The following is a 60608-nucleotide window of genomic DNA, read 5'->3' on the forward strand; positions in this document are numbered from 1 at the left end:
AGCGAGTCATTAAGTGTCTGATATATTTCAGCCTCTGAGTAGAGCTTTAAGTCTATACTCACATATAATTGTCTATGTGGTAATGAGAAGGTACCGTAATAAGATGACATTAAATACTCGAGGATACTTACGATCACTATATAAAGTTACATGTGTTTCTTTGCTTTTATAGAGATGAATAGTTCAGTTTATGTTGCGCGTCACGTGTGTATCCCGGGCAAATAGTTAAATTATTAGGAGTGTTACCTCAGTGGGTAACGCCGGTGCCTTTCAATCATAAGGTCCCGAGTTCGAGTCACTCCAAGTTTAATGTATATGTCGTCCAGTTACAGAGTTGTTGACAATTGACAATTCATAATCATGGACGTTAAATATGAAACTCAGAGACTGACTTTGGTCAGCTTGCGGCTTTGATAAGCTAATGTTGGCTTCTTCGCTAGTTCCTGTTTGCAGGAGGATCTAAAATACATGTTCTGCTTAAAGGGATAGTCATTCACGGAAAGAAAATTTAGAGGGCGTCTCATTTTCTGCTTCAAAATCAATATAAACCAAGGCCGTCCTTCAACATGAGTGATTGGTTTCCTTTGTAATGAATCTCAGCTACGGTGAGCTAGTTTGCTGCTTCGATACGAATTTTGAGCAATCGTATACTTTCATTGCCTGCAAAACTTTGTTCAAGACTGTCTTTTCACTTAACATTTTTAGTTTGCTTTTATCCTTTTATTTCCTGAAATCTCTTGTCGGTCGGTTCTCTATCGATAGGAGAGTGACTGAGGCTTTGATGCCACCTCAAGCATACATTAATGTTGGGATCGTTTTCGTATACATGGTAATTTAGGGCTGAGTAGCATATGCAGTTGTATAAGAGCGCAAGAATTGCTTAGAGGAGAAGGCAACACTTTCAATATTATTGGCCTAACTTAATATATATGCATGTGATGAGCAACCCACGCCCCGCCCCGCACGCATGACGAGGAAAGAAAACCGATTTTATCTGCAAAAGTTCTAAATTTACCAAAACGTCTTATTTGTTGATATTCGCCTCCCTTGTAAATAACTGACTTAATAACTGAATACGTGAGAAATGGATAATCTGAGGATTTTTTTGTCTATTAAAATTGCTCGTCATTTTATTGTCGGAGTTTTCTTACACGGTATCATTCCATCAATGCCCATGTGTCACGTGTGAGTGATGCCAAGCACTTTAATTATAACATTTAGTAAAAATGTTGGCTAAGTAATTTATATTTCTGAATATGTGACTTGGCCTAATTTTTTACCGAGAACGCGACGATAAAATTGGAATCGGGTTTAATTTAAATGTATGTCCTTACCAACATCCCATTTACATTGTGGATAACAGTGACGCCCCCCCCCCCCCATTACATCCCTCTTCCCAAACTTAAGGATATTGGACCATTTAATGTGTGACGTGAACATGAGAACTTTGGACAATGACTGTTGGTATGTGTTTGAATACTTCATAAAGTAGGCCTAATGAACAGTTGGTGCTTTAGAATCACTTTTTTTGCATAAAAAACGCGGTCTGCGTGATGTATCTAAGTGTCTTTAATTTCATGACGCATTCATGTTGAGACAATCCCTTTAGCTTCTTTAACCGTTTCGATACTTTTCTGATAAATATCTATTTGTTTCATTAGGCCTGAGGTGTAGGATTTGTTTTTTTGCGTTGGTGGGGGCTTGATTGTTCATTCATCATAGAAAAATACTTGTAACGTTGTGAGTGTTTGGAGCCACAATATGATGCGACGTGAATTCTAACCTTGGTTGCAAGACTTGACAATGTATAATATTAGTTTAGTGAATCCCAAGTGTAATACTAGGAAGCCTACATAGTTTATTTGAAACTTCACTTATGTGATGATCATGGGTGAATACCGGCTTATATCAAGTACTCCATTATCAAATAGTGTCCAAATAATCACAACTTGGTATGGTAGGTGTGTTATTTATACTCGCAACCATTCCTGCAGTCAAGGGACCCTTCATTAAACATCTCTATTCGACCCAACAGTGCACCTCATTTTTAGCTCTTTATCAAATACTGAGGGAGGTGAAGGCGTCCCATTCATCATGCCTGAGATAAAAAAAAAGTGAACGAAAGGTTTGGAAACCAGACTAAGAACATAATGAAGGAAAATTTGAAGTTCACAAATCACAACCGAGAAATACCAATTCCACGGAAGACTCCTCTGAACAAGTTTACATAGCAGCAACTGTCTAATATATAGGTCTAGCTGAGGGACCCTAGTGGTTGTAGGGTGGTAAACAAAACGCACCATATGGGTGTTAAATGTATAACTGTAATAATTTGTTCATGTGCACTGCATGTTGGATGAAAAGTGGAATTGGATACTAAAGTGGAATTCATGTAAAAGGTTTTGCTGATAATTGAGCCTACCATTTATTGTACCCATATCCTATATTAGCCTCTATCTACTGAATAGAGAAAAAGCTTACTATGGTACAGCGTATACTATGCCGTGATAGCCTCTCACAAATTTGTGTTTAAATTCCCAGTCAGTTTTCCGTTGTTGACTTAAAGTTGTTTTTTTCTACAATCAGTCCTTACTACACCTCTAGACGAATTGAAAAACATGTAAAATTCATATCAACAGCAGTTTGAAATATGCTATACCATTCTCATAGACTTGGCGATATCATACATAAGGTTATGACAAGTACAGGTTAACTGACGGCGCTATTTCAGAAAGTGGCGGTACTGCAATAAATTTAGGGGCAAAACAAAATTCCACAGTTAGTACATTTCGCGAAACTACACCAACGCTAGGCTAGAACTGAATTTGCACTTGGCCTAGCAACCACTGAGATGAGTGTAGGCTTCACTGCTTTAGTCCATAATTTTAATTTATAAAGTCTTTGGGATGCAAGAAAAGCACAAAATCCTTTCAAGCTGTAAGTAAGAGTAGCAGTTAGGCCGTTATTTGTCTGCAGAAGTAGAAATGGCCTCTTCGGAAAGTGAGAGCCTATTCTCTTTTGAAGTGGCCGTGGAATACCTTCGTGTTGATGCTGCTACTGTAGCATGTCGTTTCCCTGCTGTGGCTATACGTCTACTGGACTTTCCAACATTACTAATTCCCAACTTGGAAAAAGACGAGCGAGACCGTTTTAAAACATCCTTTCTGTTCGATTCATATGAGGAACTTCCTCTGAGATTTAAAGAATTACTAGATTCTAGAGGTAACTTTCAATTTAATAAAGGAAAATCCTGCATGTTTAAATTTGACCTGACTGCACTTCATGATCATTTGCAAAATGTACCATTGTATGCCATGATAACAGACCTGTGGGGTGATGTGGCCAAGCTTGTCGGTGTAAGCACCATCCCATTATCTGACATTATTGCCCGCATGAAAAATGACGTGCAGTTAAAGGGTTTGTCTTATCCATCTGTCCATGGTCAGAAAGACACTTTCCCTGTTTTCAACTTAATGGGGTCTCAAGTAGGGGTCGTTAGTTTGGGATATAGGTTGCTAAGCTTAGGCACAAGTCTGATTCCACACATACCAGCTTCTTCCATCTTACAAGGGAGTAAACAAGATGGACGTGAAAGCAGCAGAGATGTTGATCTAAGCCTTCCCAGAAAGCAACCAATTGACCATGTAGGTGATATAAGTAAGGAGGCTGTGAAAGAAACCCCTCACCCTCAGCATTATTTGCAACAAAAAGCCGATCCAGAAACATGCATAATATCAGGTGATATCGACCGACAGAATCCAAATTATTTGACAAATTCAGCTGGTAAAATTCAACAAGACCTTGAGCATAATCATCAGGAAACGCAAACAAACTTTAAGCGAGACAAAGACAGTAGAGGTACAAGACGGGTCCATGTGAATGAATATACTGACGTTGGAGTAGTTAGTAATACACATTGTCCTCCCCCATTGATATTTAATGCGCAATGGGATTCAAAAGTAAAGAAAAGTTCAACAGTTCCTGAGAGGAATCGTTATGATCATGATAAGAGACAGTTTTCTGTTGAAGAACCAAGCTGGAGTGACTCTTCAGAATCTTATCCTAGTAAGTCTGTAGAACTAAATTATAGGCTACAAGACGTATCACCCGAGAAAGTACGTAAAGTTGTGAAACGATCAACAGGAAAGAGATTGGATCAAATGCCTCCTCAGTCTACAAATAAAGCTCCACATCAAGACTTGGTAAGATCTGAAACGGCCATGACAGGTGGGAGGACTCTACCAATTTTAACTGCCCTTTTGAAAGAATTATCTATTTTAACTGGGGCAAGTTCAGAAAATGAATTTCAGAAAGGTATGGAGGAATTTCTGATGGAAAGTAAAGAAAACATTGAACCTTCACTTTTGGATCATGAGCATGAGAGTCACAATTATAGTAGCACTCCAGGGTACAAAGCTCAACCCGATGCAGGCCAGGCTCCTTATCACCAAAAGCATCAATCGTGCAGACACAAACATTGTGCAAAGCCATCGAAACCAGTCCCATCCACCAAGGGCTGGTTGAGACAAGAACCTGTCTTCAACAAGAGGGAGACAAAACTTCATTTTAAGATGACTTACTCTCAAAAGCTGAGACTGAAGAAAAATAATCCAGAAATGTTAAAGACTATAGAGGCGGAGGAAGAGAGGCAGTCGTTGCTAAGGAATGTAGAATATAGCCAGGAGAAGACAAGAATAAACCAGAAGAGGAAAACAAGGGCGAAATATTCCAGATCTTCATCAGTGCACTCATACGTCTCCCATCCTCCCGATGAACCAACAGCTGTTGCAAGACTCCGGAATTTGAAAGGTACCGTAAAAAAATGTGACAAACCAGAACGTTTTTTTTTCCTTGCTTTGTGTACATAGATTGAAAAAGTGTAAGTGGTTGATTCTTCCAAAGTTCATGTAATAGAAATTACTTGAATGCACTTTCGTGGCAAGGCAAGGGATTAGTCTTCTTTCCTTTCATGCTACAGTTCACCCTGCGTTACCCTTCCAGGCCCCAAATGTTCTGACGTATCTAAATTACAAGTGCCAGCTGACCTTGAATCTATGAGAGTATACTTACTGTACAACAGATATGTCTTCAGTTTTCGTTTAATGTCAGGAAATATACACTGTAGTAGTGTATCTTACAGTACCACATGTGTTATATTTGCTTTCAGTTTGGAAAAACCAATCCAGTGATATGCTGTTCATCACATGTGACTATGCAAGTGTAAAAGTACTGGAAATTTGGCAGTACAGCAATGAGAAGTATAATAATTAACATCAGAATTCCCACATGTGGTCAGTGCATAAGATCTAAGAACTCCTAAGAAAGAACAATAGATTAAAAATGGAGGAACTTTATATAACATTAATCATTTAATTTGTCATTTATGATAGATACTGTAGTGCTCAAATCTATATTTCACTGTTTCGTACTGTTTATATGCCAAACTTTCCTTCTATTCCTCAGGAGGTACGTTCAAGTTACCATCAAGAGGCAGGCCACCAGTACCAACGCCAAGGATATCCCCTACATTTGAGGAACAAGATGACATAATACTAGGGCAGAACAAGGAACAAGAACCGTCAGTAGATAAGCATGGTGATTTTCCTCCCCGTTCTCAACATGACAGATATGGTAAGTCTTGGTCATAAGTTTACTCCATCCTTCTTGATGATTCTTCTGAGTATAGTTCAAATTGCAGCTTTACGTCTAAAATAACTTCCTTCTTAAGACATAGGCAAAGTAATATTACTGATGAATAATATGAAAGGAAAATACCATCATTTAATCCTGCTTGAAATCATTCATAAGAAGTATCTTTGTACACTGTATGTGTATCTTTGATTAACCCAGTCCGAGATTGTTGTACGCTAAGAAATATTCACCATTCAATCTATTATAAATGCAATTGTTTTCCTTTTTTTCATACTGATATGTAGAAGGCTGATTCATATTCCCGTCATTTGATTTTTGGTACCATGGCAAATTGGAAATCAGTAATATCAGGAAAGGGTTCTGTTAAGTGGAGATGTTGGCCACCGCTTAAAGTAGTGTAATGCTGGGGGATAGAGTTGTCCATTGGCGTAACAACAGCATAAAGATACCTTTGAAAATATCAATGTAAATTAAAACACATATTTCTTTAACAAAATTGTTTATCCTTTACAGGGCATTTTCGGAGCCATATAACTATGAACTATATATCGTTTTTGGTTTTTATCAACTTGTGATGTGAATTGTGAATAGACATACTGATTTCCTCCCAGGAGCCAATTGTGGTGAAATATGTCGGGGTGTCCCAGCCTAGAATGAGAGGGGAACTGAGGGATGCCAAAAGGGCAAAAAAATATGAATTCTCTACACTAGCTTCTTTATGTGTGGTGTGAGCATGTATCTTGTTTTTATAGTTTGTAATAAAAGTATCGTTGAAGGTGGAAACTTGATACTTGTGACAACTGATATGTGGATGCTCTTCATCCACTATGAGAACTTTCTCTTGGTTGGAGAAGGTCAAAGGTCTGTTGAGCTTATTGACCAATCAAGATAATGCAGGAAGAGAGTAATCATGAGCCAGTCAGATGGTCAAATGTATATCAATAAGAAGTGGAGATGACTTGTAAATTATTTGACTGTTGTGATGTCAGAGAAATAGTGATTTAGAAGATAAAAAAAAGTCTTGCAAATGGGAATCTGACAGTAGTGCAGTATCATCCAAAGCGACTTTATTTAACACAGCTGATATGGGCCATGTGATTATCCAGCATCAATTGAAAGAACATTCTCTGTGATCCCTTGCGTTCAAAAACCGAAAATATTTGTAAGGGGTAACTAATGGAGGAAGCTTGTTAAACGGTTTGAATCTTCAATGATACTTAAGATAATGCTAAGAATATTCTAAGATCGGTACTCAGAGTTGAATGCGGAGCTTGCATAAGCCGCAGTGTCTGCATTGTAATGATGAAGTTATTGGTCATATTTAAGAAATGCTACCTTACTATTCTGAAATGATTCTTTTCCTAGATCTAACTTCCAGTGAGAAGAGTAGCAGAAGCATCGAAGTATTTATTCCAAATCCATCTTTATTGGAGTCAGATGCAGACAGTGGAAGTGAAGAAGAATACCTTGACAATCAGGAGCAGGAAAAGAAAGCCACAAGTGAAAGAAAAGGCGCAGAAGTCCATCCAAGAATCCCTGGTATTCTAACGGAATCTCCAGAATCAGAGAGCAAAGGTCGCGTTTCTCGTCAGGGTTCGAACCAGTCCAATCATTCTCAGGGATCCGGAGGTTCTCATAGTCACAGAGGAAGCTACTCTGATGACAGTTTTGACGATTCGAAAAGTAGTTACCACACTCCAAGAGATGAAAGTGATGACGACCAGAGGAAAGACGAAGGGGAGAGGAAAGACGAAGAGAAGAGGAGAAATGAAGAGGAGAGGTTGGAGATGAGATCAGATGAAGGAACAGGATCTCTTTCTGTTTCTGTTTCTCCTGAGTTTACTAGTATTACTCCTGAATCTCAAAAGGATATCTTGTCAGAGAATGATCAAACTCCTGTTGTTCATAATGATACCGATAACAGCGATCACGAAGAACAAAGTAGAGATATCAAACAAAGGTTACTAAAGATGCAGGAAAATTTAGAATTTGAAAAGGTCAAAAGTATCACCAAGGGCAGAGGAAGTGAACACCTTCCTCCATCAGTCTCATCGAGATTAGAACTACCCCGGCCTCCTCTTTCATCTACGTCACCCATCCCACAACCGAGGAACCCTCAGTCAAAGATCGTGATGACGAAACCGATGAGTCTTAACGACGATATGTACGGCGAGTCTGTCGAGGTCAATCTACCGTCGGATTTGTCAACATCCTTTGATTCTCACGATCAGAGGCCTCGCGTTAATCCTCTTGAGTCATCTCAAGATGGGATTAGAGATAGTAGTATTAATCAGAGTGATAGATTTAAGAGCTTGGATGTCATCCAATCAGAGTCAGAGGATATCGATGAAGATGAGCAAAATGATAGCAAGGACGATGCTTACTCTGAAGATTTTGTGTCAGATTTTGAAGACAGTGACAACTGAGATGAAACTGCTATTTAATAATCTCATCAAGTATCATCAAATCTCATCATAATCTCAACAAATCTCATCAGCCTGCCAAAAGGCAGCCCATGCTAAGATAAGAATTAAGTAGTCAACTTTGACATGAGGAGATAGCCCTGTACTGTACATCATCGTTGTTGGTGACTGCAGGGACTAACTTATGTGGATACTCATATTGTAGCAATATGCTATATGAAATGGGCAAATTGCTATACAAATTCAAATTGTCAGTCTTTGAACACAGAACAATGGTATTTTCCTATATATTTCTTTATGTATATCCTACGAAAAGTCTTAAATGACTGAGCTGCACTATGAGAGCAGTTAATTATTCCCCGTAACTGAAATTTTAAGCCTTGTTGTTTTCTGTGAGACAAAATTTGTCATTTAGCCTCTGAAGGAGATCCTGCTAGGATCGAAACGTCAGGCCAACTTATTTTTACACAGACAAAATTTGTATTAGAAAAGCAATAATTTTCTTAAAGATTCTATACCAAATGTACTTACACGTAGCTACAGCTACAGGCACCACAAACAACCTCGTTTCAAAGCTTCACTCTCATCAATTCGTTGATATCGATTAATATTAAATATGGATATAAGTCAGAACTTAAGGTTCTGTTTTGATACTTTGTGATAAACTGGTAAAGTTGCTGGTTGTCTGACAACCATATATCTGCAAGGAAACCAAATTTGGCATACTGTGTAGTTCTTTATAAGAACTTAGAAGGGTGAAGCAAAAGAAGAAATAGTTTAAAATTATGGACAGTAATGGCTTTTGGAGGACCCAACAGCTTTGTCAGGGAGAAGTCGGGAGAAGGTGGTTACATGTAATATATTGATCTAAGGTTTTGTACTGTTTTTTGGATTATTTATCATTTCAATGTGTTAAATGTCTTCTTAATATATTAGGAACCTTTTTGCCTTCATATAGAAAAAGAGTATATATTTCTTATTTCATTAAGACATTCAAATGCTGGAGGTCTAGGAGTTAATCATGGATATTTTTAAAAAAAAATCTTTACCAATTTTGATTATCCATGATGAGATACCTTTTAGAAAGAATGTTTCAGTCTTGATAAGAAGTTGTGGAATAACAAAGTTGGAAATTTTGAATGCAATTTTCTATGTTTATTTTGGTTTGTCACATATCTGGAATGCTCATTTAACATTAGCTTAAGGATTTGCCTTCCCCTCCTTCCCTGTCCCCCTCATGGTCATCAATGCCTGTGTTATTAATTGAAAAACAAATCCATACCGATGAAATTGTTGGCCATTACAACTTTCTTGGAATTTTTGATATCGGCATGGCTAATAGAATAAAACAGTGATCAGTATTTGCAGCCTTACAGACTCAACTATTTATTTTATTTTCTATTTGAAGTACAGACAGGTCTCTTTGTTGTGGCCCTTGAGCATTCCATGGAAAAGAGGAACAGAGGCTAGAGTCCAAAAACCCCAAATTTTACTAAATGTCAAATTTTTTCTCTAGGTGTAAAAGGGTATTGAGTGATCACTCATACTCAGGCAGGGAGGGGAATTTCAAAATGTCCCTGCCTCAGGTTGATGAACGTATAGGGTTGAACTTTTGTGGAAGGTCCATAGGCGAATGAAGGATTTATAAAGGAGAGGGATGCACTTGGTGCATGTTAGCCGATCCCTTAACTCTGCTGTGTTCAAGTGCACTACTGTAAATGTCAGTAAATATATATAGACTGCGCAGCACCGTTTCTTCGCATAAACAATGAAGTCACCAGCATCAGTGATGTGCGTGCGCAAAGGGGCACCTGGGAGATGGGCCATGGACCCACACCTCTGATCCTCAGTCAGAGGTAATGGTGCAGCCTGGGGTTTGCATTCTGCTGGGGCAGAAATAGGACCACTACAATGAGAGGATCGCCACACCTGCCTGTGGCGCATCCAGTCAAAACTAACACAAGAAATGTAGTCTCTATCAGTCATGGTTGACTTGGCGTTTTCGCGCTCATTGTACGGTAACTGTACAAAGCGTGTGAAGCATATACGTCAAATGGTTGGGTCAACCCACTATATGCTATTTGAAGTCGTACTCGTAGAAGGGTGACGGCAGATTCAGAAATGTCTTCCATAAGCAAAGTTCGGATAATGTCTCAACTCCTTACAGTAGTCAGTAGAATGAAACTTGCCCGTGATATCTCTCTGTTGAAAGTGCAAAAGAGGCGGATGACCGTGACAACATCAAAGATGAAGGTTAAGTTAGTTCGAGTTCGCCTTCAGTAGCCTAGGCTAATCAATCTAAGCATATCGTTAGTTATATTATACTGTGGCCCTAAGCTAAAGTAGGCCTAGGCCACAGTTGGCTCTAGCCTCAGTGAACATAAGGCCTTAAAAGTTAGACTAATATTAGCACTTGTGTTGTAGGGGGATAGGTATAGCAAAGCAAAACAAACACATTTTACCTGCCTTAGTACTGTAGAGAAATTTCACTTTGTTATCAGGGAAATGCTTGTACAAAATACAAAAATGCCATTGCACTCTTCAGCACTTTAGTTAGCAGGACAATTACTTTTGTGATCAGAGATGAGTCTTGTGTATGTTTAAACCTGTGTTAGGAATGCAGCAGTACTTTTCCTCAAGAAATAATTGAATGTGCTATTGTGTTAGGCAGCTTTAACTTTAGTGGAAAAGTTTCTTTTACATATACTATATTATCACAGCGGTGATGTTTAAATCCTGAAACTGTTACATGCTATATCAGTATAATGTTTTGTGAATGACTGTTTGTCAGGTCTGCTTGAGACTTGAAATTCTCTAGAAATATAAAAATTAAGTAATTTAAATTAAACTTTTTGAAGATGAAATCACAGAGATGTTTGTTATTTCTCTAGCTGTGTAGCCAGTACCATTGCCAAAATCTGCGTAGATGAAATGTCCGCACTAAGTCTTGTGGATTTTCAGGGTGCAGTTATTGCTCTAAAACTTACAAAATAGACTCGATGTTATCAACAATATTGTCTTTCAGTGCAAATATGTGGGAAAATTGTTTAGAATCTTTGTATCTTCATTGAATCTTGCTACTGTGTCATACATTTTCAAGTGCAGTTAATCATGGATGTTTACCAGAATAAAATGTGTTTTTCTTCTTTAATCACTTCAGAAGACATCTGAAGAACCAAACGGGGACCCATCAGAAGCAATTAGTCCTCCCCTCTTCCCTGTTGATGATTGGATCGGACCAGTAGATAGCAAATCAAATCTTCACAGGATTCAGTTTGCCCAGCCAAAAGATGAGACTAGAACTGAAAAGAAGTACCGTCTGCTAAAAGAGGAAACTCTTACCTGGAATCAGGAGTTCTGGACTATACAGAATGAAAAGTTTGTAAAGGTATGTTAACTACATAATAGTTATGTCTCAGGACTGATATGTCGAGGAACTTTTAAGAAACATTTCCATGAACATGTTTGTACTGCACCAACAGAGCAGAAAAGAAGAGCTGGCAAGAGCTTTATCCTCTTACTTTCTCTCCCAAGACTGAGAGGCTCTCAAAATTTGATGAGTAGTCAATGCTGTAGATTTCATATTCTATTGTGCATTAGGACAACCTGCTTTGCCGCATACTTGCAAACACAACACAGGTCTCGATATAAGCATGATTTGTGGATGTAATACTTAATTATCTCAAAAAGGGTAACATGTCATGCAGAGTTCTTCAATTTTAGCTTTGTAGTTAAAGGTCAATGGTCATTTTGTTTCAGTGTAGATCGCAAAGTGCACAACTCATGACTTCACCAGAATTATATATATTAACAAACATTGCATGTCTACATAGTTGCATGTATCCATGAAGCCCATATTTATATGTTGTGTCCTCATTCTTAATTATAAAGTAGGTAAATATACCAGGTTGAAATCGGTAAAATAATAGCAGATCTCAAAGCTGTATTTTTACAAACCACAAAATATTCTCATTTATTTAAATACAGCTCAATCTTTTTAAGTAAAAAGGAAGCTATGCTGTTACAACTGTTCCATGAGAGATTTGTTGGTCTAGTCGAAATTCATAAAATTTTGTGCCTACCAAAGTTAATACAATGAATGATTAAATGCTAGTTTTCAATCTGTGGACTTCACTGATACCAAAACTCATTTGAAAATACAAATTAAAATAGTCATTGCTTGTAAGATCATTGATGATCAAATATGGAAAAGATAAACAAAAGTAATGATATTGACAAAAAAAATTTTTCCTCTGTCCCAGACTCCCAGTTGAAAGTTAAGTGGTTCTGAATATACAAGAGATCTGAACAAATAATGAGGTAGCAAGCTGTGTGTGTATTTTCTGGGATCGATGGTGGTGTCTAACACTTCTGTTACACCTCATTCGAAACTAGGTCAGATTACCGGCATGAGACGTTTCTTTGTGCGCGAGTTTTCACACCCTTTAATCTGTTTTATAGTGTAGCTTACATTGTAACTTTTAGTACATATAAGTTATGGTGACAGATGCTATACTGACTAAAGACATCAAGACACATAACTAGTTTAGGGGGACATACTTGTTTGAGGATGATGTTTATAATTCTTTCCAAAATGATAATATTCAATATTCATAATAATCATATTCAATATTCATATTCAATATTCGATAATATTCATATTCAAAATGATAATAATCATTTTCTTTCCTTGTACAGGCTAAACGGAGGTTTACACAAGACATGTTTTCTTACAGAGGACAGAACATGACAAATGAGGATGGTAATTTCTGCTTGATACCCTTGTCAATATATCATTTAATAAAATAAAAAAAAAAGAAATGTTTCTTCAAGTATATATTTGATCCTTTTTAATGTTCTAAAAGTGATGCTAGCAATCCATAGTGGTCTTAATTAAACAGAGGTCAGAGGTTGCTTTCTTAGCTGTGATATATATACTACAGGAGGTGAGTTTAGCACAAGTGGTTTTGGCAATGAGTTGAAAATATGTCACAAAAAGTTGATCAAATCAATCAAGCTTTCTGACATTTGATGACAGAACTTTGTTAAAGGTGTCCATGACAGTACTGGATTTTGTTTCTAGCCCAATGAGGTTAAGAAAATATGCGTGGCTTGATAATGCATATATATGTCACTCTTACACATAGGGAGATCTTTCATGCCGGATATGGGAACATTTTGGCAAAAGATATGTAACAATCCTAATGAATGATTAAATTATCAAACTAGCTAGACCTCTCTAATATTATGGTTATGATTAAATTCTTGAACAAATTAGGTAACTGAGCTCAATTTTTATTATTATTAAGGAATACAAAACTTGTTTTTTGTATGTGTTCATGGGGTAGAGGTTGGGGGGGGGGGAGTGTGGGGAGTTAGTCCTGTAGGAGGTGTGGAGTTACATTGATTGTGAGTCATAGATAGTAAGACAAGTATAAAAAAAAACAATTTTATTGTGCGTTACTGTTGTCATCAACGGATTAATTTGATTCAATCAGTGTTTGATAAAGTCGAGAAGCCACACGTCATCATGTTTTCTAATCCCTCTTCCATATTGTCTCTTTCAGGGACTAAGAGGGTCCTTACACCTGAAGAATTAGCAGAGTTTTACACAGACTTTCTGGAGCAAAATAGGGAAACCTTCAAAGTTTACAACAGAGAATGGTACAAGAGAAATATATCCATGCTATTGCCAGCCGCTTGCGCAGCCATCGTCAGACTTTTCAAAGGATTTCAAAAGCAGTCGTGACGATTAATCAGATCTTGAACTATTGGATATGGATGGCTGATGAAATGCTAAACCATATCTCAGAAATTCCAAAGCAGACGGGGCAGTAAGGATTTCTGAAGATATGAATGCAGGGAATAATTTATAACCGGTATTGCATGGCAAAATGCTATGCAAAGTGGACAGATTGCTATGTGAATGCAAAGATGTATAGCAGTTTGTGTACACAGTTTAATAACATAGTGCTTTGTAAGGGAACATCTAGAGCCTGCTAAAGTGCTATGCAAAATTTGAGCACTAAATTAAAGGCATTGAAGACTCGCCCCAAACTGTGTGCGGCCCTCTGAAAAAGTTAACTTTCTGTTGCTTGCAAGTGACGTTTTGTTCGTGTCGCTACAAAATGCAGACAGTAATGAAACATGATACCTTGTTATCTTTAGCTGAACCTGAGATGTCCATTGCTGTTGTTTATACACTGTGCTGTGGGTATTGATCGCAGCTGTATGTACTGACTGTACACTAGTGTCTAATAACCGACGGTAGCAAGCTGTGTGTGTATTTTCTGGGATCGATGGTGGTGTCTAACACTTCTGTTACACCTCATTTGAAACTAGATCAGATTATCGGCATTAGTCGTTTCGTTTTGCGCGAGTCTTCACACCCTTAAACCCCTGTGGATGGATGTCAGTTGATGGATCGGATTAATCTGATCATAGAGGTGAAAGATACTGGAAGGATCTTTCTGGAGTTGCAGTAGTTCGTGAAGCCTCTTACTGATGTTTGAATTGTGAAATTTTGTTGAGAATCGGCTCTTACAGATGATGGTTACCAAAAGGGATTTGAAACAATGCAGCTGTGGTGGCTGTCGATCATGTGGTGTATTGCGTAGTGGTTATTACCAGCGGTGTAACTAGGCCGGTGCCTGTCGCACAGGTGACGAGTACCAAATAGAAACACAGCCTCCCATCGGCCGAAGCAGGCCTACAGACATCGTCCGGTGAAGCGGCTAGTATCAAACTTGTAGTCAGAAAATCTAAGCGGTCCCCATGTACTCTTGAGGTCAAACTATTGCATATGATTTTATTAATTTTCTTTTGTATTAAGTATTGCTCTTAAAGTCCTCTCAGAATACCCACCAAAATGGGAATTTAAACTCGACAGGGAAAGCCTGATGGTGCCACTGGTTAGTATTAAGATGTTATTAAATTACACTAGAGTTGACCACTTCATGGAGAATAATATTAGAAAAGTTATGTGTAGTATGCTATATGCTGCAGAAAATGTAATTTGGTATTTTTTTGTGTGTGCTTTTTTGTTGTTGGTTTTGCTTGGGATTGAGTTGTCCAATAGTCAATTTTATGAAGATTGGTTGTTGATGCCATGTAAGGACAAATGTCCCTGTCCCATACAACTAAGTTCAATAACTATCAGAGTTTTATCTCCAAGAAAGTTGAAATAGCTCAGAAAAACATTTAAGGCCTACTACCACTCGATAAAATGGGACCTTTTCAATTGTTTGGTATCCATCAGGTTTGAAGTGGACTTATTTCACTCGCTGCTAGACTGTCGGTGTAAAAGCCTAATAAACCGATACAGATTAACTTTGTTTGCTTTGTTTAGCTTGTTAGGATGAGATAATGTTTGTGATGCAATAAATTTTAAGGATCGAATTATACTACATCTTTTGTGTTTATGTTTTCTATTGTACCTGTTGTCAAACAAGAAAGGAAGATGTGTTAATGCTGGTAAGATTAAATGCAATAAATTGATCAATCAGTTGACCAAGGAAATATGGTCTCTCATTCACTTACTTTTGCAGGAATAAACAACGTTATAACTTCATTAGAGAAAAAAATGAAATTCTTAACAAAAGTAATCATTTTTGCTGCAAAAGCTAAGATAATGGTTCAGTGGTGTTCTTAGCTAGGTTGTATATAATACACTCGAGTCATTCATCTTGACACATGGGGATATTTTCACTGAAAGTAATTGTCACATGACACATTTCTGGATGGTTGAGACAATAACTTCGTTCTTTACTACTGCCAGAATAGTTGAAAACAAGAATTTCAACTCCCCCACACCCCCCCCCCCCAAAAAAAAGACAAGTTTCTTGGTGTGATTCCATTGTTTTTTTCCTTCAGAACACATGTTACAAGTCTGCACCCTGCAATGACTTATAATTCTACAATAGGTATGCATCATATTAGAAGAGTAGGTCAACATTGTAAGAGGTAACTCTGCAACTGAACATTTTTCCAGTAGGCTTGATTACGCAAATTCTTAACTAGGTGGTGCAACTTCTACCCAATTATCTAGACCAGAACATGATTGCTCGAATTGTTCACAGAGCAACTAAATATACTGCAATTATTCGAATACTGAAAGAGATGCCTTGGTTACCTATAAATCTGTGCATAGCTTATAAAATCCAAGTGATATCTTGCATCTTCAAACTTTAACAAGCCATATAGATCACAATATCTTAACCAGCTTAATGTTTCATATAGCTTTCATCGTGCCCCCCCCCCCTCCCCCGCACACACTTCCCCACCCCCGTTTGTTGAACTCACTCTGGACTCACTTCATCAGTTTCAGTATCATCTTAAAACTCATCTTAATCACATTGTTGTTTAGTGTTTTGATTTTTTCTTCACATTTGAAGCGCATTGAGCAACACTTGTTGGAATCTATATAAGACTAATTGTTCTTCTCATTATTTTTTATTATGAGGAACTTTAGTAACAGGAAACTTCTGACGACTGCAACGGTAGCTTGGCTATCATTTAAATGTTATAATTACGTATTTATTTGAGATCGTTTCCCTTAAGATTGACTAACATTTTATGAAAATGCACACAAGAAGAATAAAGCCTCGCAACAAATCTAAACAAGTTCATAGTATTGATCCTGTCAGGAGTGATGAGATGGTGTGGTCGGTGCTATAGCCACAAAACTAAAAAAAAATGTTTTCTCATATCATAACCTATTTAAGTTATTTTTTCTTTTCATAATATATTTAGGGAAAAGCGAAGGCCTCGAAAGAGGTGGCCCGTTTAAAGGTAAACTTGTCCCCCGGATCCGACCTGGCACTTCACGTTCCTGTCCCAAATTCCAATAATTTCTGACCAAACTTGTACGTGTGCTTGTTGTAACACGTCTGTATACCGGTAATCCCGTGAAAGGTAACAATTACAGAACGCTTTCCACTATATTACATGACTAGCGTACTAAAGACCTGTATTTCTTGGAATCAATCTAAACTCAGGTCCTAAAATGAAATGTGTTGAAACAAACGTGGCCAATTCACTTCCTTTTGGCAGTAACTTCACTAAATCTACATGAAGTAGAATATCTGCTTCCTCTTAAGTATAGTAACATTACGGTGACAGCGTAGGTTTAGTGCAACATTCAGTACAGTTGCTTCGCACCAAAACAGTTCAGGGGAAATTTGTTTACCTCACCACGACAGGTCACAAGAAAGGTCAAATAAATTAATTCAGACGATACTATTTAATTTAGGGTTTTCAAAAATATATCATTTTTGTCAACACATTTTAGTGCTCTAAAAAGCCAATAAAACAACATTTTATGGTGTAATAATAATAATTAAACTACTTCCTACAGTAAAAATTCTTAATGTATAATATTTTATCAGAAATGGCAGTAAGATACATTATATGTAACCTTCGGCTTTCAAATAATAGAGTCACTTCTTGTGTTCAGTGACGACACCTCGGGTACGTTTATAGTACAGCCAGCTAAGCCATCTGAATGCTTGCTTGTGTCGCGCTGTACATCCCTTGTATAGGATATTGTACGTGTAAATTGTGCATCAATTTGTTGCATGTTCCTGAATCTTAGTGTCAGCTGTTTAACGTTGGAACTGTCGTTGGTCGGTGTTTCTTGCAATATTGTTACGTAGCGTCTGTCGATGTCTCAAAGAAAACGTTTACTGATAAAAGAAGTATTAAAGCACAATTCCTGAAAGTTTGGAATGTTTTAATCGATATGGTAAGTCGTAAAATGCTTGGTAATTTACATTGATAAGCAGTCTTCTTGCCTAACATGTTAAACCGTACGGCTTACTGTGCTGTTACTTCATTGTGTAGAAAAAAAACGCTGTCTGTTGTTTCGTAGACGTGGTAGTAATGTTCAGAAACTTCAATGTAAAGCGTGTATTTAACAAATTGTTCAGCCAAGAACAACTCACTTATGATTCCTTAAAGTTAAATACTTATTTTCGCTTCAGTAGTATCTTTCTATGGAAAATTAATACAGTTCCGAACAACGAACCAGTTGTTTAGTAGGTAACTGTCACTTGTCAGTGTGAGCAGCGAACGTACTGCAACGACTCCTTTGCTGTTGTACTGGTGTAGGCTTTAATATGCGATTCCATTACTGTTGTGTAATGTTTTCGACAGCATTTAGGCGTAGGCCTACTTGCGTAGGATGTAGATGACACAAGTGAATAGGACAATGTGTTACAATGATTGTAGCCTAGGTTATGAATTCATACATTGCAGGGATGTATTTAGTGTAGTTAAACTAGAATTCAAAATGAAGATCACTATTTGAACTAAGCCTACATCATTAAGTGAACAATAATCAGTAATGTTAAAGTTCAAGCAGTTGGCTTTGGTCCCCTGCCATGACCATCCACTGTTAGTGTTAGCTTGCTGTGTTTATGTCAGAACTAATGTAATGAAATGAGAAGACAGCTGTAACTTATCAAGTAAATGTACAACATTACATTCACAACACTTTCAAAACAAGCTGCATGCAAACCATGGTAAGCATATATTACTAAGAATTAAGATTATTAGCATGAACTTTTACTGCCAATAACCAGCTAATTTTGTCTAAAAGAGAGATAACAACAATTTATTCAGAGTTGCAAACACTAAACCAGTCACATCAGTGAAACTGATTGAAGTTGTAATATGGCTATGCGATGAAAATGCAGCTCAAGCTGAGCTGTTTTAATACACTACAAAACAAGTAACAGTTTTATTGAAATTTATTGATATAGCTTTGCTCAATCGTATTGTGCAGATCTGTGACAATGTCTCATTTCACCAACTCAAGCCCTGAAACGTATATTCTTAGACCTTTATTGTATGTTGGTCATCTTTGTGTGGAATGTGTAACATATATATTTATATTTCCCTTCTGTTTTTATTTCTTAACAACAGTCTGGAGAAGATCCAGCATATCTGACAGTGGGTACTGCTGTCAGTGCCAAGTATCGGGGAGCCTTCTGTGAGGCAAAAGTAAAAATTATCAACAAGAAGTTAGTGAAATGCAGGGTAAGTCTTCAATTTTTTTAGGTATTGCCACTCGGGTTTAGAACTCTATACAATGCTGATTCAGTGTCTAAAGCATATGTATCTAGTTTATATGCACAGTTAGGTACATTAATTTAGACCGGTGCTGTGGCCGAGTGGATAAAAGCATATGTATCTAGTTTATATGCACAGTTAGGTACATTAATTTAGACCGGTGCTGTGGCCGAGTGGATAAAAGCAGCAGCACTTGAAGCAATGAGGCTTAGCAATCGGGAGGTTCCTGGTTCGACACCAGGTTGGGTCATAGTAAGGTGGGTTTTTCATCCAAGAGCAGTCTACAGTTTTCCCATTTCAAATAACTTTCTAAATTGTAAAGATTCCAAATTTGAGTTAAAAGGTTGAATTGGAAGCCACCCGATGTGTAAGTTGTAATCCGTAAGCCCTTGCGGGTTTCTCTCGCATTTGTGGTCACTTAAGCATGGTAAAAATAACTGCTGATTATTATTATTATGATTATTATAATTTGCGTTTTGCAGTATGACTCATATTTGTACAACTTCAAATTTTTCAAAGGACCAAAACTGTTCCTGCATCAAGTACCAGGGTAGATTGAATAAACCACTAGAGAATTCAAAAGCCTAAAATTAGCTTTTGAGGTTATTGACCAACCAGTATTTAAATGTTACAGGATTTTGGGCTGAAATCACTTTCACTTTCTTGTTCCGCTATAGTCAACTTTCATAAAAATATTCTCATTGTTGTGATAACCATTTTTGTGAGTGATGCTACAAAATGTTACAGGTCCTGGTTTTGTTTTTCTTGTTTCAGAAAGATTGTTAAATGCTGTCTGCATCTGTTGAGTAAGGAAAGGGGGGAGAGGGGAAGGGAGGAGAACTGGCACATCATCAAATTGAAACCATCTTTTTTTTTTCTAGGTGTTTTCTTAGAGAAGCTACTATGGTAAAGAAATTTTTGGCTCTAATGCTGAAGGCTGAGTAATAACCTTTGCAATTTTGCGTGTGTGTGACCAATTTTGTGTCACAAACTCCTCTGAAACGGCTGGGCCGATTTTCTTCAAACTATGTGAGAACCCTTATGTCTCGCAGACCCCGGAATCTAAGGTCGGAGGTCAAAGGTCCAAATAAGTAGATATCAGGCTCAACTGACATTTAATCTGCGCTTGATTTTAAAGGTCATGATTTTAGCCAAAATTTGAAGAGATCATAAGGCTATAGCCCTACAAAATAATTGGCCGGAATTGAAAGTTTTCAAATTTCAGTTGGGATGCTCATTATGGCTTACCAGAGCTCATAAGCAGTTTTTAGTGAAATTGAAAAGTGGCATTTTATGGATCTTTAAGCCTCTAACTGTAAATATTCAAATGATATCATTTCAAATGTTCTCAAAACTTTGGGCTTCTCTTTCAAACTAGGGACACATCAGGAGTTTAATATTAACTGGCAGGTAATCTGAATGGCGCCATAATTTTTATGTTCACGATTTTGGCCAAATTTGAAAAGATCATGAGGCTATAGCATTACAAAATAGTTGGCCAAAATGAAAGTTTTCAAATTTCAGTTGGGATGCTCATTATGGATTACCAGAGCTCATAAGTGGTTTTTAGTGAAATTCAAAAGTGGCATTCTATGGAACTTAAAGCCTCTCCTGTAAATATTAAAATGATAAATTTTGTTATAAATTAGGGCTTTCTTTCAATTTTGTGGTTGCTATGGGAACTGAGGTCAATAGTCACATGGTGCAAGGTCAAATGTATATTTTAAGTGCAATTTTGTGTCAAAAACTCTTAAACAGCTAGGCCGATTTTGTTCACACTTGGTGGGAAGTTACCCCACTGTGAACCCTTGTCCCACAGGCTCTCTGAACCAAAGGTCAGAGGTGGAGGTCAAATTTTGCTAATATTGAGTTTTGATAAATTCCAAGGGAAACATGAAATTTACTTGGAACCTTCACATGTATAATTGAAATGTCAAGTAGTACCAAAGTATGTGGTTGCCATGGGAAACAAGGTCCGACTCAGGACTGGTAGGGCTGCATGACAAACAGGTACATGCCATCACTCAGTAGGGCTAGGGTAGTTTTAAACCTTTGACCAGTGTTACATCACTGATGACAAACAGGAACATAGCGTGTATTGTTCAATTCACGTTATCAGTTGTAGGGTGCACATAGGTATGTGTGTGTATGTACAGTATGTGTGTACAGTATGTGACGGCCAGCTTGTAAACAAGATATCTTTAGAAGTACAAGTTGAGTCAATGTCATGCTTGGTAGGCAGATGCCCCTTGATAGGTAGATGTGCCCTATGGTTTGTTATTCCCATTCATGCATGTTAATGAGTAGGTGGGCCTTAACGTAAAATTCTTAAGTATGGTGATGTAAGTACAAATTTTATTGCAACAAGTTTTACCTCATTAGTATTCATGAATGGGTGGGGCTTAATGGGAGATCATGGAAAACAGAACTTTTTGTAAACATAATGTCAACAACCACACATTGATTCAATGCCATACTTGGTAGGTACATGTACCATGATGTGTATATGTGCCCTATTAATGAGTGAGCAGGGCTTTAAAGAAAATTTGACTAATGTCAATATCTCTGCAACCGTATGTCAGACTAAGGTCATTCTTGCTATGGTGACATTTTGTTTGCCACAACAACGTAGACCCCCATCCCTAGGCCATGACATTGGCCAAGTGGAGCCAGAGGATTACCCAGCAAAATAGTGTGAATATTAACAGGAGTTTCTTGTTAGTTAGAGTGCTGTAGATTGGGGATCTATGATCTTGCATTGAGAATAAATGCATGTTCCACTATACCATACTCTGATTCTTTGTTGTTAGTATGAAGTGCACAGTTAGCACTTTGGTAAGTACTAAGTACTGTAATTTTAATGGCTTCTAATATTGCTTTCTTCAACACAGGTCACCTTTAAGGACAGCACAAGTAGTATTATCCCAGATGAGTTTGTCAAAGGCAATTTAAAGGTGAGATGATATGATTGGATTTACAATGTTGCTGTTTTGTCATCATTAAGCTTGTGTAAATTACAGTATATATGCAGAAACACATAACATTACATTTGTAGTGTCACAAAGTTTTAAGTTACAAAGATACATTTATAGTGTAGAAAACTGACCTTTCAAGCAAGTCTGATTATTTTCAGATACAAGCGTGAAAGTTAACAGGAAATGTACAGTGTTGTTCTATTGGCAATTTGACAAACATTGGTATATGGAACAGTCTGTAAACAATGGAGCCAGTTGGTGTCAATTGGGTGTTTCCATAACTTGGGTTAACCTTTTAATCTAGTATAAAACAATTTTATAAAGGCAAGCTATTCTTCTATAACAAAGAGTCTGTTTTGCTGAGGTAACATTTTCAACTTGTTGTTTACGTAAGCTGCTACTGAACAATTACTCGCTAAATTTTACTCTCAAAATTTTTACTCTCTAAATGTCTGATGCACCTGTAGAGTAACAGGGACATTCTCTGAGATCTAAAGAATAGGGATGCACCGGATATCCGGTCCGGCCGGACTATCCGGCCGGATAGTGAGGAATTATCCGGTTCCGGCCGGATATTTTTCAAAATCCGGCCGGATCTTTTTCAAAATCTGGCCTGAATTATTCCTTAAAAAGGTGTTGGTATTTACTTAAATCAATGTAAACTATTTCCATAAATTAATAAAAACATTCAAAGTAAGGAAAAATTAGGTTTAACATGTTTAATTTAATTTTCTCAATGGTCTGACCCACTGTTTCTAAAGATGAACCAAAATAATACAACTACTGTAATAATATGAAGCTATATACAACAAATACAGTTTGCAGTGAAATCATTTCTTGTAGTCTTCATCAGTTTAATATTGTGCAGTTAAATTAGACCATTCATATACTTATCAGTCAAAATACTGTTCCATTGAATCTTTACTTTCCCATTATTGTTGGCATTCTCTTGGATATCTCTTGTCACCACAAAAGTTCCTAAAAGTTCATGAAAAACCTAAATCATTAAGTGTTCTAATGAACATTCAATTCCATTTTAAAGGAGAGATAAAAGATAGATAAGAAGTTTCTTCCACTTCTGGAAAGATACAATGCTTTTTTTTTTTTTTACAGATAATATTGCAGTGTAAAAATTTGTTACCAAATAATGAATATTAAAAGACAATTCTAAATCCAGATAGTAGTGGTATTACAACAATTAAATAATCTTTTTATTCAGTATAAAGTATGAGATTTGTGAAATGTACCTTCCTGTTTAAAACAATCTTCATAGGTAGTATGCAGTTTTTTCCAGCAAACAAATTTACATACTATACTGTATCAAGCTTGTCAACAATTAATTTGTAGTTATTTTATTAAAGAATGTAGATTACACCACTTCAAGTCATATTTAATCTCATAAATGGGGTCGTAATTTCACCTTCTTTATAATATGCGTATACCTCACCTAAGGTTTGCTCCTTGTTTCATACTTCTACTTCTTATTAATGATTTTCTTTTGTGAAATGAAAAAATCCGGTTCCGGCCGGATTTTATCCGGCCGGATTTCATGTACTATCCGGCAAAATCCGGTTCCGGCCGGATCCAAAAAATTGGATCCGGTGCATCCCTACTAAAGAAATGATCTAACAGGACCCTCTCATTTGTATTACAGATCGGTGAAAACGTCGAGGCCAAACAGTCAGAAGATGGCAATTGGCAGGATGGGACCATTACCAAGCTAAATGATGCCAGCGTGTACACCGTCTGTAAGTAAACTCTGTATCACAGTTCATGCACTACACACTGATCAAGTATTACAGTGTTAATGAGAACAAATAGTGAAAAATCACCTGCATGAATGCATTTCACCCCTCCACTAATACCCTCCCCCATCCCCTCTCCCCATCCCCCCATCCCTACCCCTGGTAGTATTCTCCCCATGATGAGGGTGAGGCAGGTAATCAGCTGGAGGTAAAAGTCTGAGAAGAAACTGATTGATTGATCTCTATTAGCCTATGATGCTAGCCTTCTAAAAATACTTCGTTTCTGTTCTTTTGCTGATTTTACTGTCTCACCAAACTTTGTTAATTTTCTCGCAGTGTTCGATGACGGAGACGAGAAGACTCTTCGCCGTTCATCCCTCTGTCTGCAAGGAGAGAAGCACTTTCATGAGAGTGAAGTGAGTCATTTTCGTTTGGATCTGAGTGTATTGGTTCTTGATGAGTTTTGGTTGTCTTGGCTTGATTTCAATTTTATTTTAACAATGCAGTCGAAAATGGAGCAGTGACAATTGGAATTTTTTGACAGCCATGTAGGATGTCTGTAAATTTGTACACAACTCTGTTTAAAAGTTTTGATTTCCACTGGTTTATGGATTTGCTCCATGGAGACCCATATCAACCATTATGTTATTAATCATAGTCTAATTTTTCATTTCACCACACAGACATTGGATCACTTGCCACTGACTGACCCAGAAAACTTTGGCACACCAGTCGTAAGAGACAGAGCAAAACGGAAAAGACCTCATACTTCCAGGTAAATCCAACTTTCTGAATCATGTCGTGGGAACTCTATTCACATGGACATATTTGAAGATTCTTATGTCATTTGTATTTTATTGCTGCTTTGAACTTACCTGCCTTTACACCTTTATTGCACTCTAAAGTCATAATTTGCAAAGCTGTGTCTGGCCTCAACCTCTCCAAAGGGGATGATCCGTTTGTTTGTTCTTCACTTAAGTAGCTGTCTCCAAACACCCTTGCAAAATCTACAAATAGCTGATAATTTACTGTTGCTTAATAAGCAATTTCCCAAACAGAACAAACTTTATATAAAAAAGAAAAACTAATTAAGAAAAACTGTTTGTAAGTTGTGTATTTTAATGAGTAAATTGACCTTTGGGAAAGTACACTCTCTTTTTTTTAGAGCCTCTTGCTGTGAAATCATACTACAAATTGAGTTAAAAAACTCTTTTGTTTGTTTGAACTTTTTTGACAAACAAGTATGGATAAATGAATTCAGGCCTTTCCCCGTCCACAGGGTGGAAGACGACGAGGAGAGCAGTGAGTCTGAAGTCTTCAGGAGACTGCGAAGAGAGGAACCAGATAATGCAGTCGGGAAGGTTGTGTTAGTCGAAACTAACGAGAAGAGGAAAAACCTGTGGTTCCCAGCTTTAGTAAGTCATTTGTGTTTTAGGGGCATGGTTTGTGTTTAGGCTGAAGTTATGGTAGAGTTAGATTTGCATCCTTGTCTTAACTTGTTGTTTTCGTAGATAATTTGTTTCTTTTTGTTTCAGAATTTTCAAATAGCACACCTGTGTTCAGGTTCAATTCCCTAAATGAAGTTGGCCATTTATAAGGATCCAATCTTAATACTTTTTCTATTCAGTTTTGAAGAAAATGTTTTTTTTTTTTTAACATGGTATTTATCATGGTATGTGTCAAAAAGTTGCAAAAAACTAATGAGTGAATTTAAACTTAAAATGTCATTCTTTCCCTCTTTTTTTGGTTTTTGTTTGTCTTCCCACAGATTGTGGATCCGAGTTGCACCAAAGATGCCCCAAACAGAACAAAGGACCACATTGTTACCAGATCATTTAAGGATAACAAATAGTGAGTTTTTTCTCCTACTTCCATGACGCCCAACAGAGGTTATCACTCTGTGCTTACTGTTTTGAGCCTTGAGCCTACAACACTCACATAGCAATAATATACCTTAATTTAGACAGTTTTGCATAATATAAGAATTAGGTCTGACTTTTAAATGTCATTTACGGGTAATAAATAGCCAATTCCACTTTTATCCGGGTGAGATATAGGAATAAAAGAGATTTTTAGACTGTGTGTGTCATGTTTGAGTAAATTTGGTGGCAAGTGATATTTATGTAAGTTTAGTGATAAATCTTTTAAGTGACTCTTGCAGACACAGTCTGTTTTGTAGACAGTGCAGACAGAGCACATGATATTACGCTTCGATGCTTTTGGAAGAAGACATTCATATATATTCACGAGCCTGTTGTTTGATGGTATAAACTTGTAGCTGAAGATACATAATCACAATTTGTGTAGTATGCATGCTTCTTGTGGATTCTAGACTTTGAAATAAATATTTACCCGTCTAGTAGTGAATTCTACGTCTTTGACACCGCCCTCTCTTACCCGTTATCTTCACAGCTACACGGTACCTGAGAGCAGCTGGAGGTCATTTGCTTCCAAGGATCACATCTACAAAGGAGACAATAGCTCCTTGAAATCTGGTGAGTTTACTGAAAAGCGCACCTAAGTTAGGACATACATGAAGCCTGCATGTATACATCGGTACCGTTTTACTTAAAAGTATGTAATCTGCACTAAAACACTGATTATGTACTACTAAAGTATGTAACCTACACTTACACACTGGTTCCTTACTGTATGAATGATGTAATAAACACTTATGCAATGGTATGATATTACATGCAGCATTTAATCTCACACGCTGGTACATTACTACATGAATAATGTAATCTACTCTTACACACTGGTATATTATTACGTGAAACATGTAATCTACTCTTACACACTGGTACCTTACTACATGATTAATGTAATTTACCCTTACACACTGGTACCTTACTACATGAATAATGTAGTCTACCCGAACACACTGGTACCTAACTACATGAATAATGTAATCTACCCTTACACACTGGGTTATTATTACGTGAAACATGTAATCTACTCTTACACACTGATTCCTTACTACATGAATAATGTAATTTATCCTTACACACTGGTACCTTACTACATGAATAATGTAGTCTACCCGAACACACTGGTATCTAACTACATGAATAATGTAATCTACCCTTACACACTGGGTTATTATTACGTGAAACATGTAATCTACTCTTACACACTGATTCCTTACTACATGAATAATGTAATTTACCCTTACACACTGGGACCTTACTACATGAATAATGTAGTCAAATCTCACACGCTGGTACATTACTACATGAATAATGTAATCTACCCTTACACACTGGGTTATTATTACGTGAAACGTGTAATCTACTCTTACACACTGATTCCTTACTACATGAATAATGTAATTTAACCTTACACACTGGTACCTTACTACATGAATAATGTAGTCTACCCGAACACACTGGTACCTAACTACATGAATAATGTAATCTACCCTTACACACTGGGTTATTTTTACGTGAAACGTGTAATCTACTCTTACACACTGATTCCTTACTACATGAATAATGTAATTTAACCTTACACACTGGTACCTTACTACATGAATAATGTTATCTACACTTACACACTGGTTCCTTACTGTATGAATGATGTAATAAACACTTATGCAATGGTACAATATTACATGCAGCATGTTATCTTACACACTTGTACCTTACTTTATGAATAATGTAATAAACCCTTACACACTGGTACCTTACTACATGAATAATGTAATCCACCCTTACACACTGGTTCCTTACTCCTTGATATATGTAATTGACATTCAACACTGGTAGGAATATTACGTGCAGCATGTAATCTTACACACGGGTACTTTACTTCTTGAAGTATTCAATCTACCCTTACACACTTGTACCTGACATTGTCATATTAGTTGCAGAATCTTAGAGATGACATCTGCGCTAAAAGTCTCCCAAAGCGAGATGCCCAACTGTAGCACATGTTGTTTAAAAATTGTACATAATATGTCTTGCCTCGTTTCGTCCTCAGCGGTCGAGAAAGCAGTTCTTTATATCGAGACGGGGCAACTGCCATCCACCTGGGATTTTAATCTCTTGAAGAGTAGAGACAGGGGGGACGGGGAGAGCGAAGGAACGGAGAGCAGCGACGAATCGTCAGATGATGAATACGATGAACAAAAGGATGCATGGCTGGCATCGCTTCATAAGTTCATGGAGGAGAGAAGTAAGATGTCTGGTTTGATTTCAAGTGTTGGTAACTAAGTAGACCTGTGATAGGCCTGACATTGAACAAGCTGGTTCACAATGTTTATGATTTGCATCATCCTTGTAAGAATTATAATAAGGGGATACAACAGCAAATCACCAAAGTGTCAGGTTCATTTATATTCTGGATCTACATGAAGTAACTCGTCATTATAACCAGCATCATTACAATTAGCATGATAGGCTGTTAACTTTATAAAGCTATACAGGCACATGTGTGCATGCAGGAGAAGCTGAATGGCTTGTGGACTTACACTTCACGTAGGTTAGGCTATCCAGTTTATACAGCATTAGCACATTTTGAATGTTTTTACAAACTGGAAGACCATTTCAGTTGGGGGAAAACCGTGGATTTCTCCTGGATGAAAAACCCACCTTTGCTTTTAGCCGGCCAGGGCCGGAATCCACGACCTCCCAGATGCTTGGTGTCGTTGCTTCTGATGCCAAGCCGCCTCAGCAAGTCCTGGTTCATAATTGATATCACAAATGTGACCAGTATCATCCCTGTTATTGTAAAGGACTTTAAATAGCCGATCCACGTTCTGTCAAGTTGAGTTAATGCCAAAAACAAAAACCCTGATTGGGTTCACTGCACTCAATACTCTGAAACGAGTCAAGCAGCTTGTCAAACCAAGTGTCCACTTTGTACTTAGCTGTTGGAAAAGCAAAACTAAATGTAAAAAGAAGAAAAAAAGTTGATATGAAATTGTTTGCAGCTTTTTTATCATTCATGTTCAGATTGCACTGTGCATCCTGCCACCCGAAACGATGACTTTAATTAATCAAGAGCGAGGCAACTTCTCACAGAGTTGAGAAGGTCATGTATGGGTGATATGATCGTCTTAACTGTTTTCCCCTCTTATTCAGGTACACCAATCAACAAACCACCCGTGCTGGGATACAGAGATCTCAACCTCTACAAATTATACAAACTAGTTCAGGATCTGGGAGGCTGGAGGAAGGTCACCGACAAACAGCAGTGGAGATACATCGCCAGTAAAATGGGAATACCCATCCATAATACACCACAGTCATACAACATTAAAGCAGCATACAACAAGTAGGTTGGGATTTATCTTTGAGGGATGGGGGGGGAGGGAGTTTGGGAGAGGTTTTTAAAAAAAAAGACAATTCATCTGAAATGATATAACCTCAGAATGCATTCTTTTTACTTCTTTTTTCATTAACCAAAATAAGTCATGTAATGGGCTAAATTTACAGAAGCATTTCACATTTGCAGGTTTCAATAGGATTTTCCCCTTGTCACTTTCAACTGTAATCTGTTTCCATCAAGTAGAATGGTGATTTTGAAATAGCTTCATATTTCACAGAGAGTCTTGAAGTGTCTCATTCAGTGCTCCCTCCTGAGTTCTTATCAGTGGAAGGTGGTGTAAACATTGCAAATAATTTTTGGGGAAGGAAATAACCGAAGTCGTAAACTATGGAAAGATGTGATTTCTGGGTCTGGAAAATGTGTATAATTTTTTTAAAGTATAAAGGCTGTAACTTCTGTTACTTAATTTTGCATTGATCATGTATGGGTATGATACTTATCCAGGTTGTGGCAAATTGATTAATGGAACCTAACATAAGGATACATCATATTCAGGTTGTTGTTCATTGGGTTTGCTCATACTCCTTATGTTGTCGCGCAGGTACCTGTTTGCGTTTGAAGACCACAACAGAAAACTAGGACCTGGCTTTAGCAGTGTCCTGACCAGACCAAGGAGAAGATCATCCTATGAAAGATGGAATCCAGTAGCTACCCCTTCCCCAGCTAAAGAGGAGAAGAAAGAACCAGAGAGAAAGAAAGAACCAGAAAAGAAAAAAGAACCAGAAAAGAAGAAAGAGGCTGAGGAAAAACCGGAAGTTAAAGATGAACCAGAAACAAAATCAGTACCAAAGAAAAAGGTGATTTGAAATTAATTTCATCTAATGAAATGTGAAAAAAAAGATGTTAACATTTCCTTAAGGATTTGTTGAGGTTTTCATTTGTTTAGATGTCTAAATGTTGAACTTTTCCGTCTTAAAACGTTATCAAGAAAAATGAAAAATCTTGTCCAATGCCTGTCGAATGCCTGTTGCATTCATTGAACATGATAACAATATATTTCATGGAAGTATATGTGCACGATTGGAGATATTACATTAACAGGCACAACATTATATGAACAAATATACAAGAGCAGCATTAAACATTAGAAGACCAAAATTACACGTAGTTATTACAAGGTACAAGAAAAACAATACAGGATGATACAGCATTGCAAGTTGTAACAGGATACAAGAAAAAACAATACAAGATACAAGAACAACATTTCCTGTTGTTATTGAAAACATGAACAACAATACAACAGAACAATACAACCTTACAAGACCAACATTACAAATAGTTACTACATTACAAGAGCATTCAGCTGCTACAAGCAAGAAAAACAAGCAAGCAGATTGCATGACAGCACTTCTATCATACGGAGTGTATTTTAGCTTGAAGCTGAGACAGAGAATTAAATTATTCCCTTTTGTAGTTCTTCCTTTCTTATTGCTATTTCGATCGGTTTTGAAGTAACTCCAGACTTGATCTGAAAGGTCAGCAAGTCAGCTTTTGCTCTGACATCCAAAAGCTGCCTTTGAATTTGTTTGTTTTTAAACTGTTGACAAACAGTCCTTCTACCCTTTACCTATTACATCAACCTACCCGGGCAAGTAGATTTGTCTTTAGACAACCTGAAGAGAGAGTCTGCTTTCAAATGGGTGGCAACATACCAACTTTCTTGAAGTTTTTTCATAAGGGTTACAATGTCAGGGGGTTATGAATTTTATGAATGGCATATAAAAGCTTTCCATCTCCAGTTTTGTTTTCATTGTTTTGATGTTTTTCAACCATTTTGAATACATATTATGCTATGTTTCCACCCATGTCATTCCCCGAACGGCTGTTTCAGACGAGACGAAAAACGGATGTGACAGAACAGGAGAAGGAGGCAGAAGAAGACGAAGAAGATGAAGATGAGAAGAAAGATATTCAGACGGAAGAGAAAGTGACCCCTCGGACTGCGAGCAAGAGGGCAGCAGCCAAGTCAGTCTCCAAAGAGGAACCAGAGTTAGACAGGTTTGTATGTTATTGTTATCATCGGCCTATGATTGACAAAAGAAAAGTTTACATGTGGAATCTAAATGTTTGGATTTGGAGCTATTAACAGAAAGTTTGTCTCATTGTTTAGCCCAGCAGCCTGTAAACTTTTCGGCCCAGGATCTTCCATGAGGAATGAGCCAAGACCCCCTCCCCTCCCCCCCCCCTCAGAATGCATACAGAATGAGCTTAGGCTATGAACTTGGTGTTAGAAATGATAACTCAATTGATCTCCGTTGGCAAGCTCTGAAACATACATAAAGCTTTTCGACATCTGGAAAATCGTATGTGGACCATCAGTTTAGTCAATGACAGATAGCATTACTATAAACACTACGGTGATACAAGCTGCAAAAATAACAATAGAAATGCTTAGTAGTCAGTGCTAAAAGCATATTTTAGAAAGCTTTATTTAGTGCCCATAAGATTGTCTCGAAAATGCTTAAATGGAGTATTGAATTTGTCCGGTACCTCATCAAGTTCTTGTTAAAGGCAAGTTTCCATCTTACTTTAAACGTGATGCCTTAACAGTAAGACAGTAACAGTCAGCTGAGAATGGTTTAAATTTCCTTTTTTTATAAGTTTATTTTGATGTAACTCTTTGGGATTGGATGCTTGATATCACTAAGTCAACTTCCTTAGTGATGACCTCATCCTGTCCCTATATCAAAACTGCTCTCTGAAGACGGTGTTGTATGAAGGTCAAACAATGCGGACAGATACGGAGCAGACAGACCTCACTCTCTACACTATAAATATTCATTAGGCATGAATATTCATTAGACATCAGATATGATGGATAGTTAAATACCACAGTGAACTCATTGTTACATATGTCAGATCTCCCAGCAAAAACCTTTATTTCAAAAATGTATGTATGTATGAATGTATTTTAGGAACTCGTGAAGAAGCCATCATTGGCTTATCAAAGCCGCAAGCTGACCGAAGTCAGTCTCTTAGATTCATATTTAACATCCATGATTATGAATTGTCAATTGTCAACAACTCTGTAACTGGACGACAAACATTAATCTTGGAGTGACTCGAACTCGGGACGTTATGATTGGAAGGCACCGGCGTTAACCACTGAGATAACACTCCCTGTTTGCACTTAAGTTTTCAAAAATACTGTTTTAAACCTTTATTTCTATTTTAAGTTAAAAAGAAATATTTTAAAGATTTAGAGAGATTAAAGAGTAGAAATACTGTATTCAGTCATGCTAACCATTGATGATTCACATTTGAAGCCTTTAAAAACCTTAATTTCTTCATTTACAACCTTTAAAAATACTTTTATTTTGTTAAAGAGCAGCTGCTGGGAGGTCTGATATGTATGTAAATACATAGTCTGAGATTCATCAAAGTTAGATATAAAGCTCCTTGCCAACGTTTGCTTTGATAATTTCTTTTAATATTGATACTTCTCCGGAGCGAAGAAATCTGCCTGGTTTAATTCTCGTTTTTTTTTGCTTTTGCTTTTCTGAATCAGAATATTGTATTTTGTACCGCTCATTTTCTTGATTTTTCTTCTTCTCCCAACGTTTTTGTACTTTTAGGGAGGAAGAAGATCTGGGAACAGATTTTGAAGTTGGGGAAAAGGTTAAAGTGCAGTATGGTAGAGGAAGGACTCACAAAGTATATGAAGCCAAGGTTTGTACCAAAACTTACATATCTGAAGGGAGGAACAGCAACTGCTTAAAAAGGGGGGTGTGAAGAGGGTGGCGGCAATGAATTATATTTTGTTTTACTGTAACATAGTTTTTTAAGTGGGGAAACTTCTTCAACTGTATTTAAGAAAACAACCACAGAAATGGAAGGTTGTTGAATATTACTTTCCTATGTTGCAAGTTGGCTTCACTAATCAATTTTCATCACATGCAGTGAACAGCCATGATCCATCAAGGAATTTTGTTTCACTTTGCTATATGCTCTTTCGATGATTGACATTGTAGAAAAACTGTTTGATAATATTCTGAGCCTTTAACAAGTTTCGATAGAATGGTATGCTTTACCGGTCATAGAATTGCGTAAAATTGACCAGAAACTTGTGAAATTCACTTTGGAAAGATCACTAAACCAGCATATATTCCTCTCTTTTTTTCTGAGTCCTCAAAGTTATACAAGTGAAAATGACAAATCTTATATGGGAAAGTAGAAATTAGAAACAAAGTACTTTTTTTCTTTCAACAGATTGTGGATGTCGAAGGTAGCGATAAAACTGCCAAATATTCTGTCCACTACCTCGGTTGGAACGTCCGTTACGATGAGGTCGTCTCATCGGAGAGAATCGTAGCATCCCTGGACAAGAGGAAAGAGAAACGACTGGCCCGCGTCAAAGCACGAGAGAAGGAGAAGGAGCAGAAGCAGAAGGAGAAGGAGAAGGAGAGAGAATTGGAACAACAGAGGAAGGAGAAAGAACGTAAGGAGAAGGAGAGGTTGGAGAAAGAGGCGGAGAAAGCGAGGAAGGAGAAGGAAAGACAGGAGAAGGAAGAGAAAGAGAAAGAGGAGAGGGAGAGGAAGGAGAGGGAAAAGAGAGAGAAGAAGGAGAGAGAAGAGATGGAGAGGAAACTGAAGAAGGAACAAGAGGAGAGAGAGAGGCGGGAGAAGAAAGAGAGGGAGGAGAGGGAAAAGAGGGAGAAGAGAGAAAAGAAAGAAGAGCAACAACGGTTAGAGATGGCGGCTCAGGAATTGTTGCAGCAGGAAGAGATGAAGAGAGCTCTGGAAGAGAAGTCCAAAAAGGCCGAGAAGAAATCGGAGGAGGACAAAGGGAAAGGTAAAGGTCCCGCCAAGCGGGGCCGTCCCCCCTCGCTCAGTCCAAAGACGTCCGGTAGGCCGATATCTCCGCGGGTCTCCGGAGGCGGTAGAAGGTCCCCGCTCTATCCAACGAGGTCGCTCAGATCGGACAGAAACAGCCTGTCGGAGTCACCGTATGCTAATGGTCTGGGAGGTGAGTATCTCGATTAATTATCATAGAGGGGATGGTAACTGTCCCAGTAATATAACCTTCATGGAAGTAATAGCCTGTGATTTATGTCTGTTTGGATGCAAAAAGGAAGCAAGAATTGCTTATCTTAAACAAATATATCCACAGATATGGAACCAAATGTGGCAAAACATAAATATATATATATATATATTGGAAATATTTTGGAATTCTTCAAAATATTAAAAACTGAATGCAGTGCATCTTATATTTTCCAAAATGTTGCAAGTTAATATTTCATTGTTTTCTTTTATTCAGCTGTGAAACATAGAGGAAGGAGGGGTTCATCCACCAGCAGGGGAAAGGCAGAAGAACCAGATGGTATGTACCTGATGTTTCATTGTTGTTGTTTTTGTTGTTGTTGTTGTTGTGTTAAGTTTCTTTTCAAAGTGCAAACTGTATGAAAGTAAGAGAGCCTGACATTTGGATCACAGCAGGCTCCTCTTCAGAATTAAAACTGTAACAAAGACAAAAGAAACAGGTTTGATAGACAGATATGACAGACGATTCATCTGTTTAAATCTGTTTGACAGAAGGAATTCAAGTCAAATTATTTGCAACAGGCATTTACTTGGACATTAAGGTAACAAGAGTAATGAAGAACAAAATGATTGCTGGAAAGACAAAACCGTACCAATCCACCTTTTCATTTTTGTGCTGGTTTCTGTCTGTCTAAATCGGTGAACTTTGCTGATAAGATTGTTGTAATTTTTATGTAGATTTCAAATTGATTTCAGTCATGTTCTCTCATCTGAGATTTATCCTTTTCTGCAATCTGTGTGTATGTTTTAGTTTCCATAATCTTGTCAGTTATTGTATAAAAGAAAGAAGATATTTACAATGTGATGTGAAAATCCTTTTAATTTGGAAGTTAAAGGCCTTAAAGGTACACAGTTTACAGATAAAGCCACTATTAATGTGAAGAAAAAGAAGGCATATTACCTCCCAGATGTCGGTAAACCATAACTTGCCCCGATTTCTTCTCATAGATTCAGGAGAAGAATCCGACGGAGATATCGGAATCGAGGGCACGGATGTAAGTAGAGAGGCCCCGTCTCCTGCCAAGAGTGACATCAAACCAGCTCCAGAAGACGCAGAGAAAGAAGAAACCGAGGAAGCGCAGATCTTGTCACCAGTTCTTGAGGAAGTAGCTCCTCCGGAAGAGCCGCAGGAGCTGGAGAGTAAAGTGGATTCAGAGATGCCTGTGTTCGAGACGAAGGACGCAAAGGAGGAGATACAGAACCAGCCACCAAAGTCACCGCCGAAATTGAAAAAGGAAGGTGGACTCGACGACGTCGTCACAGAGGACACGAAGGAAGAGGTAGAGGTGAAGAAGGAGGAAGTCAAAGAAGAAGAAGAAATGGAGAGCAAGAAGGGTAAGAGGAAGTCGAAGAAGAGCGAGAAGGAGCCGAAGCAAGAGAAGGAAGGAGGTAAGAAGACGTCCAAGAGGAGACATTCCAAAGATGCGAAGCAAGAATCAGTCAAGGAGGACAAACCGGAGGTTGAGGTACAGTTGGAGAAAAAGGAAGAGAAAGAAGAAGAGACGGAGGCAGAGAAAGAGAAAGAAAAGGAAAAAGAAAAAGTTGAGGAGGCAGTGGAACAGACAGAAGAGAAAGTGGAGAAGGAGGATGGAGAAGGAAGCGAAGAGAAGCAAGCAACGGGACAAGAAGAGAAGAAGAAGAAAGGTCGTAAGAGGGGGAGGAAAAGTTTGGAGGAGAAGAACAAAGAGAAAGGAGAAAAGAAGGCCAAGAAAGCAGACACAGAGGGAGGAGGGGAGGGAAGCAAGAAAGGGAGGAGGCGGAAGAGGCGGCTCGAGGAAAATGAGGCCGAAGAGAAGGAAGATGCCAAACCAGTTGTTGTCGAGGAACAGCAACCTCCCCCCGTGGAAGAGGAGGAGATGAAGATGGCAGAAGAGAAAGATGCAGGAGAAGGAGAACCAGACGAGATGGAGGCTTCCACATCCGACAGCAGGATGATGGCAGCCATCATCACCACCCCACCGACGACCCCCGAGAGCTCTGCTATGGGGACCTCCTCACCGAACGAAGACGAGGGACAGGAAGATGGAGACACGAAGAGCGAAAGTGTCCAGGCCAGACTCAGTAACAAGAGTGACTCTGATAGCTTGGCCGACATGGCCAGTAGCGGCAGCTCTTCATCAGTGAAGAATGAACAGTTGGAGGAGGAGGAGATGGAGGAGGAGGTCAGTAGCAATAATAGCGAAGAGAAGGTCGGGGAAGCCGCCACGGATCCACCAACGAGAGGACACAAGGCCGCAGCAGGGAAGAGAAGGAAGCATTCGCATTCAATCATGGGAAATACCACCACCAGAGCAGAACAGAAGTCGAACCGGAAGAAGGGATCGAGAAGGCGGACGACCTCGGTGTCCTCCAGCGTGAAGCCCGGTCCGAGCAGCAGCGACACGGATGAGAGCTCTAATTTGGAAAACAAACTGGCTAAGGGGATTCATAAGAGGTCTTTGGAATCCAGCTCGGATAAGCCTCATCAACAACAACCTCGATCATCTCGACCGTGTAAATATAATTTTACCGTCGGTGAGTAAAATTTTACAATTTTTGGCTCTCGTTCACAGTTAAATAAGTGAACTTGATTTGATGTAAAGGTTTCTTTTCAGAACAAATGTTTTACTTTCAATGTCACCTCTCCTAATTCTCACAAATGCTAACTCTTTCTTCAGTGGTTGTACTGCATGTGAAGTGATGAATGGAGAAATAACTGTTGAAAATATTTTCTACTATTGTATTTGTGAAATGACAATGTTGGCAAAACACTATTGAGTAAGCTGTTCTGCTAGGTAATCAGCCAAAGGAATTAATTATAAAAAAATATATAAGAAATACAAATGCAGGATTATGGCTAATCTTTAAACAAAACCGTCACTGATGTATATATTAAATATATTTACTGAGGTAACCTTCGTTTTTGGTCTTCATTTCAGATGTCAGTCACATGAGCAGCCCGGACGAACGAATTGCAGTCATCCAGAAACAGTTGATAGAACTCCGAAAGATTTACTTACAGTTGAAGAGCGAAGTCTCGTCCATCGACAGAAGGAGAAAACGATTCAGAAGGAAGGAGAGGGAAGGTGAGATGACGTTTCTTGTTTCGAACCAGAGAGAAAAGGTCGCACTCGCAATATGGATATCTTTTATCCATGAGTGCATTTAATTTGACCGCATAATACTCGCAAGCATTCCCATACTACATAGTTTCAGAAATCATTTGTGTGCTAAGTGCCATGCATAATGGGGCAGAAAATGCTACACAGAAGCAAAATATGTATATATAGCAGTTTTTATATTACTTTCAGAATTTTTATGTAATAGAAAATGTTTGTTAACCCAAAAAGTCCCATTTCTCGAATACAATAGTAGAAAATATTTTCAATGGTTGTTTCTCCATTCATCACTTTTACATGCAGTACAACCACTGAATTTTACTCATAAATTATTCCCGTAGCCTCACTCTCTCTGTTTCAATTCGAAACAGATCGGCTCACGACTAATCGTCTCGTATGCTTATATCTTATCTTACAGCACAAGCACAAGCAGCTGCGTTGATGGCTGCCAGGTCGCTGGCTAACATCTCCAACTCCGCCCCTGCCCCTACGGCCCCTTCTGCTAGCTGATATTACCAGTCCATCTATCGTAAAAGCAGTGAATACCATGATGCCTGGACAGAACAGTTGCCTCCATGTAAGATATTGACGAAGCAGACGTTATTGCAGGAAATAGTTCTCTTAATTTTTTTTTTTGGTCATGATTGGTCTATTTCCTGTCCTACTATTTTTCTTTCTTTTTCTCTCTCTTTTTTGGAAATCTATTTATGTATTTATTTTTGAAAGGTTACATTTCCCATGTCTGAAATTTGAAAAGTAATGCCTTGGTTTCACATGCTCGCTTATAATGTGCTAATTATGCCCCTTAATGCCTGTTTCCGGTGCCTTGTCTTACAGGTTTACCTGAGTTCATTTTTTTTTTTTTTTTTGTGGGGTCACTTTACATTTTGCCATCCCTAAGGGTTACGTATAGCAGATAGCTACTAAGGAAGGGTCTTCTGATGTCACAAAAGATGTGAGTTTGTTTCTTTTTTAACCGAAAAGGTGGGATATTTTGTGAATTAATTGACTATTTATATAATAAACATCTTATTACTGATGGAAGAGAACATTCCAAAGAACTATTCATGATACGTCATTGGTTTTGGGTGGATTGGATTATCTATTAACGAACTTACCTGTCCCTACACAACTGTCAACTCTAATAATGTTTGTCTTGAAAGTTGAGATAACCTTGAATTATCTGTGTCTTCATTCCATTAATTATATTTTCACACCTTTTGGTCAAAGTATATAATTGTACATTTGTACAGATGGACATAGCATTTGGTAAGAAACAAGGGAGTCAGTTGCATTGTTGTAATGTAACGTCGCTTTCCATGCAAATACATTTTTAGCACAGAATGTGTGTGAATTTGAATGTCACAACGGAAGGTTTTAACCTTTGAATATGTCAAACATCAAAATACAGATCATACTATTGTACAATTCATAAGATTCGTAACAGCCTAGGCCAACTTTGCATACTTAAACATGTGGCGGAATTATGATCGATGTTAAATGTGAAGGCTGATCACGCGAACTTCAAACGAACCGATTTATTCTCTAGAGACAAGTCTTCATCGCAGAGTTTGTTTGGGAAGGTTGCCCTATTGACTTGAGGAATCCTGGTGGGGGAAAGAAGAATCCAAACCAAGAAAAGAGTACCGACCATGTGGTGGTTACACGTTTGGTATCTGTGTCCAGAACATGTGTGAAAATTCTGATGAAAGCTTGAATTACTTACCTCCTGTGTAAATTTGTATGAAGAGTAGATCATAAGAAGACTCCAAAATATTGAGAACTTGGTTGGGCAATACAACTCGAGATGGTTTCTTCGTTGGCCTATTATTTTCTTGGCCGGGGTTAGAGTGAGTGGGGGGGGAGTGGGTGAGAAAAAGTTGGAAGTTTGTCTGGGTTGGTGCATTCGTTGTGTTAGATCTTTGAAGCCTGCACCTTCCTTTAGAGATCATGATAGCTTACAGACTGCTGTAGTTCAAAATCAACCGGTCTCACACCATCAATTATTGATGTTTATTATGGTTCCTTAAAGTGTGTTGACCTAATGTCTCAAAAATTGTTGAAGATATCGTAGATGTGAAACTCATTTTCAAATCAGACATCAACACCGTACTTAGACCTACCACACTATTCATACCAGAGGTACCTAGCCTAGCCTACATTTGCACATTAGTATTGGGGCTGAAGCTGCCAGTTTCTTTACACTGTCTAAGATAATTGATAAAAAGATAATCGGATATCACTTTTTTAGGAGGAGATAAATACTTCATAGGGTCAGTGCAGATGATCTTGTTCGTAAAAAGGAAATGGTTTTCATAGCAACCAGCTGCCCTAATATAGAAATAAGATACCATGAGTTAATTTAACAACTTAGCAAGAGTGTTGGAATTGAAGCCTTTTCTTGTTTTTAAAAAAAAAACATCAAAGATATTCATTTGAGAGAGTTCTGCCAAATTCACACAGCAGAAAAGGTTAACGATGACAATGTTCATGTATTCAATTCTTCAGTAATATCCTATTTATCCGTAATTATTAATTGAAAATATTCACTGATAGATTAAACTGCATCGTAACAGGTCAAGGAATTTGTTTTTCCGAAACGATTATTCACATGAATGTCTACGATTCCCTGACGTCAGTATCCTTGAGGGTCGTTAGTTGGTCTGGTCGTTCTATGTATCTGTCTTCCTGAAAGTGCTTCCTTCAGCCATATTGATAATTAATTATTTATTAATTAATGATGGGGGTCATTGTCGGTATTCCCAACACCACCACCTCATCCCACGCCCTTCTGTTAATGGGTATTATAGCTGTCGATGGATCTGACATGAATTTGTACATTAAACTATAGCTTCACGAGGTTCTCTTCTCTTATAACGGGTCTTAAAGTTTTTGCCGATATTTTACATAATTCAGTTTTTCGTGGGAAGGTTTGACTATTTAGAAATATAAGTAAGTTTTCAACTTTAATATTCTAAAATGATCGTCTTTCAGCGTAGGATATCAAAGTAATTTAAAGCGAGAAGGTGTCTGAATGAATAGATTACTTAGGGCTGGTGGAGAAGTCGGTATCTCAGAGATTCATTCAGCGATCTCTCTTTCTCTAGTAACTGACCAGTGTTTTCATAGAAGATTTGATTATTGCTTATGATTATAATAATAAATTCGGTTTTTTCATTTTACTACCGAGAATCACCCTCTGGGGGTTTCTCCATTGCTTGGGAAAGTATGTGTATTGAATGGTACTCAGTTTGCACATCTTGGAGATTTTTTGTTTCGTCCTGTTCGACTAGTAGACTTTTTTTCTTGCCAAGAAATTGAGACACCTAAACTTTTACATTCCATCTCAGTTTTCCCACTATGAATTTTTTAACAAAATTTGTTGCTGTGATTTATTTTCTCAGCTGGTTAAAAATGTTTCATCAGGGGTATCTCTCTAAGAGTCAGCTGGATCTGTAAAGCTAAAGGAAAAAGTGGTAGTAATTTTGTTAAGACTCTTAAGATGTCAAAGTAAGGAGGTTGATATTTCTAAGTGCTAAGGACTCACTTGTTATAACAATGTTATGATCACATGGTCTCATTGTAAGGGGCCTGTGGTCAAGAGTGGATCTAGTTGTTTGGCTTTTATCGTGCCCAGGCTCTCTCTCTGGAGGGGGTGGGGAGGGGGGGACTTAAAGGTGTCTAAGGGCCCCCTCTTGTAGTAGCATTTAGGTTGGAAAAAATATATTTCATAATATGTAAAACACAAGGAATTCCTGTTGGTAGTGGTAGACATATGATTTGCCGATAGGGAAAAGCAGAAGGGGATGATAGATGTTTTTTTATTAATACACTTGATTTGAATTAACCTGCTATTGTTATGCTAATGTTATGCTAATGCTAACCTAATGTTTGAATCCTGTATCAATGGCAAACCAAACCTAGTCAATATTTTGTAATCCAGCTGTTGTCAGTTCAGAAAAAACGTGTGCGAAAAAATTGAGAATATTGATATTATTACCCGAGACGATATGCATTAGAATATGCTCTCATGTTCAAAATGACAGTCATTTTGTGAAAGATTGTCAAAGAATGTACCTCGAGTAGTTTCCCTTTCAGGTTAAAAAGTATTCCATATCTCTTGTTTTTTCTTGGACAAAATGTGTTACCTGGAGGGGCATGTTCAAGGACCCGTGTTACGGAAAGGCAAAACAAACGAGTGCCCCAATCGTTCTCTCAGGATGGTGTCGAAATGATAATAGTGCTCGTTTACGAGAAATCTACACAAAATTTTAATATGTTAATAAAATAATTATGATTATTTAAGTGGTATCATTGTTTCTTTCTTTCTTCTTTTTTGTAACTTTAGAATATTGGATTTCACAAATTTGAAATCTTTGTATGAAACTAGATAAAATTTGCAACATTTCAGGATTTGGGTATTATTAAACAGTAAGTGTCGTTCTGTTTCTAATTTTTAGTTATGTGGTGCTTTTCTTGACAGGCATATCCCACAGTTTAGGAAAGAAATGTATTATTACAGATTTAATGTGTTGATTTTGGTAAATTTAAAATATCTAATTTCTTACTAAACTCACACAATATATCCCATAATTTTTGCAGCACATGAAGCTTGACTGTAAGATTCATTTCAAAATAATGAGAGAAAAAAAGTATTTTTCAAATATTTTCAATTTGTGTTGTGGTTATGGTTCATAGTATATTGAAATCGCTTTTGGGTTAAACTTTTTTTTTGTGTCAAATTGAAAGGAATAATTTATTACTCGCTAATGAATATTCATTTGTTGCATGAAATTGGTGAATTTGAAGAGAATGACTCATTTCATCAACTGCAGTCTTTATTTTGAGTAGTAATGCTCACCTATATGGTTCGATAAAAATGTGAGAAATTGGCCAGCAAGAATACCAAAAAGGTTGCTTTAATATGAAGATTTGTCGATTGCTTAATGCTTGCTTTTCTCTGTGTCGTTGTGTAAGATGAAAAATTCAGAGTCATGAAGTACTCTTTTAACAGAGGTTGTAAGACTAGAAAACAAACTTTAGATTTTACAACGAATATTTTGTACATCCAAATTTGTACAGTAAATAATGCATTTTTGTCCCCCTCTCCCTTTCTTTCAGAATTTCTTTGTAAATATTATGTATAGTGCTTTTATTTCAAATTGTGTTATTTCCACGGCAATTCTGCTCATCACTGGAAACGTACAAAGCATATGATTCAGTAAAATTAGTAGAGCTAGGGTAATTTCATTCACATTATGCTAATTAAAGCATACTTTATCCCTTATTGTCATTCTTAAGTTTTTTTTCTATTCCTTTTTCTTGTCGAAACTTTCCATTACCAAACTTTAAGGTAAACAGAGGGGAACAGGTGCTCAATAAGTATGTAAGTGAAACGTGAAACAAGATAAGAATTATAGTTATGGCTCTTAGAGAGTACAGTAGATTTACAGAACTTTATAAGTTCTCTTAAATTGTGACAATGGGACACATTTTTTATCGGGGGGGGGGGGGAGGGGGGGTCTTTGAACTAAGTAATAATTTACTGTACCATCCAAAACATTAATTTTACAATCTTTAAATTATTTTGGTATAAGAATTCCCCAACCACTGTTTCCTATATTCTGAGAAACTGTTGTCATAATTTTAAATATTGACTGGATAGAGGGGTGTAAGGAATAGGTGATACCTCTATACTTATTAGTGAGGTATAGTTTAAAGTATTAACTTATTGGAGAAACAATTAGCCGTTAAGTTAAAGAAGACCGTGGTAAAATATACACTGCTGTTTATTTGCTACAGTTATGGGGAAATATGAACTTTTCTCATTCGCTAAAATGGATGATCTTGGTCTATATAGATTTGCCTTCTTATTCTAATTTTGATGGACAAATTAATTGTGGTGTTGTACAGAATTCTGTTGTAAAATAATTTTCACGTTTATTCGAAATAATTTGTATGGCGACGTGATTGTGATCAGTAATAAAATCATATTTTGTGTGAATAGTTCTTTGGTTACTCTGACACGTGTAGATTTTTCTTTACTTGAAAAATAAACCAAAAGATTGAAAAACTGAATAGCTGTGTCAAATTGTTTTGTTTTGTTTTCCTCTTCTTCTTGTATTTGTTTCACAGTATAAAATAGTGAATGGCCAGTATCTCGGTATTGGAGTGGGGAGGGGGAGACGAGTGGGTGGGATGGAGATGTTAGAACATGGGGACTGCATTATTACTAAAACCACTGGTACATTGAAAACTGAGCCCTGAGTGGAAAGAAAATTAAGGGGGAAAAAAATTGGTGAAGTGCTTGGGTGAAGGTGGATGAAAGTTTTCTGTCATTGTTTGCTTTAAAAGGGTGGAACCATGTAGAGGTATTTGTTTTGTTTGCTTTTTGTATTTCTTGTCAGAGGCAAAAGGAATCTATATATGGGATAGTGATGGCGTGTGTGTATGTGACACTTGCTTGTAAACACGGTAACTCAACAAGGTAATGGTGGATTAACTTCATACTTGGTATGTGGATGTGTCTCATTAAGTACAAGAAGCCTATTGTTTCCTGTAAAGTTCAATGGTTATTTGGTGTCAACAGAGATCAAAATCTTTAACCTTTGTGAACATGATAACTCAAAGAGTACATCTTTGTTGAACTTCATATTTGGTTTGCAGATTTAGCTTGTTGAGTACAAGAACCCTATTGAGAATGGTGGAGGTCAAAGGTCATTTGCAGTCAACATTTAAGTGAAAGTCTTGTAAACACGATATCACAAGAAGTACATCTTTCTTGAACTTCATACTTAGTATGTAGATCCAGCTTGGTGAGTGCAACAATCCTATTGACACTGGTAGAGGTCAAGGGTCACATGAGGTGTCAAAAGGCATCAAAGTCGGAAAAACTTTTAAACGTGACAACTCCAAAGTTAAAGCCTTTGGGTTCTCCAATTGAATTCTCCAATGCTATTATTTTCTTTTGGTGAGCATAGTTTGGTCAAATTCAGTTCAGTTTAGCTATGTGAAGGGGATCAATAGGTCTTCAACGAAACATACTTGGCATCCAGGTAATGAAATCTACTTCAGAGTTCATACTTTGCTTTAAACCTGCACTTAAACCTCCTATCAGTTTTCACCCTCTGAGCCTGAAAGGGGTCAACAGGTTATCTGAAATGAGCACAAACTGGCTCAAGGAGTCAACAGGTGAAAACTTGGCCGTTTTCTAAAAAAATATTTCACAGTTTATAAACAATGTCATGTAACTCTCAACAACTATTAAAGGGATTTGCTATCTCAAAATTGATAAAATGTGTCTATATTTCACATAGGAAGACTGTTCATTCTGGGTATTGAAGCATTTTGGTTTAAAATTCGATTCGGTAAAATCCTTATGAGTGAATGACATGGTTGATGCCCACAAGGGATTGCTACAAATTGTCTCTGGTTCTCACTTAATTCTTGGAAAAAATTTAACTCACTTGCTCTACATTAGTGAGATAGTTGTTTTGAATTTTGAGCAAATTATTGCAAGGATTCACAAAACTAACTGGCCTTCCGGTAAATTTGTATAATAATAATTTACTGTACCATCAAAGTGAATGATTTTCAGGAGGTTTTGAAATATCTACTTCATGTTAATGTAAGGAACAATCATGTTGTTCATCTGTATGGTCGAAGAGGCTACCTTTACAAACACAGCCAACTACACGTAAACAAACATTTATACCCATAATGCTTTGCGAGGTTATGTTCTATACCGTAAAATTTGTTTACATCAGAGACGGTTCAGCACTCATTTGAACCACCCGTTAAAAAGGCTCATATATATTGAAAACTTATATTGATAACGTTCGGCAAAAATATTAATTTTAGTATGTTGTAGACCGTTTTGAAAAAGGCACTGCTGACAATCCAGGTTGCACTATTTCGGTTCCATTTTTTTTTTCCATTTTGAGAATTGGGGTTTATAGAAGCCCATCAATTAAAGTGGCTGGCCTGCTTAGTCTAACGCACAGACCGTGTTGACATGTGACTATAGTATCTGATGACGCAGTTGTTACATGATGTTTTATAATATGCCTAAATAGATTACTAGTATATACCTAAGATTAACTAACAAACTTACATCAACTCTTTTTGTCTAGAAATAAAGGGTGGCCATTAATTAGTGCAATGACGTAATCAACTAATCTTAATTGACCGAAGTTTGACTGCTGACCACAAGTATTTGAGTTATTCAAGCCTAGTTTCTCGTGCTTCTTTAAATATCGTGAGATTGTTGGTAAATGTACCATTGCATTACGTAATAGTGTTGGCGGCTTGAGTTAATCGTTAGCCAACACCCAGACTCTAGGGTGGTTTCAAAGTTCAGATGTTTTAAATATTTGAACCGAATAGTCACAGTTAAATACTGTCTGTAGTAAATCAACATTGTTCAGGATTGTAGGAGAGGCACTGGTCCAACGTTTTTTCTCGAAATATCGCAAGTTGACAAGGAACATTTTAGGTAAAATATTTCAATTAATTTAACCTTTTTTTAAATTTATTTTAGTGTCGAGGTTGTGTAGCTCATCAAACTTACATAAACTAAAAAATAATAATAGTAAAATTCAGATTTGGATTAGATTTCTAAAGGAGTACAATGTTCAAATGGATTCCAATTATACAAAGAATTTTACGTTTTCAATAGTTGAGAGACCATAATATAACAAAATTACCTTAAAAGGATCAATGACTAAAAAGGAAACAGAAAACCTGAAAGCGAAATGTTTCCTATAGTTTCTCAGTTAATAAAGGCAACACTTGTAACGGTAGGCATTACTGTATATGTATTCTGTATAATGTGTAAACAATATGGAAACTTAAAACGAATGGAGTTAAAGGAATGCAACATTGTATACTATAACGTAGTACTAAACATTAACTAGGCTATATACGTTGTCATATGTGTTCATTAAATGGAATGATAGGCCCAGTTTATTGTATTAAAATTATATATTTCATAAATGATGATTTTAACCAAGCACCTAAATACCCAATTAAATTCACCATCATATATACATATAACTTCTTGAGATATCGGCATTTGTGCCCTTTTTAGTATCCTAATTGTTGCTATATCTAGAGGTAATTTATAGCCTAAATATCCCTCAGAATGCACCATTTCCCTCTAACATTCTTCCCAGACGCCTTCATGGGAGTCGCATTTAATGGCCGGAGTGTCATCGTTACTTTTTAAATGGTGCGCCGTTTGTTCCCTAGTTATGTCGCCGTCGCAAAGAAGTTATGTTGCCCTCGCGAAAACTTAGGATGCCGTCACCAAAAAGGAATTAGGTTGCCGTCGTAACTAATATGCTGCCGTCGCAACTAATTCCGTTGCCCAATTTCTTTTTCCCACCCCAACCCCATCCCCTCACTGGTGTCGATTTGGGCAGCCATAATATTAAAATGAGATATAAATGTAACATATTACATATTATGACTTTGATCACCATAAGTTTGTGAAGCATCGTGGAAACTCGTATAGAGGTTCAATCCCTTAGGCAATGCCAGTATTTTCTGGATTTTATTCAGTATTAAGATACCGATCCTTATAGATCATATAAGCTCAAAAATTTGTTGATGGACATTTGTAACCAGGAATGTCGGCAAATTTCAGCTACAGTTCAATCCACCGGTGGTGAGTATCATACCATATAAGTTCGTACCATGCGCAACAAGGTATACAAATTAAGTATCAGTTACTAATATTGACTCATTTACAAACTATTTACTTTTTGAGAGATAAGATTCACCACTGAGGGGATTAAGTCGAGGGAGATGTCTCGCTATCTCGTCATTTAAGAATAAAAAAAACCACCTTCCTGACCAACACTACTATTAAAGGTGTCTCCCGTTAGCCTTATACGGGTATATATAAATTTAATGTATGGGAATAATGCAGAATCTTCAGGGACTTACTTTGACAAACGTTGGTGACTTTTAAGTTAACACAATTCACATTGTTTAGCAACAGATGACACATGCATATGCATGAAATGATTGGCGACGTTAGTAAATTAGGTTAAGTATAACTGTTTAATTAAATTTCAAAAGAGTAAGAATTCTCTTTTAGAGAGTTTACCAAGATTGATCACTCTTTTCTATACGAGTGAATTTTCACTCTAACTTAGAGCTAAATTAGATAGCATTGTTCTATTTAGAGCTTAATCTGTCAAAGAAAATATAGAAATATAAAATAATAATAATAATATTTGATTTTTATATAGCGCTTTATACCAGCGATAGGTCTCAAAGCGCTTTACAGACGTTATATTCACTTTTAGGCTGCAGTGAAATTAGCTCCTCAAACGTGTTATCACCTGGACACATTCGTAAAGAGAAATTGTCGCTGTTTGGAATTAACATTGTGTACATAACATTGATAAAAAAAAATCCAGTACGCTAATCAGATTTTTCAGTCTGTAACCATCATCTGCACAGAGAAGTCACTATTTTGATCAAGTGTCTGCAGTTCGTAGTTTTATTGCTTTCATAACGTTTCTCGATAATATAGAGGTAAATCTGCCAAAACGCTGGTGTAGATTTGCTTGTGTTTTATAACGGTTGCCTTTAACGCCTCCAAGATTACATGACTATTTACCATAGAAGGAGAAGCAGGAAATGAACGTAATTATTAACTAGAAAATATTTGGTCATGAAAATCAAAACAACATCAATATCCATGAGCATCGCATGTAGCAATATCCTCTTGAGTCACCGTTCAGTTCAATATGACTTTGTTTCATCATTTGATGACATTCGAAATGAAATCTTCTGAAAGTGCGCACATTTTCTTCCTCTTAGAATGATGAGGTCATCCAGTTTTGAAGAAGCAGACAGGCATGAATACAAACAAGCCATGGTGCAGAGAGAAGAGAATTCCCGCCCAAACGAAGCTAATGCTGTGCAGACTAAGAAGAGCAAAGTATTCAATGCGAAAGTATTCACACTGTTCTGTTGCCTTGGCAACATAGGTTATACCGCCACATCGTCGTATCTAAGTGGAGCTTTAAGCATGATTGAAAAACGGTTCCAACTTCGAAGTAGCCAATCAGGTTTATTCTTTACAACCAATGACATCGTCGGATTATGTTTGGTTCTCTTTGTGACGTATTTTGGGCAGAAGGGAAACCGGCCTCGAATTCTATCCATTTTATACATGCTGTATGGTGTAGGTGCCCTATTATGTGCCGTACCGCACTTTCTATACGAGATGCCTACGTCACTGACGGAAGTTTGGGAATCATCAAATGAAACGGCTGGTGAAACAGACCCATCAACGATGGGATTGATGTGTGATGCCAAATTGAACGAAGAGGAAGCGGGCTGTGATGCAGAGGAGACATATAATTCAGGTGCTCTTTGGAGTCAAGCCTGGTGGCTGTTCCTTGGGATGTCCCTGTCGGGTGTTGGGTCCAGCATTGGACCTTTAATGATATCTTTCCTTGACGATAATCAAAATAAAAAGAACACACCTGTCTATGTCGGTAAGTAAGGAAATACTGTGCTCATACAGATTTCGGCTGATCACCCCCCCCCCCCCCCCCGCCAAAAAAAAATCTGCAATTATTATTTGGAATTAACTACGCGCTATAATTAGCTTTCATTTGTTTGAGACATTTAAAGACATGCCTTTGTTTGATTGCCTTCTTTATGTGAAGATTTCTCAATGGGTTTAGTTTAAGTTTTGGAAACGGTTGTCTAACTACCATGGAAAGCTGCTTCAAAAGAGTATTTTGGTACCACAGTTTTTTGGTAAAAAAAATAACTTATTGAAGCGGTCTTTGAACGCCGTTGTTAGCATTTGAACCATACCTAAAAACGATTAAATATGCAGCATGCATAGTAATATATATATATATATTACATTTCTCAATATTAATTAAATTCCGTCATTGGTGTTAATTGTACTTCAAATCATCAACTATATTGGGTTTTTGTCTGTTTGTCTATAGTAGAACATGTCTTTATGATTTTCCACTTTCTTAGATATCTTTAAAAGTTACCGTTAAGAGTTTAAGAATAGATGACTTAATAACCTATGAGATGTTATCAGTTGAGAATTTTTACCTCAATTCATCTTAATAATCAACATTCGAATGCCATACATCATAATGAAAGACCACATTAATTTTCAACTGCGTCCACTTCGAAATATTTATTTCGAACAAATCAGTTACCCCATCATGCACCCCATCCACGTTCATTCGCCCCATTTTCTTCTTAACTTCTCTTATCTATAGGTATTGCATTTACTTCCTGGACTATCGGTATAGTGATCGGGTTTTTCCTGGCTAATCTTTGCCTTCGACTTCCCGTGAACTTCCTCTCGAGTGATCCCTCCTACGTCATCACCGACCCCAAGGATCCTCGGTTTTTAGGAGCTTGGTGGTTGGGTTTAATTATTATTGGAATATTCATCATCCTCTCCAGTTTGCCTCTATTCTTCTTTCCTCGTCAACTTCCCGGAAGTGAAATATACCGAAAGCGTTCTTTGCACCGGAGCTTGAGTGAAAGCAGTAACAAACAAGGATTTGTAAAAGGTGATATTTCCACAAACGATACCACCGTGCCCTGTCCACAACCCCCCTCCCACCTAATCCCCCTGCTACCCAAATACACACACGCTTACACGCACTTGAAATTTTTTGAACAAATTGTCCTCTTCTAGTAGAGAGTTCGCGTGACTTGTTTTTTGCAAGTGCAAGTACAGTGTTTATAATGTAGACAAAACTTACCAAGTTTGGTTTACAACCACCATTTGCTATTGATGACCCCCCCCCTCCACTCCGCCCTACCCTTCTACAGCAACAGATGTGCATGAACATAATGTATATTCGTGATTTATCATTCGTGTCATTTTATCTGCTATTTGAAATGGGGGGGGGGGGGGGTGGAGGGGGGATTTGGAAGTGAAATGCGATGGAGATGCGATATCGAATTAATTTATTTTACTTGAATCAAGTCCTAACTGATTATGCTCACCTTTTTTTGTGTCATATGAACTCTGACATGCTAACTTTACTGCTTTTTTTTTTTTTTTTTAAATTCTATCAATAGATATAATCAAAGCAATGGTTCGGATTCTAACCAATAAAGTGGTAATGTTGATGGTCTTTTCTACGTGTAGCGGTTTCACGATGTTTGTTGCTCTCAGAATCTACTCGACTAAATATCTTCAAACACAATTTGATATATCGGCTTCGATGGCTGCTCTCCTAACAGGTAGGTAGAATTATAGAAACCACGATATTGTTAAGAATATGTCATATTTTGAAGTAAAACGAGTATATAACCTGTATTATGCTAAGGGGCGCCGAGAGTCTCCCGCTGCTCATTTTAAGTAGGCTATATATAGTTTCAGTTGAAAAATAGAATCCTAATTGTTTATCCCATTATGTCTACGGGCTCCCTAATTGACCCATGGGCCGGGGGTGCTTGGGGGGAGGGGTTGGGGTGTATCCCCTGCCCCACGCCCCAGCTCGTAAAGCCTGATTATGCTCTGTCAGTTATACGGTACATCAAAAGTGTTTAAGTCTTGAGCTGTATCCTATTGTCTGTGTTATATTTTTAATGAGCTCACGTTTTGGTGCATTTTAGTTATAAATATACTGTGACAAGCACTCATGATATCACCCTTTTATTTCTGTTCCAGGTGTCATTGTCATTCCTAGCGCAATCTGTGGAAACATAATCGGTGGCATCATCGTGAAGAAATTAAAACTACAGAAGCGTGGAATGGCCATCATGGCTCTGACCTTAGCTTTTGCAAGTGTCATAACAATTCCTTTCTTCTTCTTTTCTGGTTGTCCACAAAAGCCGAGAGCTGGTCTTAGTGTACAATACACCGTCGACGCAGAGACGTGAGTGATAAAATAATTTCCAGATTTATTTTACGACTTTTACTTTCAAATATGTCCGAGGTCCAACACCAATGAAACACAGAAGCTAACATAGGCCTATATATCCCAATTTTCCTCGCCCACCAAATTCCACTTTAGTGTTTAAAAAAAAATAGCTATCTTTTTCCCCTTACATAACCCTTTTTACGCACTTCCTCCCCAACTCTCCCAACCCTCCCCAACCCTCCCCAACCCAACCCTTCCCTCCCCAACCCTCCCCAACACTCCCTTAGGCCTTTTTGTTTAGTTTAGACTATGTACCGTTGAAGACCTCAGTTTTGATATTACTTTACAGAATGGTGCTTGCTCTAGACTCACCAAATCTTGATGCTGAGTGTAACATTGGATGTAGCTGCCCAACAACATACCTACCAGTTTGTGGTTCCGATGGTATCACGTATGCTTCACCATGTCATGCTGGATGTACAGGGTACCATTCATCTGACGCCAATGTCACGGTAAGTCGAACCATTTTACTTTAACTATATCGGAATTTCATAATTTCCCCTTTCAGTTAAAATAAAAAACCGATGCGACCTTCCTCATTTCCTAGGTTCATGAGGGGTTTACTAAAAGAATTAAACAAAGACAATCGCATAAAAAGCATATTGTAAAATTTTCTGGATAAGATGCAGAACTACGAAATATTATTGCAATGTTGCAATATGCGTTGACTGTTGTATGGGAAGCTGTTGTATGTGACTGTTGTATGGGTATAGCTGTTGTACTGTTTGTATGGGAAGCACAACAATGAGTTGTGAAATTGAGTTGCAAACTTCATTATAACCTTACGATAAAATATGTTGTCTTTTTAAATAGTTTATGTTTGATAATGTCATATTTTATTGTTTATATTGTGTATATTTCACTAATCTGCAGCACAGATAAAGAAGGAAACTGCGTTCCGCACTTCCAAAAAATAAACCTAGCAGTTAATTAAAAGGAATACAGATACACATTTAAAAAATTGGCTAAAAACCACCGTAGATATACAGTATCATGCCTTAAACATATCTTGTTTTCATGTTGTATAATATTATATCCAGTCGTGAGTTATAGGCCTACTCTAAAAGTTTGAAAAAACATGTAACATTCATGACCAAACATTAACAGAACAACTTAATTGTAATTTCTTGCTTTGTTTTGTGAATATTCATTGTAACTATGTGAACAAAGGATGCAGCTGTTTTCTTTCCGATAGGAAAAATTCAAATCGAAAATTCATTGTATTTGACTAGATTCAATGACTTGGACACGACTTACATTGTTACTTGTGACCAGACTTGCAGATGGTAGACTTTTTACTTAATTCGACAAGAGAAAAGTTGAATTGTGGCTTGACTTGACAAATATGACTCGGAAACAACACCGCAAAAACGTTGTGACATTGATGACCAGAGATGAACAACCAGGGGCGTATCCAGGGGGGGGCGCAACAGGCGCGCGCCCCCCCCCTATTGGCGGTCACCAAAAAAAAAAGTTTAGCAAAAAAAAAAAAAAAAAAAAAATTGATGAAGACCTTTATGTGAGATGTCGGTGATCGCTCAACCCCTCCCCCCTCCCGTATGCTTTATTTTTTGTTTGCCAAAAAAAGGTTTTTGCGAAGTTCGGCGGCATAATAGTTTTAGAAACATAGATGGTAATTGTGTTTGTATTATCACTATAAACACTAAATGACATGCCAGCCATACTAAATTGTGCATTTTGTGTCCATATTTACTGGAAATGTTGCTTATTATTAAGGTCGAAAAATGGATCACATATGGCCATGGGCGTTGATCCTGGGTGGAGGGGGGATATATCCCCCCATGAAAATGGGTGGAGGGGATGTAATGCACCATATTCCCCCCCCCCCACCAAATGCCAGGGATAAGAATATTTTCATGCCTACATTTATGCACCCTCATAGTATTCATATAGGCCCTATAGTAGGCCTACACACGTACATGTTCCCTCGAACAGCTGAGAATCTCATGTAACCAGGGTAATGCTTAATACACGTTTCACTTGGATGCCCTAGCAATCGGTACCTAGGAATGTAACTATGTGTAATTGTGTATTGCATGTGTATAGGCCTATAATAGCCTGCATGAGGCCATTTTCTTCATCGAATAATATAACAGAGCTCTCGAACATTCTAACGTTGCGCCTGAAACAAGATTGACAGGGGCAATTTTCCCAAAATAACACCCGAAATTAAAAAAAAAAGTATTTTGGATCCTGATTATGAGATATTTCGGACATGACATCCCTATTTTAAAGTTGGGTATATGCCGCTTGGAAACTTCGGGAAGTGCCGTTTCCGGCCATCTAGAGGGTTTGTTAATCCCAAAATTTTCTTGTGCGCTTCGCGCCAACTCATGGTGGCGCTACGCTTAGATAGTCAACAAGGTCATATCCCCCCCCCCCACTCGGAAGTACGGATCGCCGCCCATGCATATGACACCATTTTGCATTTCAGCCCTTCTTTGAAAGCAAAAATTGTACACCCCTCCCCTTAGACCCATCCCCCAGGACGGCGATCATTCATGCCTGGCGCCCCCCCCCCCCTATTGGAACATCCTGGATACGCCCCTGACAACCGTACACCTCACCATTCAATGATTTTCTTTCTTACCTTATCTTATTAATGTTCATATCACTTAGATGTACACAGAATGTAGCTGTGTTGTACAATCAGTAGAGGCCGAATATACAGCCATTCACGGAGAATGTCCCCAGGAATGCTCGTATTATTTTCATCTGGCCATCTCCGTCGTCCTTTCATCAATTATCTCTCTCATTTCCAACCCAGTCGCCATGTTGAAAATAAGGTAAACTGCATTTACTATTTTTTGGAGAAAAAAAATGAATAAAACTTGTCTTCATTTTTTTAAACCTTGCAATCTTTGTAAGTGTCTAATTTCATTTTCTCCTTAAAATATTGCCTTAAATATAAGTTATATTTCTTTGGCACAAATTGGAAAAGGTGATGCCTATATGCGTATACACCTAACTCTGTGAATTGTATAATGTAATGTCTCCCTCTTCTTCGTTCATCTGGGCATTATTACCTTTTGCAAATAAACCGCCACCATCCATAGTTAGGCTTTTGTCGGCTCCGTTTTCCGGCATAGGAAGTTTCTATACTTATATAAATATTATATGGAAATATAATAATTGGAGTGACTATACTATAGGATCTCGTAGTATACTTATAGGATTCAAAATTTTAATTATTGATAAATGAAAATGGGGGAAATAGAGAGAAAAAGAAGAGGACAAAAAAGACAAAGAAAGCAGATTTTTGAAAATTTTCGGTGAAAAATAACAATGAAGCAAGGGTACAAGGAGTTTTAAAGATATGATTATTAGTATAGAAACCTGTAATTAATATTCTTAGCTTTCGTGTTTTTCTTTATGTTGTTTGATTAACATTAAAACTAAAAAGCTGTAATTATATCTAATGTGTCATCGATTATATAAAGACAGAGTGATTAAATCTATTTTTAATTTACGATATGATTACATGAACATTTATAATTATCGAATCAGGGGTATATATGCAAACAAAAACATACAAACAAAGAAAGAATTTTCTAAACACACAAATAATCTCTCTTCTTTCCCAGAGCCGTCGAAGACAGAGATAAATCCCTCGTGATGGGATTCACCAACCTTATGTCGAAGATTTTGGGTACGTTTGCTTTGTTATAATCTGACCATGGCTATCTCCCGTGGGTAGGGGGAGAGTGGCGTAGGTGACAGAAATATGGCATTCGGAAGCGCCAAGTTTTACATAAACACATATTTAGAGTTGAAAGTATATATCACTTTGCCAAACCGCTCAATATTTACATTTCTCGGTCTAAATGGAATCCCACATAAAGGGTTCATCCATTAAAAAATTTCCCATTAAAACTTATTTTTCCTGCAAAAGGACTCACTGAAACCTAAGGTCTCATGCGAGTGGATTGTATTGGAAGTTAGTTCTGTGGTGAGCATAATTTCATGAATCCCCAAAATATATACACATAAAGTGGGATACAAAGAGTTATGCATTTCACTGCACCAAGTAATATTTTGTTAAATTTGTTAAATTTATTTTTTATTTTATTTTTTGTTGTTTGCATCCAACTGAGTTATGTTTTTACTGTCCTATGAGAATTACCGCAGTTTTCTGTTTCGTTTGTATATATTTTTAGCCTACATACCAGGTCCTGTTGTTTGGGGAGCATTAATAGACATGTCATGCATCCTGTTTCAAGAATCGTGCGGGGAGACTGGTAATTGTCTGGTCTATAACACAGACCAGTTCCGAAATGTATTCTACGGTAGCTTGTTGGGTCTGAAGTCTCTTGATCTGATATTGATATCATCGGCTCTAGCGGTCATAATTTATCAATTAAAACAAGAAAAGGTGAGTTATTCTGCTTTGCTGTCCTCTCCTATTTTTTCTTATGGTTCATCCATTTGTTTGGGGGGGGGGGTGGGGGTAACCGAAGAGTTGTAATATAAATCTACTTTAGGCTTTTTACACCTGTATCGAATAACGCTAGTCCTGCTTGTTGACATATTTTGCTTTACTCTAAATGTCAACAATTTTATGAATCATAAAGCCGGATCTCGAAAGAGCTAGTTTAAAAAGTTCTCTTTTGATGAATGTTCTATATATGCATGGCATATATGCATGGCATGTGTCTTGTTTTGTAGACACCCATGACATGACGCTTTTTGATATAGTTTACTCGCTGTCTCCTATTAAGAAGACTAAATAATGATGCCTACCATAAGAGCATTCAGTCACCGCAAACTGTGGTGTTTGCAAAGTTGAGTGGGTTATAACAAACATGAAAGACTTTTTAGAGTCTCAAATTCAATTGTTCGGTCTGGTAACATTTACACAGGTATATGCGTTTGTTTTTCTCAAGTTTTTGTGCCTGTGATATCATATAACCATACCTCAATCGTTGAGATCAACTGAATGACAAGCAAACAGTTGGGAGAAAGGGGAGGGGTAGGCAAACATTTGGGGAGGGTACAAAACGCACCTGTCTCTAGTGCACATCACAGGCAAATTAGATGGCAGAGGGGTGCTGCAGTTTTGTGGTGCCCCCACTTGGCGCCGCCAACTGAATTTGCGTGTACTATATCACACTTCCCTTCTACTGGTATTTAAATCACCTCCATCGCCGCCAAACACAGCTAGGTTACCATAGTACATATACTATCCGGAAGGGGGTCATGGGGGCGGTGGGGGGGGAGGGTTGCCCCACCCCCCAAAAACGACAAAGTTTCAGCATAACCCATATGAGAATGTCATACACAATTTGGACGTTGACCCGGTCTGTTGTATAGCATGGAACTGTTATCGGTAATCTACTAAAGTGGGTAAAAAGACCGTTAGCATAGCTTGAAAGTTACCCAGTTTATAATAATACCTTTGTGCCAACGTCTGGCATCCATGATTCAAAGAATTTAAGATTGTGGTCGTTACGTACAGGGTGATATCAAGTGATTACCCTTAGGGATGATCTGTAGCTCATATTTGGTGCTATCATTTTATGACCTAAACCACTACCACATCCACCACAGGAATCCCGGCACATATCAGTTCCTTTTTTAATTTGAATCTGTGTCAGGCACAGTGGTACAGTTAGTAATTGGTTATCTATTAAACCCCCCACAACAATCAGCTAGATAAGATGACGACAAGCCAATGGGCATCTTTCCTATTCCTGGCTTGGAGGAGGAGGGGAGGGGGGGTGCGGTTCCTTTCTTCATGGAGCCATATTGCACCTCAGTACCGCACCACGCAGTCGACCTGTAAGCCCCCCCCCCCACACACCCCACCCATTGCCTTTTATGATTATGTATATTAATACTAGGCCAAATACAAAGTCAACTTGACTAGCAAGTCGCACCGTAAGTCCCCAAACAATGATATGCAAATATTGACTCTCCGGTTTTAACTGATATTTGATGAAGTAACCTAGATAGCTTGCTATAAAATTGAAGCCATCATAAACCAACGACAGTAAAAGTGAATAATCCGTACGTGTAAAATACCTATGCAGACCCGTATCACAAGACAGTCAGGCTGTGTGTAGCTCACTCTGAAAATGTGGTATGGTTAAGCGTCCTTAGTTGCAAAATGGTGTAATATTTTGCAACTATAACTAATGTTCAATATCTCCCCCTCCTCCATTTCCCCCCACAAATACCGACAGTGTCTTTCCCTCCTGAATGTTTGAATACCAGGGTTCTAAAATCTAGAGAAATAAAACGAATTTATGTCTCATGGTGTATCCATGCAGGATTACCTTCAACCTTGTTTAATGTTTCATAAAGCTTCCTTTCCTACACCTTCCGACCCGCACCACCCGTCTACCTATACCCACTCTATCACATATCTACCCACCCACCTATTTCTACACCCACCCACCCACCACACCTTCACCTACCCACCCACCCCTACACCAACCCACCCAATCATCTACCGATCCATCCACTCCTCCACCTATCCATCGACGCCTACACCCACCAACCCACTCCTTTACCTACCCACCAATTCCTCCACCTACCTACCCACCCACCCACCCACCCACTCCTAAACCTTCCCTTCCATCCATCCATCCATCCACCCACTCCTACATCAACATCCCACCCACTTCTCTGTTCTTCCCTGATGTTGGTTTGTGATGATTCTTGGAGGGTATAATAATATAAGATATTTATCCTATCCCGTCATGACATCTCTCATATACATCTGTAACTGTTTCTTGCTGTTCATCAGACCTACCTAATTCCCTTAAATTCAGTTCGGCTTCGGCGTCGGCTTCGATTTTTTTTTAAATTCACAACACAAGTAATATTGTGTGATAAGTGTGATACACGTATGTGACATGAAGCCGAAGCCATGTTTCATACTGAGAGTTTGGTTATATGCTGAAAGATTCACTGTAGTTTATATATCAATATTAGTATACTTATTCTCGCGCCATCTCTCTGCTGCTCATCAATATTGAAGTCTATATTTTGAACCCATTTTTCAGACATACACTTCGATGAGACCACCCAAAGTTGTAGTACCCAATACGTATGACGAAAACGAGATAGAAGAACAAACATACTCAACGGTATAATAACAAACAGACAGAAAGACACGAGCAGACATCTAATCTGTGGCAGCAGCTGCAGAATGTCGAATGATTCCGATTATTTATCGGATGAGAGATTTTCCCTAGATAGATCATCTTTACATTTCATGAAGCAACCATGAGGACGCTGAAAATGTAGCAAAACAAAGACCGAGGAGGAAGTGACTTCACATAATGCATAGCGTGACAGAGAGCCTGAAATCCGCAGAGCAAAAAACATGTGATTGTTGCTGACCACAATAAACTTTTATGAAACGGCTAGGTTTGGCTATGTATCCAACAAAGTCACATTCATGACTGTTTATGCTGTATATTGTTATAGCTAATGATGTGTAAAGAATAAATGATCCGTTGTCATTTTAACAATGCTTATTGTTTGTAATCTACCTGCATATACTCTACTGTACAGGTGTTGCCTGCGCATAACCAAGCCGTCGTGACTATCGACGTTTTAATATTTTTGTTAATGAGATGAGAAATTAATATATGAACACAACATATTTATGAATGCCTTTAATCACATTACGTTCTTCGTAAGGACAAACCGTTACCTCAAATAAATTTTTATTTTATATTTTAAATGATGCTTTTGCTGTATGTTTGTTAATTCTACATTAAGTTTGTGAACTATCTCCGCACATGCAAACTTCCCGTACATAATGCACGTGCAGATAGCAAACCATTCTATACAGTTAATTCGCATGGATATCGGTCATTGATAAAAATCTAACAAGGTGACAGTTAATTTTTGTAAACGGCGCCTAGCCATTACCCCAACGTAACTACATCCAAACCTGAATCTCGACAATTGCGTAATACGACCGAAACTTCTAATAGCACCGCTGTATCAAAAGAGTACACCTCTCTGCACGCAATGTATGTAGCGAGATTATGCAGCTTCAGCGACGTGATGAAGCTTATGCAACTTTGTTCGCGAGAATTTAATTTGATTCTACGGATGCCCATAAGCTAATTTCCAATTGTCAACATCCTCCTATTCTTATGAGGCGTAACGCACATGTTATCTGATAGGCTGGTCGGTTGGAGATACGGTAGCTTATAAAACAAGGTTTCCACATTTTTGGCATTTAACTACAAACTAAATGACAGATTCAGGAAGTCTAAACAAATTTGAAGTTACCTGGTTAGCTCTTCCTTGCATATTTTGAAAGGGAAGGAAGGGGAGGGAGGGGCTGAGAGGGGGTTTAAGTGGAGGGGGAGGGAGGGGAGAAGGGATATAAGTGGAGGGGGAGTATTCAACAATCCACGTTGTAATCAAATATAGAATAAAATAATAAAACAGACTGGGTGACTTAGGATGCTTTGAGATGGCACTATAGTGCAGTATAGGAAGTCTAAAAGTGAACTATTTAAGTCTTGCTTGTGTAAGTTTGCGGAGAGAGGTAGGTGGGGGGGGGGGTGGTGAAGAGTTAAGAGAATAGTACTAATTTCATGTGGTATTAAATTTTATAAGTTGTATAATTTCAACTCAAATCAAAAAAAAAAAAAAATCCAACGTCTTTACGATCAAACAAAGTCCATAATATCAGCTGGTACTATAACGATTTAACAATGTTTGCTTATCTTTTGCACAACGACCTGGCTGAAAACACGACCCCAGATGGCCAGACATAAGAATATATGTTTGTATTTGAGAGATATTGATTTGTGCTAACAGTGCCTTGATGTTGCTCTTGATTTATTACTCTTTCTCTTCTGTTTGATTTTTTTTTCATCTTGTCACGTAAAAAAGTAACTTATTTTTTTCCTTTATTCAGACTTCTTCTCCTTTGACTATATTGTGTTTACTATATTCGATGCTCTTTTAAAATCATTTCTATTCTTTCTATTTCGTATCATATAGATGTAGGTTTGTTTGTGGTGACAGATTGAAATAAATGAACTTAGCATTAACTAATAATAAAACAAAATCAAACATTGATATTGTTAACGTACGCCACCATCTTGACCTCCTGTGAAGGCAAAACCGAGAGCTATCTCTAAGGTAGCATACGCCTATTAAAAGCCTAATTGACTTACACACTAACTCGTCGAAGTAATGTGGTCTCTTGGTCTAGATAGTTCTCACTATAGCTGCATGCTACCCATCACTGGATAACTGACAACATTATCTTCCATTTTCCGTGTCATAACAGTGGATATTTTATTGAGAGCCTGAAGCCCAAACATTAACAGGTTAA

General features: G+C 37.7%; 4 protein-coding genes and 1 non-coding gene across 7 annotated transcripts; all 5 read left to right on the plus strand.

Annotated features, from left to right (window-relative positions):
* The first annotated feature begins 2766 nt into the window (after positions 1 to 2766).
* On the plus strand, positions 2767 to 10328 carry LOC139971227 (uncharacterized). The gene is made up of 3 exons (XM_071977506.1): positions 2767 to 4809; positions 5464 to 5631; positions 7018 to 10328. The coding sequence occupies exons 1-3, from the start codon at positions 2985 to 2987 to the stop codon at positions 8076 to 8078; spliced, it is 3054 nt and encodes a 1017-aa protein (XP_071833607.1). The 5' UTR covers positions 2767 to 2984; the 3' UTR covers positions 8079 to 10328.
* LOC139971238 (COA8 family protein CBG23705, mitochondrial-like) lies at positions 10118 to 15481 on the plus strand. 2 transcript variants are annotated; one of them, XM_071977529.1, is made up of 4 exons: positions 10118 to 10328; positions 11239 to 11463; positions 12774 to 12837; positions 13643 to 15481. In XM_071977529.1, exons 1-4 carry the CDS (start codon positions 10197 to 10199, stop codon positions 13822 to 13824), a joined length of 603 nt encoding a protein of 200 aa, XP_071833630.1. In that variant the 5' UTR covers positions 10118 to 10196; the 3' UTR covers positions 13825 to 15481. The 2 variants fall into 2 exon arrangements, with proteins under 2 accessions (XP_071833630.1, XP_071833629.1); XM_071977528.1 differs by having other exon boundaries at positions 10128 to 10328; positions 11236 to 11463.
* A 2092-nt stretch (positions 15482 to 17573) lies between these two features.
* Positions 17574 to 43415, plus strand: LOC139970442 (uncharacterized). 2 transcript variants are annotated; one of them, XM_071976102.1, is made up of 19 exons: positions 17574 to 17817; positions 18999 to 19112; positions 22037 to 22099; positions 23775 to 23868; positions 24202 to 24281; positions 24549 to 24640; positions 25127 to 25280; positions 25634 to 25716; positions 26278 to 26360; positions 27847 to 28041; positions 28950 to 29142; positions 29738 to 29993; positions 31028 to 31194; positions 32772 to 32865; positions 33406 to 34162; positions 34457 to 34519; positions 35188 to 36753; positions 37158 to 37304; positions 37756 to 43415. In XM_071976102.1, exons 1-19 carry the CDS (start codon positions 17815 to 17817, stop codon positions 37845 to 37847), a joined length of 4296 nt encoding a protein of 1431 aa, XP_071832203.1. In that variant the 5' UTR covers positions 17574 to 17814; the 3' UTR covers positions 37848 to 43415. The 2 variants fall into 2 exon arrangements, with proteins under 2 accessions (XP_071832203.1, XP_071832204.1); XM_071976103.1 differs by having other exon boundaries at positions 17575 to 17817; positions 25145 to 25280.
* Positions 31818 to 31951, plus strand: LOC139972703 (small Cajal body-specific RNA 8). Its single transcript, XR_011795080.1, has one exon. It is a non-coding gene; the product is annotated as a small Cajal body-specific RNA 8 (non-coding RNA).
* A 2292-nt stretch (positions 43416 to 45707) lies between the features above and the next one.
* Positions 45708 to 59581, plus strand: LOC139971343 (solute carrier organic anion transporter family member 2A1-like). Its single transcript, XM_071977701.1, has 10 exons — positions 45708 to 45831; positions 48171 to 48853; positions 49610 to 49909; positions 50427 to 50591; positions 51022 to 51229; positions 51564 to 51726; positions 53915 to 54081; positions 54880 to 54944; positions 55453 to 55667; positions 58303 to 59581. The coding sequence occupies exons 2-10, from the start codon at positions 48172 to 48174 to the stop codon at positions 58390 to 58392; spliced, it is 2055 nt and encodes a 684-aa protein (XP_071833802.1). The 5' UTR covers positions 45708 to 45831; position 48171; the 3' UTR covers positions 58393 to 59581.
* Positions 59582 to 60608: the final 1027 nt, after the last annotated feature.

This window comes from Apostichopus japonicus, chromosome 8 (assembly GCF_037975245.1).
Source record: "Apostichopus japonicus isolate 1M-3 chromosome 8, ASM3797524v1, whole genome shotgun sequence".
NCBI classification, from domain to species: Eukaryota; Metazoa; Echinodermata; class Holothuroidea; order Aspidochirotida; family Stichopodidae; genus Apostichopus; species Apostichopus japonicus.

Bases quoted from the DNA above. Each gene is read 5' to 3' on its own strand.
- LOC139971227 (XM_071977506.1), top strand. From the start codon at position 2,985: ATGGCCTCTTCGGAAAGTGAGAGCCTATTCTCTTTTGAAGTGGCCGTG. The intron at 4,810-5,463 runs GTACCGTAAAAA...TCTATTCCTCAG, and splicing joins AAGACTCCGGAATTTGAAAG to GAGGTACGTTCAAGTTACCA. The intron at 5,632-7,017 runs GTAAGTCTTGGT...TTCTTTTCCTAG, and splicing joins TTCTCAACATGACAGATATG to ATCTAACTTCCAGTGAGAAG.
- LOC139971238 (XM_071977528.1), top strand. From the start codon at position 10,197: ATGTCTTCCATAAGCAAAGTTCGGATAATGTCTCAACTCCTTACAGTA. The intron at 11,464-12,773 runs GTATGTTAACTA...TTCCTTGTACAG, and splicing joins AGAATGAAAAGTTTGTAAAG to GCTAAACGGAGGTTTACACA. The intron at 12,838-13,642 runs GTAATTTCTGCT...TGTCTCTTTCAG, and splicing joins GAACATGACAAATGAGGATG to GGACTAAGAGGGTCCTTACA.
- LOC139970442 (XM_071976102.1), top strand. The intron at 26,361-27,846 runs GTGAGTTTACTG...TTTCGTCCTCAG, and splicing joins CAATAGCTCCTTGAAATCTG to CGGTCGAGAAAGCAGTTCTT. The intron at 32,866-33,405 runs GTTTGTACCAAA...TTCTTTCAACAG, and splicing joins ACAAAGTATATGAAGCCAAG to ATTGTGGATGTCGAAGGTAG.
- LOC139971343 (XM_071977701.1), top strand. From the start codon at position 48,172: ATGATGAGGTCATCCAGTTTTGAAGAAGCAGACAGGCATGAATACAAA. The intron at 48,854-49,609 runs GTAAGTAAGGAA...TCTTATCTATAG, and splicing joins GAACACACCTGTCTATGTCG to GTATTGCATTTACTTCCTGG. The intron at 55,668-58,302 runs GTGAGTTATTCT...CCCATTTTTCAG, and splicing joins ATCAATTAAAACAAGAAAAG to ACATACACTTCGATGAGACC.